Source organism: Apteryx rowi, unplaced genomic scaffold, assembly GCF_003343035.1.
Source record: "Apteryx rowi isolate R43461 unplaced genomic scaffold, aptRow1 scaffold_164, whole genome shotgun sequence".
NCBI lineage: Eukaryota > Metazoa > Chordata > Aves > Apterygiformes > Apterygidae > Apteryx > Apteryx rowi.
The window spans coordinates 74,395-146,483 of NW_020447908.1; the positions used below are offsets into that span (position 1 = coordinate 74,395).

Consider the following 72,089-nt stretch of genomic DNA (forward strand, 5'->3'; position numbering starts at 1 on the left):
ATAATCTCAACTTTATAGTAAAGCACATGGACTATATACTTTCCAGTTTGCTTTTCTTTTTTGGCTCTGATTGCTAACATACTGAATTATTTTATTTTAAATGTTCACACACCTTTCTCTGATCAGTCACTGAATATATTATCTAAGGAATCATTTTGCACACCTCCGCACTGAAGTCCAGCGAAAGCAGAAGGTTTCATAAATCATGTGATAAAACCTTTTCTTGTAAGGCTCTAAGACTTAATCACTCTGGATAAGTTTGCATACAGTCCTAAGCACCTAATATTTTGAGATAAGCCTTCAAAAGTTAGAAATCAGCCCCTCTGCATTTCACCTTCTAAGATGAGAATTATTACCCTCAGCTCCACAGTAGCTGGAAACTTTAAAGCTATGTCTAATATCTGTGCTGTATCTAAAGACAATTTGAAATGCTTTTTTTTTCCCTATTACTGTTAATACTGTTATTGCTTTGAAGATCAATAGTAACTTTTCACAAGCAACAGCATACTTTGTAAATCAGCATCCTGTTTTGGGCAACCTTACGCAGACAGCTTCAGTTAGCTATTTTTGTGCTGTGATTAGTTTGCTATAAAGTATTCACCAGCTCACATTTGGGGGGAAGGGTGGTTTGGGAACAGGGATAACAAATGGTAATCAGCTGCTCGCATGGCTTCTTGTAGAGACCAGAGACCCCACTGCTTTGCCCAAAAAGCAACTGCCTGAGATTTCTTCTCTCTTCTAAAGTTTCACACCAAATCGAAGATCTTTACAAGCACTTCCTGTTCCCCTTGTAAAAACCCATCAGCTAAAAGCCGCTAGTAACTTGTGGCCTTCAAAGGTGAGACTTGAATATCAGCTCTCCCCTTGTGCCACTTTTCAATACAAAGGAAACTCTGAGCTTTAATTGTCAGACAAAAGAGAGTGCCTTAACCCACACATTCCCCTAATTAGGGTCTGCATGTGTGTACATCAATGACCTTTAATGGCAGACCATTAGCACCTTTAAACATTGCACTCTCGTTGGTTGAAAGTCTGTGTGCAGACAAGATTTTTGGTATTAAAGGTCTCTTTAATCTAAGGAAAAAGATAATAAGATCCATTGCCTGGAAACAAAAGTCTGCAAAATTTTGTAATTACTCATTTCGCAATGAGGACAAGCGGCAACTGAAACATCTTCCCAAGGCTGGTCTCTCTTGGAAGCTACAACCCTTTAGTGTTGACAAACCAGTAAAGAGTGTAAATACCGGGAAAGGAGCATAAACTGTGGAGGGATATATGTCTGGCCACATGACTGTCTGTGACCAGACATCAGCCAAACCACAATAACTAGCCTTCCCCGGGACTCCACATGCATTATCTGGACTGGCTCCTTTCTCTGGCCCTCGGCTGCTTGTTCCCCACGCCATGACCTCCCTCACCCATCGGTACCATCACCAGTGCTTGTGGGACTGCAGACTGAACCAAGCAAGGAAAATAATTCTGGGGAAAAAAGAACAACAGAAAAACTCCCCTGAACTAGACTTTTTCTCAATTGTATTGAGCTGGATTCATTCATTGATCTGGTTCATGGCATGAACMCATCAACCACAGCATCCACAGAACCTTGGAGAGGACCCTTGCGCTAATGGCAAGGAACAAGTGCTGCCGTGTTGCAGTATTGCTGACAAACAGGTAACCTTGTCCTTAATATGATCTTTTGTAAGGTGATGTACTCTAGTTTAAACCTTGAAATCATCAGCTTAGTTATATGGCAAAACCAGAGTGCAAAAACAAGTATAAGAGTAAAAGGTCAGTCTCAGTTCTCGGACTGATCCTCCTTCTGGCAGGGGATTTCTATCACCCAGAGTTTTCCAGTGAGAAACCTCTATGTCTGGTCACTGAAAAATTCTTAATAAGCACTGCTCCATATTCCTGATGCTCATGACTGTTATAATAAGTGATAAAGACGTTTTTGTGGCTATTGACTTGGGAGTCGTTTTATGATCCATTTAAAGGGAAATGATCTCAAACCAAAAATGGTGTGAACAAATTCTAGAACTCCATAGTAGCAAATTTGCTCCCCGCTGGATCAGGAAAAAATCTGCCACTTTCAAAAGTTGTATTTTATATTATGCTTCTACATGATCCTTTTCTGATTCTCCTAATGATTCCCCTAATAATTTCCCCACTTCTTTACATCCTTTCAGGACAGGCCTATCTGGTTACCTTCTGATCTCTACCACTCTGAGGTCCCAGACACTGGGTGTCACCTCCCACTTTATATTCTGGCACAGAAGCACATTTTCGATTTTCCACACAGACATTCCAGAGATGGAGATTCTGGGATTCCACCTACACCTTTAGCTCTCCGATCACCCTAATTTTCCCATCCATCCCCTCAGGGTGCCACATGAATGTTTTCAAACTCAGTGCTTAGGGGAAAAGCAAAGGCCTAGCAGGCCTGAAAACATGGAGGCTAACAAGTCTATTGCACTCCAGGTAGATGCCAGAAATCCTTGGGCAAGGACTCTGAGGAGTGCAGAGGTGGATAAGAGATTATAATCATCATTCCAGTGCTCAAGGTGCCATAATCACTTTTGAATGGGAAGCTGGTATGGTCTGCAAAGACATTGCCTCAAGTCATATTTTTTTGCAGATTCTGCAGCTAGCTTGGATAAGACTCGGATAAACAGGGGAGTGGGGTGGGGATGGGGAGTGGATCCTCAAGAACCAGGACTCTTCACCAGCTATGAGCCCAGTCATCCTTTTAGCATCTTCATCCTGAACATCAATTAGTTGTTCCTTCCTGACAACACACAAAGAGCTGGTACTACTTATATTATTGGTTCTGGGGGATACCATCATAGCCAGATGTGAGAAAATGTTCCTTTTCCTTCCTTTTACTTCTTATTTTCCTTTCCCTTGGTCTCCACTTCACATAGAGACTGCTGGCCAAACCTGCGTACAAAATTCCCCTCCCTTTCCCAGAGTTATCTGGCTTACGCAGTCACCCAAGTCCCTTCAAACTCCAAAGTTTTCAGCATACGTGCCAGGAACAAGCCATGCTTCATGCATTCCTTCCCCTCCCAACCATCCGTTAGCTTCCCCTGGCTGCTAAACTCCAAGATAGAGAGTTCAGTTACCCAGAATCCAATTGTTTATCATTACAGTGTCCACTAGAGTTATTGGAGGAGCCACAACAGCAAGAATCAGCCTTCTCATTTAGTACTGTAAGCACCACAGAGGGCAAACACAGGCTGGTGCCTGAATGCACTTGTGCTGATGACCATTCCCCTGACAAAGCCCAAATTAACATTTTTAGGCGTGCAAAAACATGACTAGTCACCAGTCACTGCAGATAAGCATTTATAGTCTGACAGTCCTGGGTCACCTTTGTCTGGGAGATAAGCTGGAATCAGAAACACAGGAAGTTCTCTGGCCAAGCTGTAATGTTTCTGAGGATGCCTGGCTTGTCCCAGTTCCTGAATTAGTAGCTTCCTCTCTCCTACTCTGCAAGAGGTCTGGTGGCATCAATCTGACTAACGCAGGGCAAACCTTTGCAAAGATGCCTTTTTGCCACACCGACTAGGGCCATGGCTTTAATAGTAGGAACTCTCTGTGATCTTATATAACCAATCACCAGTAGGATGCTGTATAGACCACCCGCCTCCATCACTCCTGTTCAGGATCCATGGCCTACAGGAAACTCTACCTTCTCCTTTCCCTCCCACTGTGAGGGTGGAAGCACCTTTCACAAAGCAGTGTGCATCCCGCACTAAGAAATGCCTGGGACCCCAGGGAGCCTATCCAGGACACCAGCAGTTATTCCAGAAGAGAGTTATGCCAGGCATCAAGTCTCCCAAGAAGAAATATCTGTGGATATGACATACTGGAAATGGTTGGAAGAAAAAGGAACATTGTTCAAACAGGAACAGTGTCCAGCAAGATCTTGTAGACTCTCCAACACCACAAGCTATATTTTCCAGAAGAATCTAATGGAGTTTCACCAGAGGCAATGGCAAGGCTTAGAGAGCAACCATGGGTCTCTGGACTTGCATCAGCTGAGGCCATTCAGCTGGCATGGTAAAGCATAATAAGGCAGGCAGAGAGGCCCAAGAGGATGCTCTGCACCCAGTTAGAGCACAAAATCCAGTTCAAACTGTAAGTGTTCCATGCTGTGTTGTGAAGAAAGAATTAGCAGTCCTACTTTCAGTAAACAAAGGTGAATGTTCAGCCAGAAACATCCTCACCTTTACTTCAACCTCCTAAGATCATTTCAGCCATGTACTATGGTTTACTACATCACCAGTGGGACCACAGCTTCTCTGTGGCAGGCAAGGACAACAGCTGCTCCCAGCTGTTGCAATTTTAAAGGTGTATTCCTTTTTTGGCATTCAGGGACTTGGAGCTTGCAGCAGGTGAAGAGAGTTTTCCTCTCCATGCCTCCACCAATGAAACACCCCAAAGCCCACCTAGTTGGAACTAGTGCTATTCTGCATTTGATCTAATTTGTTCCCACCTCTCCTTGCTCTTGAACAAGCATTTAAATCCTCCTTTTTGTAATTTTATCACATCCAAGTTTTAAAGCCCTGTCCAAGTACTCAGTGTCTGGTTTTATTCCAGACAGAAAGTACTTTTCTTGTGGTTAAAAAGGTTTATTGTTCATTTCACCCAGCACCTACAGAAATCAATTGATGGATGGGGTTTCCATGCAGTGGCCTAGTCAGTGTGAGGTGGACAAACCAAATGCACCTGGATTGCTGGCAAAGGAGCTTGCATATAGCAGACAAATTTCACAAGGGGGAAGATCAATAATTACAAATTTTGATTAAGGAGAGAGGCAGAATAATAAAAGGTGTCCACAACCCTAGAGATATGTGCCAAGCTCTTGATAATTTATTGGCTAGTTTTCTGACAGGTAGAGATATTACCTTTTCTTATGACTGCCCATATTTTATAATAGGAAGCATTGTGACTTTCAGAAATCTCGTGCTGCTTGGCTGATGTTGCCAGTCAGTCTGTGAGGCTTTGGCCTTAATTCCATACATGATAGAGGTCTTCCTCACCATGATGCTCTCACCACTGTTAGTCACTAAGGAGGTTTCCTCTGCCTACATGCAGACATGTAGTGACTGTCACTCAGGTTGTTCTTATAATAGTAGATATCTGGTCAATATGTTTAATTTTTATGGAAGCCTGGGGTGGCTAGCTCAGCTCAGCTGCAGATGTCTGCTTTGTGAATAATTGAGATTAAGTAACATGCTTGCTTGCAGCACAGTCTCTTCCAGCAAATTCACCTTTATTTTCTGCATTCTGAACAGAACAGAGAGTTTCAGTGCAAGTCATCTCCATTAAGTGTCTGTTCACATTCCCATCTTTGGGTAGATTGCTATCATTCTTCCAAAAAGGGATGCAAATGTCTGGTAAAGAGAGTGTTTCAGAAATCTCCATCTTGGCCTCTTAATGCTTGAAGATTTCTGATTAGCCACCTCCAAACATCCCACAAGCGATGAGGAAAATATCCCATGTTGAAGTGAGAAAGAAAGGGCACAACTTGTAGGAATCTTTCCTTTAACCTGAACAGATTTGAGATCACAACCAATGCTTTCAAATGGAACTGAAGCTGGATAGCTGTCCATTTCAATGACATTTCCTGGTCTGGCACATGCCTGGAAAGGATCTTAGATATTTGATTTAGGGAGTAAGTACTCTTTGACTAATTTGGCTATTTGAACTTGCCAGATGCAAATGTGAATATTTCTTAAAGCACCTGCTATCTCCCGGGATATTTGTGAAAATGAGGTGCTGTCTCTCTTGAGGGTATCTTGGCAAATAAAACTCATAAACCATGGCCCCACATTGCAAAACATCTCTTATTCTTTTTATATGTCTGTTAAAAAAAAAAATCTGTGAGACCCAGTAGATCCTAATTAAGTTAAATCAATTGAAGAGTGCAGAGAGAGAAAGGAGAGAAGAATATTTTGAACAAGCTATTTTTGCTTTTGCCTTCACAAAACTCTTTTCCTTTCTCTCTCTTTGTTTATATGGCTGGGCTCAACTTCAGCTAAACCAGCTGATTCCAATAAAGAAGTACTGGCAGCTTTCAGACCTGCTTTCCCCCTTGAATCTAAGAGGAAAACAGAGAAGAGTTTGCAAACTTTTCCAAGTGGACCTGGAAGGGCTCACTTTCTAGAATTTGAATGTCTGGCAAAAGAACTCATGCTAATTATAACATCTCAATGCTCTCAGTTTCCCAGCCCCTTTCCTGGCCTTTCCCCAGAGCAGAAGAAGGAATGTGCAAGATTCCCATTGCCAACGAATGGTAAACTCAGGAGTCCCTWTTTCTTCCCTTTCTCCAGCTGAACCCACACCTGCCTTGTACAGATCTATCTATAACAGCTGTGAAATACATTTTGTATCCTTGTAGCTTGCAACGGCTAGGATGTGAGACCACAGCAAATTGAAAGCCTGTATCCTGCTAAGACAATTTGTCAGTCTTCATTTGTAGCAAGCTGTGTGGTAATGCCACTGCTAGTTAAAGGGTCAGTATGACTTTCATTTAAGATTACCTGTTCTCTTTGAGGGCCTCTATGCATTTCCACTTGTGGATATAGAATTCCTCATACAATAAGCTACAGATCTGCCCTGAAAAGCCAAGCCTGTAACAGAGGGCTTGAAAATGCATGCAAGGATGATGCGATTACGTGTTCCTTATTAGGTACTACATCTTCTCAGCTGCATCGCTGCAGCAAAGAGCAGTTGGAAATCCCCTGTATATCTTCAGACTAAACCTTTCCTTTGCCTATGCAGACCAATTATGAGAAAATAACTAAACATTTTGGAATCCTCAAATATTTCCCATAACAGCACAGTATAAAGGATATGATCTTTGAACCTGGTCAAACAGCACATGGTGTCCATTCTGAGAGGAGTGTGAGGGCTCCTCCTATACATTTCTCTCTGGAAAGCTGAGTACAGCAGGGATACAAAATGATTCTGGGAACAGATGAGTGTCCCCCCAGGGACTTTGATTTGGGCTAGCACTGAGATGTCCTGAGAGACAATTACACAGTTGGCCTCACTTCCTTTTCCTAATGTATCCTTAGCACATCAGCCAATGCAATCCCTTGGATGTCATGACACACCCCAATGCCAAGAGAATCTGCGACTGCCCAGTTAGGGCTGCTTTTTACAGTCCTTTCTATACAGCACAACAGTGGAAGCCACAACCTGACCCAGAAAGCCTATCTTGTAAAAGAGTCTATTGTTCAAGCAGGAACAATGGTTTCAATAATTCTTGGGGGKTTTTTTACTTTGTTTTCATTTAAATATAGTGCCTTGTATCAAGATCTAGTAGTTTATTTCTGATTTTCTATTTCCCCTCTGAATATTATTTTGTATCTGTTAATTTCCCAGAGGTTTTTTCTTGTTTCTGTATGTGTAATGACTTGCTTATATGTTTAATGAAAATGAGAAAAAAGCCTAAAAATGAATATATAGCAAATCATATCCCAGCTGCCATCTCAGAAGGGAAACAGAGAAATCAAATAAAATGGTATTTTCTTCTGGGTCCTTATAGCTTGTCTGTATCTTTGTATGTCTTTCTCACCCTTTTTGCTGTTCCCACCTTCTGACATTGGTTTGCAATTTGTGTTCTGGACTCTTAATACATTATTCAAACAATGACTGTCTCCTAATTTCCACTATCTCATCTGATAACCTTGAGTCTCTTTTTATCTCAAAAACTAAGCAAATGAGCCTGTTTTATTTTTATATGCTGTTTGCTGAGCCTCAGCTAAGCTTCAGGTTTGAAATACTCAGACTTACTGGAACCATAGATTTGAATACAAGCAGGTTAATCTTTCCAGCACACAAAACTGAATTCCAACAACTTGCTCAAGAAATAAATTCTTCCCAAGAAGCACCCCCAAAATGATGGGCTTTGCATGGGCACTCGAAAGTCARGCTTTCTTAGAGGCCCTCTCTCCTTAGAGAAAATGGGTTAAGTTCTAAAGTCAGAGGCCCCCCAATACACTAATCTTCCAGTGACAGGTTCTTTTTTTATTAGAGCTCAGAAGATAAACTGTGGGTATCTGCACAGATTTCTGCTGCATCAGTATAGCATAAAGAAAAAGGTAGTTTCTCAAGGGAGAAATTAAGCCAGTTAGTATATCATAAATCCAAACGAACACGCTAAACTCCACCCAGAAATCAATAAGCAATCAACATAGATCACAGGGTACCCAAAATATAATCATCTTGACATTCCTCCAGTGAACAGATGGAACCCTTTTCTCTGCACCAACAAAATTATTTTAATAGACTTAATAAGTAGAGTTTACATAGATCATAATATGGATGTTTGCACCTATGAATGAAGATTGCATCCTCTTGGCCACATATAAAAGAAAGATGTTCTGGCTACTTCTAAGACAATCAAGGAATAACTGGGAATCAAATCAGACTATTCATTGGTCAAATAAAAAACAAATGGCTGATAAGCATCTTCAACAGGAAGATACATTCCTCACAATAATCTCTGTTTTGTTTGATTTTTATCTGGCTTGGGTGTTTTGACAGGATGCTGAGCTGTCTACAGTGGAAATCCTCAAAGAAGACCGAAGACAAAACAGCCAGGTTTTATCTGAGGGGGGAAAAGAAAAAGAAAAAAAAAGATTAGAAACATAACTTTTCAAACAGGGAAAATTCAAAGCAACCAGGAACAACTGAACAAGATTGTTAAAAAAGTTTGGTACACAAACTCTCTCCCCATCCACTGCATCCTTGCTTCCAGGCAACTCCATGACTTCGGAGGAACAATAAACTCTTCCCAGCACCCTCTGGGTCCCAGGAGGGCCATCACCATCATCTCTGAGGCTTGGCTGGCTTCTCTCAGCTCCACGCCACAAGTCTCCAGTTCCCCGTTCCTTTTCCAGCTACATCCTGCAGTCCCTCCATACCAAATGTGCTCAGTTGCCTAATGGGGAGGAACAATCTCCTCTTCCCTCCACAGTCCCACCTCATCCAGCCACTGTCTTAAGGGAAGATGTGTATAATTGTGAAGATACAAATAAAGCAAATGTCATCCAAGACCAGCCTCAGTTAGCTTTCATACATCCAAATGGCAATGCCAGCCAGAACCAGGAACAGGCATTCATCTGTGCTATCTGGAGAAGAGAAGAGAAAATACAAAGCTAACCTGTGTCTGTGCACTGAAGGCAAGCTGGCCAGGTGCTCATACCAGACCTTCAACTGCTTGTTTTCAGGCTGAACAAGAAAAAAAGAGCAGGATAAACTCTTGCAAAAAATAGTTCTCAGAGGAGAGAAACCAACTGTCTAACATTAGTCAGTAGGACTTTTTCTGGGTAAAGAATAAGAACAGCCTCGCCTACAGCACTAAGTTTTATAGGTATATTAACAGTATCTCATGGATAGTGAAATGGATATGCATAACTGATCTGACTTCATCCATCTGTAGAAGAAAAAGCATTGACTAGCTAAACAAAGTCAGTCTTCACACTGTGCCCAAACTGAAAAGAAAACTTTAATGTATATGTATATATCATATGTAGGTGAGAGTGTTTGCACACATAAAACCTGTAATTGTAATCTCACTGTGACCTGTCAATAAAGTTCACCACAAACGAAGGAGCTAACAAAAGGCAAAGTTGGCCAGCCTGTCAGTGTCAAATGATGGTTTCATGAACACAACCCATATCACAGCTGTTTTAAGAAAAGCTGCTAGCCTGGCCTCTTGAAGAAACTGTCCCACTTACACAGGACCTTGTACCTTCTGCTAGGATTTAATAGCTATGAAACTCATGCTTTCAGCACCCATGTCATGGCTGAAATGTCACCAAATCTCGTCACTACTACGCCATGCATGACTGGGACAAAAATGAAGAGGAAAAAATGTAACATTTTCTGCCCTGAAGATATTGCGCTAGCTGCACAGAGACAATGCTGATATGATTTTCTCACAAGGCTCATGTCAGTCATGGAGTGAAGCCACGTAGGATCTTCCTCATAGCTATCCGTAGCCTAAAGCAACTGGAGGATTTGGTAAATMTTATGAGCAAGAAATCTCTTCTTTGCTTCCAATTTAGTGGGTTAATTAGAGTTTTTAGACACCTTTTTGCTGCAGTCAGCTGGCTTTTGCTTGAGAACCATCCAGTGAGGACTCTCTCTGGTTTCTGGACCTCTTGGACTACTCTGGATGATGACAACCAATGGGATCTACAAGGACAGCCATGGAGGGGCTGACTCAGAGTCAACTCAGAGTCTAAATCCAACAATAGTGTCCATGGGAGGAGCAACTGTCTTTCTCAGAATTTAAACTGCAGTTTCAGCTGTCTTTTAGAACAGGTCATCAAACCAGGACTCTTATCCTGACAGTAGTCATGACCAAACTTCTGATTATCAGCCCAAAGGGAAAAATACACAAGAGTGCAAAACTGATGTTAGCTCAAAAGATTCAAAGAATCTTCATACTGCAGATAACAGCTCATTCACACCATCAGCTACCGGAGAGCCCTGAACCATAGCAAAGCAATGAAACAGAAAGCTCTCCAACTCATATCCCTCTTCTTAAGTGGCTCGCCTTCTGCAGAGACTGAGTCCCTAGCCACCTATCAAGTCATGCCTTACCTCCTGTACTCTTCATAACTTTTTTTTTCCCTACATGTCACTTGTGGCAGCAGAGCTGGCCATCCAACAGTGCAGTGAGTCATCCTCCCAAAAACTACTGCAGAATATTCCCACTTCTTCCATCAATTTTAAAGAGCCCTCCAATGGGTTTTACAGTTGGTGGCATTTTTTTTAAATAATCATGATTTTTTTGACAGTTGCTAATCTACAAAGAAGGTTAAAAACTCTGTGAAAACTTACACTGCTGAAAGTGCTATTGCTGATGTATGTTTAAGTTATCAAAGACATGCAAAAGGAGAAAGTGTCTCAACTTATAATTGTGAAGCAAGAATCTTCAGATCAGTAGAGCAGATGAAGGAATTTGGCTCTGTATATATTCTGGAAACAAAAATGATTTTCATATTCTTTCAAGGGTGAATTAAAAAAAGACATATTAAAAGGAAGAAAAAAAACCCTTTTACAATAACTTTAGAGGTTATACCTAATCCTGATGTTTCAGTAATCAAATGCTTTATCAAGCTCCCAAAATTTTAATTTGCTATTTTAAAAGCTCCCCAGCTGGAAATAGCCTAATCTCTAAAGGAGTGCCAGATGCATAGGACAAGAACAGTAAAAGCTCTAACCCAGCAGTCTTCTTCTTATCTTCACTGGTAAGAGGAAATGAATGAGTCAGCAGAACAGAGAGGCAGAAATGGAGTGCATCGCTCCAGTAATTCTGAAACATATGAACCCAAGAAAGTGTCTCAGTTATCAGGAAAACTTTTAACATTAATAAAGAATTTCATTGGAAGTCAATGGAAGGATTTCAAGTTTGACAGCATAATAAGCCAGAGGTTCTTTGTATCAGTCATTATTTTGGATCTTAGTTTAGTAATAATACCTAGTTCTAACAGCATTTTTCATCATTTGATCAGAAGCTGCTTCACCAAGGAGTTCAGTATTTTTACTGCTACTGTATGGAAGAGGAAAAAAAGGCTAGAACAAGAAGTGAACCTTGTTTGATAAAACATTTCAAGAGTTACAAGAGACTGCCATGCAATCTAGATTAAAAGAAAAAACACAGACTAGAGTTTCCATGTTTGCCTTTGATTGATTAGATTGCATTGTTCTTGCAATGATAAGCATGTTAACTAAGGCTGCAATGTGTTTCTTAAATGGCAGCAAACTGTCAAAGACTGTAAGATTAATTTAGTATCGAAAAATTGCTAGAAAAAGAAAAACATTAATTGGAGAAACAGAATCAAGCCCTATTTAAAGTGAAATTCCAAATGAAAAGTTCAGATAATATCCTGCATATAAAATGTTTAATTAAAATTCTTCTTCAATTCTTTAGTCTGATTATTGAGCTGCAAATCTCACAGATTATGATTCTCTCGCAAGTTTTCTGATATTCATTGCTTTTGCACAAGCTGGGATGTCCTCAAAATACAAGTCTCTTTCAAAGTGCTTTGGTATTTTCACTTGTGGCCATATATATATATACACATACATACATACATACATACATACAGTTTGTTCCAATTGAAATAAAGATATTGCCTAAACAATCTCAAGACGGCTAGGAGAGTATAATTGTTGAAAGCTCATTCTGTTTATTTAACTTTGCATTGGTAGAACCTATATGATATATATCTGATGGCCTGTATGTTATAGATACTTAGAAAGAACCCAAAGAAGGGCTCTTACCATTTTCCCATTTCCCCATGGTAAACAACTTGAGACAATCTTACTAGTTGACCAACTACAATAATTTAAACATCATAGGAGGCTCTACTCACTCCTAGTTGCTTATTTTAACTGGCATCCTCTACAGGGAAAAATAACAGAATATAAAAAATGAATAGCCCAAATTTAAAAGGTGGCTTCATGAGGTATGTGATAGTTTTAGATTTCTTTGGTATCTTGTGAGAAGCTAAAGTTAGACACCTATAGTTTTCAATTCACTCTGGATTGATTTTGAGAAGTGTGGCCCTCATGTTCAGAACATATGAATTATTATTTCTAAGGAGCTCTGCCATACTGCACACTTAGAGGAGACATTCTAGACTGTCATTAGACAATTAGGCCACCGAGATAAAGTGTGAAACTCTCCCAGTTTCCAAAGTAAGCCCATAACAGGAAAAAAACAACAGCTTTTCCAGAACAGGTTTTTCAAGTGCATTCAGGGGAAACTGTTACCTATAAAAGTAGTAGGATTTAGATTTCAGTTTGTTTCAACATTTTGTCCGAGATCTGGTAGTGACCACAGTAGTTTGCATTGTAATTGTCCACGGATGTAGTCTGAGCATGGGTTCCTGTCTAGTTTCACTGGTATCACACTGAGCAATTACATTCCCTTTCCATAATGAAAATATATAGGCCCACTGCTTCCATGGTGCACACACAGGAGGAGTCCAGGCAGTAAGGGCAGCTGTCACAAAGAGACGATGCTGCCTCCCCTCCTGCTCCTTTCCTTGCTGCTTCTGCTTGACTTTCACTCTCATCTGTAAAGTCAAACATGAAAAGTGTGGGCCCGTTAACAGATTATTCCCAAATTCTTACACTGAGAGTCTTCAATAAACATGTCTGGAGAACCATTTTGTAATAGCAGCTCCTGAACATGCAAGCACTAGTATCTAATTCTCATTCAAATGAAACAATATGAATGAGACTCTCAGCTGCTTTGTTAGGAGTAGAACCGCTCAGGCATGGCATTCAGCTTGGTCCAAAATGAGCTTTCTCTAACCAAATGGCTTGCTTTAGCAGGGTAAACAGTGACCACCTGCTATTCTTTCAGCTGCAACCAAAGGAGAAGGAGCACTTTATTATTTTAACTAGCGTGCAGCCTGAGTTGCATATCCCAGTGGATATTAATCAGCAAATTCAGAGCTCTAGTGCTTTCAAAAATGTATCATTTTAAATTTATTTTCATAAAATATAGGGTCAAAGTGAATGTTAATCTTTAACGGGATGAAAATATGTCATTTTTTTGTGGGAATTAAAAAGTAGACATAATCTATAACTGACTTTTAAAGTAGACAATAAGGCAGTCAGCTTTACCTGGGAATAAAATATTTGGCATTTTAGAAGTGTATTTTCTATGAATTATTTGAAACACAGATAGAACTATGTCTCAGTTTTGAAATTATTTCCTGGCATTTGTCAAAGCTCTTTTCCACTAAATAACTAAGTATCTTCTATCAGTGATTTGTGCGTTTATTAAATAGGCCATAATACATTGCAAGCCATATTGCCAAGCTATCATTTTATTTTAAAGAAATAATTTTTAGAAACCAAGTCCAGAATTAGGTTACATGCTTCTCACTTTTCAGGGCACCGTTTGGGTATTGACGGAAATGATTTACCTCACTATTCTTATCTTACTCTTCTGCAACCTGTAGTGGGATTTCCACTGTGGAATTCAATATCTTCTCTCTCGGAAGATCTCTTCACTCATATCTTCTTTACAAAACATGACATTTAGGTTTCTTAGACAGTTATTTGATTGGTTAGTGCTTTTCTGTTGTTTGATCTTCTTAAAGTGAAACAGGTGGGAAAGTTTAAGAGTATCTATATTTCCTGTAAAGAAACAGAACATTAGTCCTGACTTGTACTGGGGAAACTATTTTTAACTTTAATTGTATTATGCAAATATAAAACTGGAGTGGTAGCCCTGGTTACATTCCCTCATTTTAATTACGATTTAGATGGACTGATTGATTTCAGGATATGCTTAAAAAGATGTCTATGAGTTATTTATGTATTAACATAATACAGTAAAAATCCAAGGTTCTGCACAAAAATACATACCTCTGCACAGGAATCACTATGCCTGTTTGACAAATGGCCATTTTTAGGGTAAAAATGAAACAACTCTTTAAGAAGGCGCAATGGTACTACACAGCAGAATAAGGGAACCGGGGGGGGGGGGGTGCAGTTCTCTCTCATATAAACAAATACCTGCGCCAAGGCCCCTTTTGCAGTGACGACAAGACGCCTGTTTGCCTTAGTCTTCATAACTCACCGCTGCCTGGAGACGAGTGGAGGAATCGGAGACGGTGGTTTTTCTCGGGGTGGCAATATTAAGCGCATGTGTGCCGTCTGCCCTTGGCTTCGCGCACGCGGCTGGGAGCGCAAACCTGGCGTGGGGGCGTCGCGGGGGTTGCTGGTGGGGCCGGGTCTGGCCGCAGGGCCCGTGCCCCCGCCCTGGGGGAGCAGGGCCGCCGCAGGGCCGTGGGGCCGGGCCAAGGCCAGGCCAGGCGATCGCCCGTGGGGCCGTGGCTGGGCAGGGGCAGGGCCGCSGCAGGGCTGGTGCCGGCACCACTGCAGCCTCGCAGGGCAGCGACTGGCGGCCCCTGGCCGGGCTGAGATGGCGGCCTGGGCCTGGCGTGGGGAGGCCCGGGGGCAGCGACAGCCGGGGCCATCAGTGCCCTCGGGGCCTTGATAATAGGAAAGACTATTTGTTACAGAAAACAAGCAGATCTACGGATACATATGTCTTGTCAGCTGCCTCTAGAACAAGCATTTCCAGGCAGGAGCCTCAGCAGAAAGGAGATGCGGGGGTAAAGCCCGGAACACCCCAGGCCTAGCGCTTTGCCTAGTGCGGCCCAGGCAAGGTGGGGGGTCTTCAGACACCCGCTCCACATCTGGGAGTTGCAGACCGGGCAGACTCTCAGGTCCTGACAGCCTTCAAACAGAATTTGGTTTAAATTTTAGGCTTAAATTTAGGCTTAAAAGAGATACATGCCTTCAAGTTGGGGAATGACAGAAATTTTTCAAAAGGAAGGGCATAAGTATCTCAGTACAATGCTTGCATTTTCGTAATAATACGGTATTATTCACTAATGATCAGCTCTTGTTCAACTACAACTGGTTTCTGTAAATAACCAGGAGACTTTTCCAACTTTTGGCTAGGTGACCTGAAGAAAGACATGTGTTCTTGATAGCTTTTCTCCTTTTTAAAAAATTACATAAATTGGTCAGCTAAAAGAGGTGATCTTTTTTCTACACATTTTGTTTTTTTATTCTATTTACCTTTTTTCACTATTATTAAGTATTAGTCTGATGCTTTCAGAGAGCTATCTACAATGATTCCATCTGGTAAACATATGTTTATAACCCATCACTGTGTACCTGGAACTAAGATTATTTTTTTCTTATATATGCTTCTTTGCTTTCACTGACATTGAATTTTATATTGAGATGTTTTCTGGTTATTCATGACTGTGAGATCTTTTTGCAGCTTTTCAGAGTCAACTTCAGAACAGACTATGCCAAAAAAGTCTGTGCTGTATAAAAACTTGTCAGTGACTGACAACACATTCACCCCCATTTTCAGATCCAGACTATGCTGAACTATGTTCCAGTATTGATATTAAGAAGATTTTGCTAATTTATGGAGTACCTAACCTTTCTCCATTTCTCCATTGTAGAAACATGTCATTTGTTTCTAACATTCTTTGATCAGCCATTAATCTATGAGAAGGATTCCTCTGTTATCCCCTGAGTGCTTAGTTTTGTTAAAAGAGGTTTTGTCAAATGCTTTTTGAAAATCCATACATATTATATTCTTTGGATCAGCCCTGTCCACATGTTCATTTATTCTTTCAGTGCACTGTAATAAAACTATGACTTTCATCAAAAGCCTATTTCCCAATATCTCATATTCCTCACAGTATTACTAAATTCATTCATTATCAAGTTTATTCTTTTTTACTAATTTGTGGAAATCAGGTTTATCGATTCATATTTCCTAGGATCATGACTGGAACTTTTTTCAAAGTTTGATACCATGTTTCCCATCTGCTTTCCTGTGACATTGGGACACATGTAAACAATAATTACAAGTGTCAATTGGCAGTTTAACAATTTAACAATGCTTTTTAGAATTCTGGAGAGAATGCCACCATGTTCTAGTGATTTATTATTCTTAAGTGTATTGATTTATTTTCAAACTCTTTCATTGATACGTCAATCTGACACATTTCCTCAAACTCATTCCCTGTAAAGAATGGCTGTGACATGGGAAGGATTCAGTCAGCCTTTCTGCAATGGTTATGCATCACAGAAATATTCCTTGTATTTCTTAACCATATCCTGGACCTGGACAAGCTTCCTTATTCTGGTAGGTTTGAAAAAGAAACAGCTTCTGTACCACTAAAGATTAGTTTCTCCAGATCTCTTTGGCATGCCTTTTTGTGATTTTAGTTTTAACTTGTCGAGGACCATGGTCCTTTCTAGTCTTCTTTACTGGACATTATTTCCACTTTTTGATTTTAAGCCAGAATATACCTACATAGCTGCACCTTCTATTTCCTTTACACTAGCTTCCTCTTCTTTATGGATTTCTTTTTTCTTTTTTTTTAACTTGCACATTACTTAGACTTTTTTGAAGGTGGAGGAGAGGTCTTTCTCTCTCCTAGGTGGAATTGAAAGCATATAATTTAAACAATGACCATTATAAACTCACCTTTTATACTTGCATACATTAGCTGTCTTCAAAAATGTAAAAGCTGACAGGAGAAGAGAACAAAACACTCTCTCTGTTCTCTGCAATAGTACCAAGAGGATGGGCTTAAGTTGCAAATTTTGTTTAGGTAATTTGAAACATATTTCATATCTATAAAGATGTTTAAGTAATGGAATAGATTGTCAAGGGAGGTTGTAGAAAAAAAGCAGGTTACACAACAATGTGTAATGGTTCGGTATCATAATAGAAGGGAATGGATGCTAGATGATCTCCAGTACCAGTTCATTTCCAAGTTTATTTTCTATACCTGTGTGATCCCCCATCCAGCTTCATACTTATGTTTCCATATAGTTGTTGAAGACTCTACACTGTATGGGATTTGACAGCCATACAAAAATGGTGTAAAGCAGTAGCAAACCTGAATCTATCCCAAAGTAGTTAAAGGACTTGTAGGTATTATTTAAGCAAGTACCTTCCAAGAGAAGGGAGATCCCTCATAGTTTTTATCTGAGCAGAGAACACACCAGCAACAGGTTTATTCTTTATGTCTTCAGGTGTAAATGGAGTTCCTTTAAACAAAGTTTTAATGAGGGAAATATTTATGAAAATGAATTAACAGTAGGTGGCCTTAAAATCTCACTAAGAAAACTGAAATCTCTGAGCTGGAACTTGAGGGCCAAGTCACTTCTAATGTCACATGGTTGTTAGCTTTAAGAGAGTGGTACCTTGCTCATTCCTAATTTTCCCATTCACCCATGCCTACTTAAATAATCAAGTTTTTATAGCTTTCTGTATAATTTATAGCCTGATAGTTCATATGTGATAAAACTGTAGAATTAATATAACTAACAGATATAATGAATTCTCTGATTAATAGATCCCTATATCTCTGGCAATATTTAGCAGGCAGCAAATAATATACTGCTTTTTAATTAGTGCCTACTGAGAGAGAATTTTTCCATTTTAGATGATTATGGTTATTACTCATAACATTTTTAGAGATGAAAACTTTAAAAGGTTGAGCAATTTTGTTTTACAGGAACATAAGATTATCTGAAAGTATCCCTCACTCGTCACCAAGCATTTCTGGTTCCTCTTTATCTTCAACCTCTTCTCTTACATCATGTACTGCTCTTTCCAGGGAAGTCATCCTCTTTCCACTAAGATTGTCTGCTTCGCCCTTGAGGACTAATTATGTCCTTCTGTCATAATGACCTTGTTTTTGACCTTGAAACCAGATGTCTCTGCTAGTGCAATTCTAAATTCAATAAGCATTTTGACTGACTCATCTAGGTTCTTCTGGTTCCCTCCTACCCTCTTCTGAGCCTCCCATTTTACCCTTAACTTCAAACTCCTTCAAACAAATCCCTTTGAGCATCCCGCTTTTGTTCTACCAAACTATCTGTAGGGCGCTAACAGATGTTGCAAAGTCTGCATAATACTTTGAAGCTGTATATTTTTTGCTCTAGATCACTTAGTGCATATGACGTTGGACATCAGCAGACAGCCTAAAGATGACTCCCTTTTTGCCTGAGGCCCTTCAACAGAGGGGCTGAATATCAAGGGAAGTGTCTGAGGCAGAGAGTAAGTCAATTGTGGGAAATGGAGTCAGAAAATGATTCTTACTAGGGCAATTATAGAAGCTGGAGGTTAAAATTTCTAGTTCAATTTATGCCTGTGTTTTTTTCCAAGCCAATTTGTCCATCCCTAATTAATACTAAGAAATAGTTATGAGCAACATTAGAGTGCCACCATTTAAGATAATGCTAGCATCCCTTTAAAACACATCTGTAAAAATTCACTATAGACCAGAGGTGCTTAGCCTTTTGTGCCACAAAATACAACATTTTCAACTCTGACAGCCTGAGGGTTGGGCTTAATTTGCATAAACACTTAAATACATTTACATGTACTTGCCCTGCAAATAAACAGTAAGATCCAATACTTGCTATTAAGGCTTTACTGTGAAAATAATAGATGAAGGTTGCATTTTAAGGATGAGACAGGGAGAAGGTTATGTTGCCTATAAACTTTGTGTGATGTTCTTTTGCTGAATATTTTATTTACAAATTAATTCTGGCCAATCTGAGGATGATTCCATAAGGAACATACATTATTCCATTCCAGATAAAAACCATTTATGGCTTAAAATTGACTAAAATTTGCCTGGTATGTTACTAGAGGTTGATGGATTTTCAATACTATTCACCAGTTCTATTCAAAGTTCTCCTTTAAGCAACCTTTCCTTCCAGGAAAATACAATGAAATGCAAAGGCACAAAAAAATGAAATAAAATGTACTAATCTTGCAGTTGTTTTTCTTTTTATTACAGTATCTTTCCCTCTCTTACCTTCTTTCTCCTGTCTTCATTCTCTTTCCTTTTTTTGAAACAACTCTTCCACAGTAGTTACAATTTCAGCATGAGAATATTTTGACATTGCAGGGTAACCACCAGACTAGAGAGAAGAGAAAACAGCATCTCAAAAAAACAAAGCTCATAGCAGTCGTTAGTGAGAGCTGGCAGGACCATGCCCCTGAGAGCTGCATGTGAATGGCTGTTCTGAACACAGCTTTCCTCCTCCCACAGGGGAACACCACTTTCCAGAAAGATGCTGGAGTAACAGAGTTATACTGAGGTTAGCCTGCAAACAACAGGTCCAAAGGAAGGTATACTCATGGTTTGTGAGTTTTGTGGCAGAAATGGAATATAGATGGAAGCTATGTTGTATCCCCATAACCCGCTGCCTTGCACAGCTCAAACCAGAATAGAGATACTGAAGTCCTAAGCAAATCTTGGCATTGCTTTGAAGAAGGTTGGTTAGGCTTGATGGTTGTTGCTTGCCGTGACACAGATATCCCTGTCACATAACTCTGTTTTCACAAGATTTGGAGGTGGGTCACTCAGCTTCTTCCACACAAGTAGGGATGTGGCCTGCTTTCCCAGTGGAATGTTTTTTCTTATTCCTTTCCACAGATTTTCTGATAGGAAAAGGCAATTGAAAAGACACTGTGTCTGCTAGCTCCATGTTCTTAATATCCCATTTGTTTTGCTTTATGTCCATTTTTTAAGATATGCGTGAGTATTTACTTCCATGTAGGTAAATATATCTGTAGAGCGTCAGCACAATATATCTGAACAGTGCTGCCAAGTTGCTCATAATAACAGTACTGTTTTATCTGTCTCAGATAGCCTGTGAATTTAGTCATGGCTTTTATTGTCTTCAGTTGATAAATGGCCTCTTCCATAAATATTGCTTTCATTACATCAAGAACCCAAGGTTTAACCCATAACATTGACATTGTCATCCAGAGGAGAGCTATTTCACTCTTAGCCAGCAACAAAGTTAGTAATTTTGTTGGTGGGACTAATTATATTTTTGTTGCAACTAAGGTACTGTGATCTGGAGATAATTGCTGGAGCCAGTCAGTTTTATCTAATGTTGTTTAAAGACAGACAAGGGCATTCAGAGCTTGAAACTGGCATTTATTTTGTTTTCTGTAGGTAGAAATCTAGAGTAAGGTAAATTCTGCTCTTCTATCAGTGTAAATCTAGAGTAATTCCACTGAAGCTAGTAAAGTGACCCAGATCTGTACAAGCATCGTAAAGACAAATTCAGACCTCATCATTTTTTAATTGTCATTCCTAATTTCTCATTCCCAGTCCCTTGCTATAAATTTGAAAAAATAGGTGAGCCTCTGTTTTCTCTAATGTTAGCTGACAGCATCTTTAACAAGTACATGCATCTCCATGAACAATTTAATACTGCATATAAGAAGATGATCATATGAGCATTGGAACTTGAAATTGCCACAATATTCTAAGTTATCTTTCTAAAACATTTCACCATTTGAATAGTCACAAAGGTTTTGTGGGGAAAGGTTATAATTCTTCAAGAATTTTATGTCAATTCTTTTTGAGTATTTAAACTTCATTTTGGCAGATACAGGAACTGTTCAGACCCACATTTATCCTTTCTTTCCAGCTGGAAATTTTGTGCAAGTGGAATTTAAGGATGGAGCACACAATTGGACTGGAAACAAGATTTCCTGATGTCCAGCAATCAAATCAGAGCAGCAGCAGCACAGTCTGGAAATTGTAGCTATATCCTTAGCACATGTGGAAGTCAAGAGAGTAGCACATGAACAGTAGGAACGGCCCATCCAGAAAGCACCACACCTCTTGCAGACATGCAGGCTAGTGGTGGGAGCATGTGGGCATAAATCACATAAGTCAATTGCTGACAGGACTTACTGGGCCTGTGCACTTCATTCTGTCTGAGAAATCCTGGAAAGGCATACAACAGCCAGTCCTTATCTGYAGTCCCCTTGCCAAGGAGACAGAGCACTGGACTCTCACAGGGAAATGATCACCGCTTTCTCTCCAATCTAAAGCTTAGGCAGTTCCCACCAGGGCTACAACTGCTTGAGTCTGAGCCCTCAGAGATTGAAGCACAGGATGTGGGAGACCCAGTTCTGAGATGATTCAAACTCCTTTTTCTTACCTCCCAGGAGTGTGTCCAACCATAAGGCTAGAAATTAGAACCTCTGGGCTCCCTAATGCAACAGCCATGATGTAGCCCACATCTGTGTCCATGAACAGCAGGCACTACAGTCAGGCTGAGTTCAGCGCAGTTTGACAAGGTGCCTAGATTTTAAGGTGTAAATTTACAAATGTGTTCTCAGGATTTTGCCTCTTCCTGGGGACTGAGCCAGTTCCATAGACCCCTGGATATCACTAGATGAACTGGGGTTCCAGTTCCCTGAACCAACTGATGTGGCTACTTGTGTGCATGTGTCAGTCTTGTGTGGCTGCACAACTTGCCCTGTTTTAGAGAGTGAGATGGGGTCTGGTATTGAATATGCATCAGGGATATGTGGATCAGAGCCCATGACAACCTTCACAGGAGTCCTGTGGAGCAGACAGAGCGGCTGTCAGACTGATACAGCCTACTGCCTTGCATATTATAATCTGTTTCTGCTAGTCTCCAGCCGCCTCTGTTACTGAAGGTGCTGGCCACCAGGGTTTAGATTTGTGCCCAACTCCCCCCATCCTATCCCACCCCCAGTCTTAGTGTTCACATCTGTATTTATGCAGTCAGTTTAGTAAAACTGTATTAGACAGTACAACTGCACCTCACACTTTCACCATTCCTTTATGTCTGTAATAGTTTAACCAGGGTCAATAATATTTTTTAAATGACTTGCAGCAAATGTGGTAAGTACTTAAACAATAGACTCCTTCAGTTCCAGAGAAGCTGTTTTATTCTACTAAGTCAATTATCAGTGGTTTCAAAAGTCCCTAAATAAGTAGTTGTCTGACAGATCATAATGGCTCCTTCTGAAACTCTATGCCAACTCATACACTACTGCAGAATAATTTGTCTTACTCTTCTTTTGTTTAGGAACTGAAAAACAAACATGTTGAAAGGAAACAGAAGAAAAAATATGTTTATAAAAATAATGGAATAAGAAAACAAAAGCAATTCTGGGAAAAACAAACTTCCTACTCTAAATATTGCTGGGATCTTTTAGCAGTGTATATTGCTGTATGAACTGATTTACCAAATCTAACAGTTCTCTGGCAATCATGTTAGCATGCTGCAGTTGCACTGGCTGTCATTTGCCCTCTTGTCCCCACCAGACTGAAGTTCACTGCCAGCCCTTCCTCAGCTGATGCGGAGCCTTGGGGAAACCACCAGGTTGCCTGTGTCATAAGGAAAAAACCTCCCTTGGATCTCTTTTGTGCCAAAAGTGTCAAGATTGGATGCAGTGCTGCCAAGAAAACATAGAATAATTGCAGTTGTGTTAATGGGCTCCCTTCAGGTATGCTGTGTCCTCCCACTTTCCATAATTGCTTCAGGGACTGAGCTTTGCTGAGTGTTCACAGGGGGCAGATTTCAGGCCAGATGGGTAAGTATCTGTGGTGGCTGATTGTTCAACGTTAGCATGTAGGTTGTCCAGTCAAGGAAAGAAAGCAGTCCTGCACGGCTGGTCATGACTGTCCAAACCAGACAGCATACACATTAAGAAAAAACTCTGTATGATCACTTGCCAGACATGCCTTGGATAATGCCTGCAAAGCTACATGGTCCCCACTGATGTGGTGGATTATGGACAGACAGAAACTCTCTGAGATAGCAGCGACCTGAGTTGTCAGCAGCTTCAGGGAGCAGGGCCTAGGGAGGGAAACACTGAACAGTTCTGAGACTGGAAGCAATGTGCTCTTTTTAGCCTACAACAGCAATGAAGGAGTTAGCCACATTCTGAATAAACTGAAGTCTCTGAAGTATTTTCACATGCGGTCCCAGATACAGCAAGTTTCACTGATAATGGCTGGAGATGTTGATTGTGTGGATAGCTAGGGCCAGATTTTCAGCTGAGAAGTGGACTTGCGTTCTCACCTGTCAGCAAGAAAGAGATAGAAGAGGGCTTTTTTTCCCTCCATTGACAGTCCAAAGCATCTGGGACTAATGTGGAATGGAAGAGAAACTTGATCTTTAAATGAGCTGAGGTAGATACTCTGTTCTGGCTACTGATGTGGATGATTCCCCCTTTCAGCTAGCATCATTTCAGTTCTGTCTGTGTCCCATTTTAGCCAGTACATCTACTGTCAGTATCTGCAGGCAGTGTGAAATCCTTGTGGTAGGACTAGTGAAAAGTGAGACACCATTTGGGTGAGGATCAGCACTCTTGCATATACTTATTATACATATTAGAAATCCATATGGATTTCTAGTATCTGCCTTTTAGTGCTCAAGCACCAGCAACTTCTATAAACTTAGAAATGGTATAGTAACTATTCTAAAGGAAATTATGAAGTAAACTGAGATGTACAAGTGGAGRTCCCTTTCCAAGCAGAAATCCATTTTTAAGACCTTCTAGTAGAATAATAAATGAAAAATCATGTAAAACATGCCAAGGAATCCTCAAGGAACAATTTTTGGTGCATTACCTATGCTCTTACTGAGTAGAGAAAAGCAGCCAAGAATCAGGCCTAGTGTTTCTGTTTAACTTATACTTCATATATTGTTCACCATTTGCCTTCATACCATAAAAATATTTTCAGAAGAGCTTTTCCATTTCAGTGCATGATTTCTATTCCTACTACCCCATACTTGGCTGAATTGTCTACACAAATCCAAACATTTCTAGCAACTTCTGGGTCAATTTGTGGACAAGTTCTGGAAACTCCGTGCACTTAGGGATTGCTTTTTTGTCCTCAGAAATTTTACCTCTTTCTGTGTGTATTGTGATAGGGGAAAAATGGAGGAAATAATGTCTCCTTCATTAGAATTCAAAAACAAAGTTTCTTTGATGCTTTGCTCATTATTTTTATAAACAGCCATAAAATAGTACGTTCTTTGTCCATAATTTAAAAGACCACTATGTTTATTTCCACATAAGTTTTTTTTTTTCTGCTAACTGCAGATAAGGAGTCACTCATATGTGGCATAAAGCTCTTTTTAAAAAAATTAGTCATGTTGAGTAATACTTGGAATCTTTCAAACTTCTGGCTATTCAGCTACTAGATGATTGAGATGCAGAATCAAAAATTCATAAGAAATATGAAAAACCTTTTGTCAGACTGAGAAAACCAAAGGAGTGTGAAGTTGTATTATCTCAGGCACAGTGAGATGAGAAATAGTGGCATTCCCCAAAAGAGAGGTTTTAAAAGGTTTAGCCAACAGTAGTCAATTAGCATTACTTTTTTCTTAAGGCAAAATTATCTGCAATAGTTTGGGAACACTGCCTAGGGTTATATTCCAGCGCAAAAAAGAGAGACATTATGCATTATTACTGTTGGTGTTTTAAATACATTTGACCACAGGCCATTGAAGCAGATGATAAGGTTTTTTTTAGCATGTGCATGTTTTCCATGCATAACAGCTAATGACCAAAAATGCATGAAAAACGAGTAGTACAGCAATAGGAGACTATTTGTGTGTTTTCTTACTGTAACTGGAAATGAACTTTTATTACTCTGCATTTGTATTACAGAGGATGATTTTTATCCACTTGGCTGTTGCAGTGCAAGTAGCCTTTATGCGAGAGGGTATGCTAATGATCTCCACATAGTTATGGAAAGATTGCCCTCCGGAAGGGTAAGCTGAGTTTACCTCAGAGGTATTTGAGATACCTCTCTCTTCTAATCTTTTTCTGAGTGGACTTGCCAGCCACTCTGAGTTGYATCTAATACACTGATGTGAACTGTTGTCCGCTGGTAACTGAACAGGGCAACACGGCAGTTGCCCTCTTTTCTCTGAAAACTTTGACAAGACTCATAGCCTGGTTTTTGTTGGTTTTTTTTTAATGATCAAAAATACTTCCTAGGAGAACACTTGAACCACTAGCAGGAGACCAAGAGACTTACTGAGTTTTCTGAAAGCTTTTTCTTTCAAACATTGGGATATCTTTCATGGAAAGGTGTTGAAACCCTCAAAAAGTTATGTCTCACAAGACTAATCTCTTGTCAGAGGAAATAACTAATAAAAGCATCAGGAAAAAAATGCAAATCTACTGCAGAAATCTGCAGATCTTCAGTGCCTCACAGGAAGCCTCCAAGATATGATCCTTGCCGGTGCTGCCTGGATTCCCCTCCCTGGCGCCCCTTGTACCTTGCTTAGCAGCTTCTCTCTGCGTTCTGCACAGCCTTTCAAAATCCATTTTTCCTTTAATCTTTTGCTCACTGCCTCTCTGTAATACTGGCTCACTGGCTTCTCAGTAATATCACTATTTCTACATCTGCTTTCAGGATTTCATCTCTCCCTCACCTTCTTTACCCCCTCTTCTCCCTTTTTTTTCAAAGCACTTATATGGCTCTCTCTTCTTTTCCAGGACTCTCTCCCATCCAAGCTCTCATATTATTTGCATGGCCCTTTCTTCTTTAGGCCTACAGCCATCCTCCAGCTCCTCATTCTGGTCCAGTGCTTTAAGACCATGTACCCTCTTCTCCTCTCTACATCACCGTTCACCTCTCATGCTTGTCTCTCCTTCGTTGTGCTGTTCTGCATACATTCACTGACAGCTGCAAAAAAGATTAAATGTCCATTTACTTACTTGCCTAGGGGCAGAATTATTAGATGCTGAACCTCAGAAGGGTTGATTCTCTCAAGATAGTTCAAGACTCATGGCCAGATTCTCAAGAAATGAGCTTTATGGGCCAGACTACACAAGGGCAGTGTTCAGGCAGGCAGTGTGGGAGGAACACAGAAGAAGCGTCTTTCACTTCCTGCAGCTGGGTGCTTGCAGTGTGAAGCACAGGGATTGCACACTCTCACTTCCTAGTCCTGCTAGTCCTGTAGCAGAGGAGGTACAGGTTTTTGTATGCAAACCAACTTTTTAGAGTTCCTGTGGCTAAGACTGTAACATCAGAGTCTGTTATCTGAAGTCTGTTATCGGTTTGTGCACATCACTAGCTTGCAAATAACACCAGGCAGGACAGAGAAAAATATGACCCTAAACTAGTGTTCAAATTTAGATTAATAATTCCCCAAGTACTATTTCCATTAGTCCTAATACAGGAATGCACAGATCGTAAATTGTCTTTTCAGGCTTTGACAATTCTAAATTTAGTGCCAGTGTTAATTAAGCAAGAGAAAATTAGGCAATGCAACAGATTTGGGGAGTAGGCAGGGAAAGGGGACAGCTGGGTCATCAGTCTGGGGACTTTAGGTAGTGGTAACTTAGTGCACAAACAATCGCAAGAATGGACCTGAATATTTCAGTGCTTTTCATAGTGTAGCATTTAAGGACAGCAGATTATTTCAGAATCATTTGGATTCTGCAACAGTAAAGAATAATCTTGATTCAACCTCATCCCGGCCTTTTTTGTGTTGACAGAAAGAATTCATTTGTTACTCTGACATACGTGCTAATTACTATGCCCATATGTACGTACTGCACATTTTATTGACTACTGTATGAGAGAGATTTGACAAGGTTAATAAATGTCAAAAATCTTTTGTAAACATTTTCTTCTCTTTTCTTTCATATAATAGAGGAGTCTGTTTAATAAACCCAAAATCAGTATAAGGTCACAATGTGTTTGGCTTTAAAACTGAAGTTAAAGTAAGTAATTACAAAGGGTCCACTGTATTCCTTATTTAGTTGTATATAATGTAGAACTGAATGGATGATTAATAATAATGCTCTACACTGAAAGAATGTAATTTATAATAGTTTATGTAAATACAGCAGCAGTATTAGTTGTTCATTTACCATTGCCATGTTAGCACATATGGGAATTCTAGCATTTTTAGAAAGTAACAAAGCCAAGATCCTCACAGGAGTTGTGTGCTTAAATACCTTTGAGAATGTGGGTCCAATGTACCAAAATAGCTTACGATTATTGAATGTTTAGTTAAAATTGGACAGAATACTGGCATGTGTAACAATGTTTGCTAGAAGTCTCAGTTATATTGAGCTATGTTGGCAGTGGAGGAAGATGGGAGAGAATTAAAAGCTTTTACAAGTTCACTAAACTAAAAAAAAAGCAAAATTAATAAAAATTAATCATCAGCATAGCATAAATTGAATTTTAAAAATGGGAAACAACTCAGAATCTCATAGAGGATATTCTTTAAATTAATTAATTAATGTCAAAATTGCAATATAAATTATGATTATAAGGTTTTTCTAATCAGAGTGGTCTGTGAGAAGCCTAGGAAAAAAGAGTTCTCTCTAGCTTTGCCCATAGCTCATGGTGCAATCTCATGACAATAGTGGGTTGGTACTTACCTGCAGCCTTTGATCTGCAATGAAATCATAAGAAGTGTTCCTATCTCATGTTTTTATTAATAAGCAGGTTATGAATTTGGAGCACACCAGATAATCCTCTCTCATCCTAGGTATGGATGGTCATATTACACCCAGGTCCACTGAGGTTAGAAAGATTTTGGCTCCTAAATATCTTAATGAATCCAGCAGTTAGTGAGCACTATGTGCAAGGTAGCTATTGCCTTTTCAGAGTTTCATATTTGCTTCATGATGTGTGTCCTCATGAAGACTTGGTGAAAAGTAGAAAGTCTTCTATATTTTTCACTCTGGAATACAGCATGGTAAATCCTTCATGAAGATGATCAGGTCCTGGGTTGTAAGACACTTTTAATTCAGGATACTTTTTACTGCTATATATAGAGGTTTCTGTTCAGGAAAAATGGCAAGTTTAAATCTATTTGTGTTTGAGACCATACTTAAACTTTTAAACATGGTACACTAAAAAATGGTGCACTAAATAGTGCTTTCTTGAGTGAAAAGCCCTTGGCAACTAATTGAACAGGTAATTAATAGAAAGTGTTCATAAAGTGTTCATATTCCATACTGTAGAGGCTGGATCATGCATCACCAAGGCCAGGGGGAGTTCTGCCACTGACTTCAGTGGGAGTGCAAAAGGAGGCTGTTTTGTTCCTCATTCGGTTTGGTTAACAAGATTTGTGCTGCAGGCCCTTTTCACCAAAATGCTGGCAGGCTTCTTATAGTATCACTGGAAACTAGAGCCTACACAAATTACTAAGGCCTTTTGTATTTTAATGTCTTTTTTGTAATGATATTTAGTCCTTCGGGTCAGCTGCCTAAGAGAGACATTTGTCAACTTCACTTTGTTTTAGGACAAACTGGCCAGAGCCAAAACCATAGACCTGAATAACTTGAAACTTCAGAGGAGTTTGGATCCAGATTTGAGTCCTGCAACTTGAGGCCCTTGCTAATTAGTGGGCCCAAATTTCAGCCTCTCCTGGGGTGCTATGCATTAACCACAAACTGCTTATTTGTGCCCTTCTGCACAAGGGGCTCAGCAGTTGCTGCCTGCATCCTCCATACAGTAACTCAGCAGTAAGAATATAAAACCAGCTGGACTGAGTTAAAAAAAAGGCTCCCTTGCAGAGTTTCCTGTCTCTGACACTGTCCAATAGCCATCGCCTACAGAAGAGTACAAAACAGGGCAAGCACATAGTGATACTCGCCCAGCACAGCCTCTCTGTCTTCAGYGCCACACTGGAGTGGAGTCCGTGCATTGGCAGAGGGAACAGTCTTTGTTTGCACCAGCCACTCCTTTCTGAACTGTCTATCACTGTTCCTGCTCTTCTTGCTCCTGAGGCAAAAAGCTGGAAGGAAGAGCCCATGAAATCCCAGGGCTGATATCTGTGCATGTGAGAGAACCGAGAAGGGTAGATCTGAAATATGGGTCGTGAGGAAGAATGTACAGGAGCAGAGGAATAGCTTCAAACAGTTTGTGTTTGGAAGGACTTGAATCTTGGACTCTCAAATACCCATGATAGCCTTTTGCAGCAGTGTAGCTATATCCAGTTAGAAATTGGCTGAAGTTAAATCAGTATGACATTCTTGCTTAGATAAAGCCATAACCTATAAATGCAATTCTGTATTTTTAGCAAAAATTACAGTGCACACAAACAAAAAAGTAATGATAGTAAGGGCAAAGTGTTTGAAATGTTGCTTGTGAAATGCATGTGCAGAACTAATTAACGTATAGATGGCATTTGTCTGTATCCCCCATGTGATTCACTGAGATTCTCTCTGGTATTGTAGAATGCAAATGCTTTGAAAAGAAATTGCCCAAGGGACTGAATGTCTTTCCTTTACATTGTTTTTAAAAGGAAGAGTTTCTCGCGCTGTGTTTATTTGCTGCTAAGATACTGTTACACTAACACCATCACAGCCTGTGTCTCACTCCAGTATCCCATAAATTAGATTGTTGCAGGGAGTATTAAGAATGCACATACACTGCCTGACTAGAGCAATTTTATCTGAATAATGCTTTGTGACCTTTTTTGCAACAAGGTCCTGACTAGAAAGGCATAGATTTACCAGGCATCCTGGCTGTACTGAAAGATTGTAATTACCGTTCTATTTTATCAGTATTAGTATAGAGAGTTCCTGCCCTGACATCTCCTCTCCTAACACAAATGAAAAGTTGGGAAGCTGTATGACTCAAGTGATGAAGTACATTAAATCCACGTACCTGTTTCAAATCCAACAATTGTGGAAATGATGGAAGAGCCATCCCCGTCAGATGACTTTCCAACAGGCTCAATGAGATGGTTTTGTGGCCTCAGTCCAATTCTTAATGGACAAGAGTCCACATTACAAAAAGCAACACACAACTGGCAGTAATTGATACTCTTTTGGCACTCAACAGAGAAGCGAAGTATTGAATGAGCATGAAGAATGGACTAACCTTTCACCTCCCCCTTATTCCAGGTCAGGGATGAGACATCTGATAGAGCCGCATAGGAAGCTTGGGCGGCTGCTGTCTGTGCCGCCCTGTTCCATATGTGAACAAAAGGCTTCTTTCTTAACAAGCATCAGGCTGACACTTTTCATGAACTCTAAATTTATGTGAAAAATTTGGAGGCTTTGGAAGTTAGTGTTTAACCTCAGGATTCTGCCTAAAAAGTAAAAGCTACTGCTATACATAAAGCCGTGTCTTTCTGATTGCCAGCTGCATTAAGAACTATTACACTAATTCCCTGTTATACATATGCATACATAATGCATATGTACATGCGTAACAGGAGTAAACGTATTAGTTATTCATGTATGTGTGTATATAATAGGAGAAGTAATGCCTTTAGCTAAGATTGGCTAATGCTCCTTTATAAGAACTTACGTTCAATTGCTTATACAGTTTGCCAAAATTTAGCTGTTACAGCGTAAATTGGTGTCTGTCTCTAGCTGAATTGTTTTTGGAAAGTTTTTACTAAAATGGCTCAGATAATTCCAAGTACACAGTTATTAAAAAAATATATCCTTTTAGTCATGTTAAAAACTCTTATAACCATTATGTTGAGAGGGTCTAGCATGTCTGAGCTTTGGAGCTGAAGTTCGAAACTCTGTAAGGAAATTGCTTTGATGTCGAGACTTATCTTCTGTCACTCCTGTGGAAATCTGATTCAGCTGTAATCTTCTGAAAAACTAAATTCTCACATGCTCATGTTCTGTTAAAATGTAAATTCTCCAAATGTAGTAAGCATGCTGCCTTGTCATACAACTACGACATATTGGACAGAGTGCATATTTACCTTCGCTATGGAGGATGCATACTCATGTGTGCACACACACATATATACACATATATATACACACACGTATGTACAGCTGGTCCAAGGCCCCTCACAATGTCGTGCATACACATGGCATAAAGCAGGCACGATAGCCCTATAGACCCTTCTATCAGGAATATTTAGAACTCAGCCCTTCTCAAGGACAATGTAAATAATTTAATTACAGTCAGCAATGAGTACAGAAAGCACTCACATTGTGGATCAATGCGCTTAAGTCTATTCTCAAGACTTCTCTTCATCTCACAGTGAACCCATAAGAACTCAAATGCCTGATGCCTTAAACAGGACAAGGCTGAAGACATCTGGAGGTTGCACTGAGTGGTCCATATGACTACAGCAGCTGACTGCTGCTATCTGAACTTTGCTGAACCCTCAGGGTGGATTGCATGTTGCTTACAGGGTGCTTTAAAGGCAAGCTTAAGTAACTGCATAGTAAAAAGGATGAGCAGTAAACATATATTAGGGTCATTAACTTCTGATGGATTCAAAAGTGAAAAAGTGCTTGAATTAACATTGTCCTTTCAAGAATATCAGTGTGAGAGGGAGGTGGAAATCTTCACTTTTATAAGCTCTGAAAATGGTAACTGGAAGCCAAAGTATCTCAATGGGCTCTCACCCTCTGATCATGATATAAACACACAGAAGGAAATGTAATGATTTTGTTAGTGAAAGAGGATTGAGTAGTGTGTATTAAAGAAAGGCTTGGGGACATCACAAAAGGAATGGACTCAAGTTAAAAAACCCAACATCTAATTCCTATTCTGTGAGCACTCTGAATCCACAACACTAAATAATATGATGGTCCAGTGGAAAAGAGAAGATAAGCACATGTAATCAAAGCTGTATTTTAATGCATACTCATGGGAAGGACAAGTTAAGGTTATGCAGACTACCTGAAATCCAGTATTTCCTCACTTTTAAATCCTTGTCTTTGTAACCCTAACATTCTCTTAATATAGTTTTTTCATATGACTGAGGTATGTATTCAATCTTTTGTGCCCCAAAGAACAGTCATCTAGAGAGACTATATCCAAAAATCCTAATGCTTTCTTCCTTTTCTATGCCATATTTTGAATTTCTCTTGTTATGCAAGCTAACCCTCAGGTCATAAGCATTTTCACACTTTGCCAGCCAAATGAATATGATGAAAGGACACCTGTAGGCAGATACAGAAGCCAAGAACATGCAGTACATCCATTGTTTATTTAGCTTTCTTCTTTAGATTTTGTTTATCAAGAAAAAAACAAGTAGAAACAGAAAAAAATTAATCTGGTATACAGTTGCATGAAGAAAAAGTATAGGAAAGAACAGACTTTGTCATCTTGGCACATAAAATAAGAATGTTCTCCTCTCTGCACTCTGTGCACAATAAGTCCTGCAGGAATTAAGCAAGCACATTCTCATTATGATAGTTATAATTTATATTGCATTACAAAAGTAAAAACAATCATTCAGATAGGCTCGGGTGCAGTGGTTTGGAGAGAAACTGCCATTCTGCCAAATAGAAAAAGAGAGTGAAGGGGTGGGGGCAAGGGAAGGAATAAATCCTGCCAAAATGAACTCATGCTAAGGTGAAGCCAAAATGCCCGGAGGTACAGATTTAATGCTCTTATGAACGTCCCAAAATGTGTGTAAGCAAACTGCCCAAATAAGGTTTCAGACTGAAAGTTCAAGGCTTCTTCTGGAAACATCCAGAAATACAGAAAGAAAGAGATTAGATATTGTTTGAAGAAAAGGATTCTGGTTTGGTATTCTTGACTGAGCATTTGAAAGTCACACATCTTTCAAAGAAAGCACATTTTAATATAATAGAAAATCTTCAGGCTTCTTCAGTAGCTGAGAATCAGTCCTTAGTAATTCCACAACACAAGAGTTAGAGTACCATAAAATTTGCTTTCATTTAGTTCTGGTTGTTCTYCATTTGTGTTTTTTTGGTTTGATGTCTGAAACAGCCATTTTAAGAAATGAAATCATTCAGATAATTTTTTATTGGCCCCTGACTTTAATGAAAAATTCACAGGAGAAAAAAGTTCTTATCTTAAACATAGCTGCTGACTTCCGATATCTCATTTTTCTCTCACAATAATCCCAGTGTTCAAAGTAGGTATTGTATTTATCATCCTTGTATGGAGCTGAATTTCACTTCACTTTTCTTTATGGTCTTATCACATCATTTACAAACACTTTATCTCTGTAACTGAAAATAAATGAAATCCTAGGCTTTCGATGAAATGCCATGATGAAATGGATGGTCCAAAAATCTATATTTAGATGACTGACTCCTGTTTGTAGAAGACAAGATAAATGTTTCATGCATATAAACTGAAGGATGATGGATTTAATGATCATACCCTAACGGGGGGGAGGATGTTATTTTGGAATAATTAAGTGTTCTGTCATTTGCAAGTCTAAATAGTCCATTGTTAGAGTGTGCTTTTGTGTGTCAACAAACCATTCCATTTTGTGAGGGATATTTATCATTAAAACAATTGATGTAATGGAAAAACACCACCAGTATGCATTGCTAACAACATATTTTGTGAAACCTTGATTTGGATACATATGTCAGGGATATATAATTGATGCACATTTCTGTCTTACAAAAGAAATATGACAAGAACCATTGAAGGACTGGAGGTAGCTTTCTCATTTGAAGCATGACATCAGAACTGTAGGGTTTTTTCCCTCCTAGATGTCTTCTCAAAGACTAAAATATCTTGATTTTAGGGCTCAAACATACAAGCAGTTTACCCTGGGGTAGAAAGTGCTGCCTGGTTTCCAGCTGCTGCTGCTCCAGAATGGTGTAGGTATCTGAAGATCCTGACTCCTATCTGCTGGCTCCTTAGGCTTTTCTTGGGCATCTCAGATGATATCTCAAATGGAAGTAAACACCTATGTTTAGACAGTTGAATTTTGCCATGAGGAGTGTCTAAATAGGAAGCACAGTGCCTATATTATTTTTTTAATGTAATATCCACATCAGCAGCTAAGACCCCAGCAATTACAGTGGTCTGATTTCTCCCATGGTGCACACACAATTTTTATTGACTCTAGGTACAGAGCAGGATACATGAGTTCCATTTTTATCAACATGTAACAGCAAAGCAAATAATAAGGAATATAAGTTTTTGGAAAGTATTATGAAAAAGGGAATCATTTTGATCAAAAAATTATAGAGTCTAAATGCTGTCTCATGTGAGAATGTCTTATATTTAATATTTTAACAGCAATCATAGCATGGGAAGGTACAAGCAAAAAGTGAATTTGTATGTTCATCACAAACACAGTTTCTTGGGTTGTTTGATATTTATAAATATCAGACCGCTTCATATATCTTATTGTTTCCTGATTCTAATAGCCAGGTACTTTTTACCACTAGATCTAAACCCAGTTTTAAAAGCATTTGGTATCTTTTCCCCATGTTTCAGATTAAGGACTGAAACATGTTGAAGTGAGGTGATTTGCCCAGGATTATTGATAAAACTTAACAAAGGGCTTCAGTCTCCTGACTCCCCACTCTGTGCTCTGTTCACTGGTGGCTTGGTGGAATATCTTGTCACACCGGTTTCTGTACTTTGCCAGATATGGAACCTTTTTATCACAACTGTCAGAAGAAATAGCGATTTCTCCTTTTTGCTGGCCAGTTAATTACCTTTGCCATGAGACTCTCCTTTCTACACTCATACATTCATGAGACTTGTGAGACCAATAGTCAAGTAGTAATCTCAGCATGTGCAAGTGTGGAAGAACAGATATACCTGATCATCAGTGATTTGCCCTGGGCTGCAGCAGGAGAGAAACACTGAAAGCATTCCTGTAGGTACAGGGTTAGGATAAAGGGTTCAGACCTTGGCAAAACTGGCTGATACATTGTGGCACATTTAAGTATCAAAACTCTTCAGGGATTCTTCTAGTGCCTTTCCCCATGAGACAGTCTTCCGTTTTGGTGATTTCCAGGTCATTTTATTAATCCTGGGTGTAGACAGTAAAGAATGTCTTCAGCAGACTCTTGAGAAAAGGAAACAGGGAGGTGAGGGGGAAGCATGTCTACTCCAAGAAAATACAGAATAGAAGAGTATTGGGGTGGTTTTCTTTTTCTTTTTCTTTTTAAGAGATTGATCATTCTCATTGCAACGAGCCTTTTTTGAAGTATTTATATTTAATGACTGACTTTTTCATAATCCAAAATATTTTAAGCTCTCATATTAATCTTGAAGTCTTGATTTAATACATGGATGGAATTTATCAGGTTTATGTTACAGTTTGTTTCTTAAAGAGCACTTTGTTGTGAAATTGTTTTGATTTTTCCACAAATGCATGTAATATTAGGAATAACTTAATTGCATTGTACTGATGAGACAAACACACTGGAACTTCAACACTACTGTCAGTCTATAATTTCTTTAYCATATAATACTCCATTTATCTTTTTTGCCATAATTTATATTCCCTGTAAATAAATGCTTTATTTATGGGAATAATCCATTCACTTCTATGCTCCATAGCATAATTACCTAACAAAGATAAATTTTATTCCTTTTGGAGCAGACCTCCCTGGGAGCCAGGATTTCAATTACATAAAGCCAAGATAGTTCCATAGAAATTGTAAATGCTCTGGGAGGCATCACCCTGAATTCAGAGCCATTACCCTGAAATTAAGACCAATATGAAAGGCTGCTCTATTTGCCAACAGGCACAGCTCCTTAATGGCAATAGTGTAGGATTATGAACCACCTAGGCAATCCCTGATCTGCCCCCTCAGCCCACCCAAATTCTGCTGAGGAGCTTTTCTGGACACACAGTACCTGAACAGAAGCTGACTGCTGCAGGAGACTTCCTCGACTCCCCTGAGTGTCACTGAGTATACGAGTCTGTGCTGATCTAGCAGCCAAGAGCTATATTCCCTTGGAATAAAAAAGAAAAATCATTTCCACTCTCTCAGGCACAAAGTAGTGATGTATTTTTACTCATTGCTGATACTCCAGGACCAACTACAGCTTGGTTAAACTAGACTAGAAGGCCCAGAGCAGCCCTGATGATTTCAGTCTGTACAAGTGTGATCCTGCAAACATCTAAGTACACAAATAATCTTTCAGTTCCATTAGTCACAGAAATTAAGGGACTGAAATGCTAAAGTGCTTACAGAGTCATATTTTTGCTGGTGGTTTCCTCTATCCAGTGCATGAAATGTAGATCTGGAGAAATGATTCAGTATTATGTATATTTTTTTCATTTTTAAAATAATGACTGGGTTACCAACAAACCCATTGAAAATATTTTCATGGCATATAGTGAATACTTTGAATTTATCAAGTCAAGGTTTTGGTTAAATATGTTCATATGGTGTCAATTTTAGTAATTTATTAGAGAATCTTTAGCTAATTTGATGTAACTGATGCTAAAGAAGATGTTTTTTCTTGTTTTTTTTTTTTTTTTTTTACCTGTGCTGTTTGTGTATTCCTTTTAAATGAAGATAAAAAGAAATGGATTTGTAGAGGATGTTTTTTAATTGATTCCAAAACGAATACCTACCACAGAATCTGATGACTAGTTCTATGGGGCTCTAGACTCCAATCATTCAGCATCTATATTTTTAATGACAAGATGCTAGAGTGCTTAAAAATCTGAATTTCAGTAAGCACAGATAATTAATGTCTACTCTCTCCTAATGTCTTATCAATAACCACAAAACCTTCAGTTAGGGCAAGGACCTCTGTGGAGACCCAAACTGCATATAAAGCCAATGGGAATAGAGCTTCTAACTGTCAAGCTCTTTGAAAGTCTCAGTCAGACATTACATGTTAAATTCTTGATTTTCAATTACGAGGTAGAGATATCAGCACAATATATACAACATGCTGTTTTACTTGCCAGCCTTAGTTATTCTGGCATTTAGTTGTCCTCAGTTTTCAGATGGATCATTCTTGGTTCAAAATTAAATAGGGGTAATCCTTTGGCCTGCCTCATGGTAGTCATCCTCTTTGTGTGAAGAATCCCACTAACTCCAGGATAACTAGTTGTATATTTGAAGGTTGTTCAGAATTAATAATGATCAGGCCTTGTGCTTGTAGTGTGATTTAAGGCTAGCTTCAGGCAATGGGAAGCAAGACTCTTGGGATGCTGCTGCTATTGATTCACTCTGTAACAACTGGGCAACATATTTAACAACATAATTTTAAACCAAATACAACAATGGTGACATACATCACACAGCTGTGGCATGATTTAGTGAACACTCCAGATTATGTTCTGTAGATTCATTTGCACAACCCGTATGTATTTTATTGGAGCATGGATATATAAGCAGGAATGTAGCCTATAGGATACTAAAAGTGTTCCTTCAGTTCTCTTCAGCAATGACAGAGACTTAGAATAAGTATTTCTTCTAGTTCTGGCTACTACACTCCAAAGAGAGCTGTGGACTAATTGTAGAAAGCCCTGAGAAGAGCAACGAGAACAATTGGGGTGCAGAAAGTACGATCTATCAGGAAAGATTGACGGAGGAGGCAAAGTATGGCCTAAAACAGAGAAAACCAAGGTGCAAACACTAACATGCTTCAGGGGAAAGTGAAAAGGAGACTAAGGTTACAGGCGAGGGAACCAACTTTCTAGTGATAAAAAGAATAGAGAAATGGAACAGATTTCTTGGGGGTAATGTGTCAATATCACTGGTTTTCTTTAGGAAGAAGATACCTGCCAGGAATGACAAGTATAGTCAGTGTGGTGTATGGGCAGGAATGGACAAGATGACACTTTGCATGCCCTTCCAGGGCTAGGATTCAACAAATCTATGACTGAAAGATGTTACATAGATGTAAAGTGCTTTTGTTTTATTACATTTTCATTGTTCCTCATCAGGTAGATAGAACTACTCCAGACATAGGCATCATATGCACATGGGATTTGTAAAAAAGTCTGTATACATAGGTCAGTTGCCCTGCCAGAACTCCATCTATCACAGCAAAGATGTGACTAGGGAGTCACCCCAGAAACATGACAACTCTGTGTCTGTAAGCTAAGTAGGTAGGGCAAAATATTCTGCTACTTCCACCTCAGAAAGGACAGATGGAAATGTTCTCTGCACATGCCATCACGAGCAGAATAGAAGTGACCTGAAGCAGTAGACCTGGTCAAGCTGTCTGGCTGTGAGGTCCTGGTGAACTAATATTTCACTTTCTATTTAACTTATTATCTCCAAAATATTTCCAAGGTCTCAAATATCAGTCAGGTAAAGATCAGACAGGGTATGCCTTTAAAGGATGAGCAGCTGGGCACATCTGTTTAATTGTCAGGAAAATGTGTGTGTTTCTTGAGCTGGCAAATATTTCTTGGTGCAGTGGAAGAATTGTACAAAATACTTTAGATAGCAACTGAAAAGCATCCCCTAGAAATAGCTCAATAATTGAAATCATATGATGGTACAAAGCCCACAATAAAATGACTTAGATGATAGTTCTAGCTCAGTTAAAGGAATGCTGTTCAGCTTGATAACCCTGAAATTAGCTTTGCTACCTGTGCTAAATGATTCTGTCTTGCAGTATTACTCATGAGAGCTGTTCCTCTATTTTTTTTTTCCTTTTCAGTGGAACAAGTTGTGTGAGAACATACTATCTCTATGACACAAGCTAAACAGAACCAGCATTTGCAGACATGTATTCTGCCCATCAGGGAGTTTTCTGTTTGTTCCTTCTCTCTATTTCTGATGCTTTTTTTTTAGCAGGTAATTGGGCACCTTTCCTGTCAAAGTGTTACTGCAGAACTCAGTTCTTACTGACTCAGGCCTAGTAAGGTGCTTCCAGTCATAGCTTTCAGAATCCTATGATAAAGTTAGTTGCAATCTAAGCCTTCAACAGAAAAAAAAGAAAACCTGTTTCTAGCCATCCAATTTCCAAAAGAGGACTTTTTGTCCTAACACTTGCAATGAGGTCTGCTGATAGCCTCAATATCAGTAGCATCAGAAACTAGCACCAGCCATTGGAACCAAAGAAGAAGATATCTAGCTCTATATCCATCAGGAGGGACAATCTTTGTCCTCTTTCTTTAAGAGATCCTTGAGCTAGGACTGGCCAATCTGGTACATCACAGCTCTGATTTCTGTTGGAAATATTGGCTGTAGTCCTAAAAGCTGTATAATTACATTAGCGTTGTTCCATGCCTGAGGTAATAAGCTCTGCCTCGTTGCTGTGTTATCAGCTCAAGCTCAGCACTGCTCCAACTGTGGCATCCAAAGCAGTACCTGGCACTCGCTTAGCAGCCTCCGCACCACGCTCCTGTGCACGGTGGTACCACACTGAGGTCCCCTCGCTCCATCAAGCCCCTCTCCACCGTGGGGATGGAAAGAAAGGATGCAGCATTACCATCATGTGTGTATTGCTGAGGCAGTGGCCAGGAAGGTTCCTCAAATAAAGGGAGGTCCTGGCTTCTTGAATTTAACCCTGGGAATCATGAGTGCTGGCAGATGTGAAATACAGAGGAACTGGGGAATTTGTCATGCTCATAGGCCTCATCACTTATAAACATCAGGAAGCTGCTTTTTATTCTGAGTTTTCCTGGGTTTTTTAGTTTTTGTGTTCAGATGGGCAAAACCTTGCATTTTTATAAATCTTGGTAAGTAAGACAATGGCATAGAAATATGTACACTGTTGCAAAAATAGAATTGCAGAAATCCTAGACCTTGCAACAGGCAAACAAACATCTCTTGTAAAGTGTTCTCATTTTCAGAAGCCAGTTGCACTCCTCATAAAAGCCTCACCTAAAAGAGTTTTTACAGTTTTCAGTTGGTGCCACGTTTTGACCCACAAAGGAAACAGATTGGGTGTTTGGAAGTCCTGAGTACCCAACTCTCTATATAAAGTCAGCAGGAACTTTAATATCTCTGAAAATCAGATCCCCTGCCCATATCATGAGGACATCTGGAATGTTAGTCATGCAAGAGTCTTACTTGCAACACTGTCTCCGGATATTTTTACAAAAGCTAGATTCTCAGCAATAAAATATGTGTTGCTATGGGGCATCTGTTTATGTTTGTATGTGAACTGATAATTACACTGGAGTTCCTTCTGTCTGTAAAAATGGTAGACATTTTCAGTGAGCCTACAAACAATTTTTAGCCAAATATAAGGATACCCTCAATTTTATATTAGAAAACATATATATATGAGATAAATCTGTACAAGCATTTGTCCAGGCAATTGCAAGTATGAATCATATGTTTGGCRTGTGGGATAAAATACAGTTTTGTCCCTTTATTAATCTTGTAAGTTCAGGTCTCCTCTGAGCTCAGGAGCTGTATTACTCCATGCACCTGTTGCTTCTCAGACCTAACAGCAAACTTTCCTAGACTGGGTAGGTCTCAGTCACCACTTCTCTGATCAAAGAATCCCAGGCGAGGTGTTAGAAATGGGACATCATTCTAGGTAGACGGGCTGATTTTATACGTTTGAGGTAATTCTATCATGACATTCCAAAACCTCAAAAGCTGCAGAAATGCAATATTTACTATGAAGAAAAGAGCAAAAGGAATGTAAAATAAAACAAACTGTACTTGTAATATACTTAACTCACACATTGCAAACATTAATCCTGTGACACAAAATGCATGTGAATAAGGTCTCTTTTACAGTCCTCCAGAGGGCCCAACTTGTTAATTCCTCTCTGATGTTGCTGTCCCAAAGGCCCCTGACACTAACATAGCCTCAGGTATCAGATGCTGTTTGTTAACTATCCCCTCCCATATATTCCCTTAGTGTGCCCAGCCACACTTCTTCGCATGAAATTTGTCTGCCTCCATTAGCCCTCCCTCAAAGACGCTTACATAGCAGCTCTCTGAAAATGCTACCAATTGACTCAATAGTATATAAACAATATGTAGTCCAGGTTTCTTGGCCCTGTGTCATGGAGACAGTCTCTCTGAAGTTGAAGCAGGACAATGCCTTTTTTCCATAGCCCACCTTAACATTTTATTTTCATCTGCCCCTGACTTCTGCTTTAAAAAAGCAAGGATTTACAACCTACTTGTTCTGGTTAGAGGAACCAATTTGCGTCCAGCTCATTTTGCCTTTAAAAAAGATAGGGTTCATGTTTTCTTACAGCTTCCAGCTTTGTTCTGTTCTGTGTCCGATGTAATTGCTGACAGATTAATGTCCATCTGTCACAGTTCCACACTGTTCTTTTTTACTGAAAATACTCTGTACTTACTCTTCTGGGTGTTACAACCTAAAAAGAACCAAAATGCATTATAATAACATTACTGTAATTAGATAGCTATCAATAACAAGCACTCAAGAAAGTATTACATATGCATATACATACATGCTTTGAAACACCATGGTTGGATAGAGTGAACTTCCACAGAGACTCGAAGGTAAGGACATATGTAACAGGGAGCAACTACAAGGCTGTAGCAGAGGCCCCCAAGAATATTGGAGAGCAGAGAGCTTGGACCCACAGGGAGAGGGGGATGCCAGAGACCCAGTAGATGGACATATGGCCAATTATTGATAGCAAGTTGTAAAATAGCCTAATGAAGCTGACCTTAACTAATAGCATAGGTATATCTATACTATAGATAAAGATATGGATAAAGGTACACTTTAAGGTGTATCTATAAGACTTCAACTGAAACAACTCATTATGCTCATGCCTTGCTTCAGAACTGGTTGCAGAGAACAGATCACTCTGAGCTCCTGCCCCAAACTCCTGTCTTGGTACTGTGGTAGTACTATGGTAGTACTTAGCACTCAGGAAGAACTATCTTTGCTCCCATAAAGGGAACAGTGTTTTGGTATCTGATTGTGCTTGACTGGTCTGACTACCTGCTTTTGACGACTGGCTGTTAAATCTGGATGCAGCAATTCATGGAGGATGTAAGTGATCKAGGAAATTGAATATCTATGAAAATCTGCCTTGAGGAGGGAAACACTCTCTATCTTTCTGTCATGAACTAGCTGCAGTACAGGATCAACAGCCTAAGTGATTAACTGAAACATTTGTTGTTTCACCTTCACCATTTGGTGGTAGAACAGTTTTAAATATCCAAACAGCCTATGTAATTGGGAATCAGTTACCCAAGAGGTAGTGACCAGGCCTGTAAAAGAAAGATTCTGCCAAAGAAAGATCCTGAGCAGCACCAATGCTGAGATTTCTAGGAGGGTAATATAGAAAAAAGGGACACTAAGAGGAAGCAAGAGCTAAACCAAATATTAAGTGAAACCCAGGCTGCTGTTCAAGTTGAGCTGGAAGATAGAAAGAGGAATCAGAGGAGAATGGTGATCACATGCTGTGCAATCAGGAAATATGATAATTTTAAAACATTTTTTAAAACACCAGCTTTAAGAAATATGTTACCAGCAAAAACACATATTACAACAGCTGTACAAGTGGGGGATTACCTAAATAACTTGAATGGAGAAATATGGTATGACCCAGATTTTGCAGAACTTAATGAGGGTCCAAAAGAGTAGAATATACTCTCTTCTTATGCTTCATTATGAAAGGAATGCCAATTAATAACATTAAAACAAATGCAAGAAACTGTAAAACTAGTCATCACCAAATGAATTGCTGAAACAGAAGGAGCAAAAGTGAAATGAACAAATCATGGTTGAAACAGAATTGTACACCAATCAGGTCAGAACAATCAAAAAGGACTTAAGATCCTTAAACAGAAAAAACATACAAATTGCATAGTAGTACTGGAGGAATACTAAAACTTGTACCCTTCTATTTCTCTGAAAGAATGCTTTCATAACATCATTGACCATCAGTGACAGACGCAAATTTGTCAGAAATGGATCTGAGATCTATACTAGTTAATGTCCCACTCACTACCTCTACACTTCTCAATGAAGTACTTAGATCTCTATCTTTCTGTTATACTCACATATTTTTAAATCCATTTTCTGAATAGGTTTAGCTCAGGATATGTTCTAATTGACAACTCAAAAAATTTGTGTTAAAAGGAATATTTAAGTTGTTTTGTACCATACGCTTTATTCCAAATTTGAAAAACCTTTCAACTTTCCCTTGTGGCTTCAAATACTTGGGTTTCTCTCTGTGGGTTTAACGTCCCTTCAAGAATAACAATTGTTCATTTAATTCCCCACTCTATTTCTTTCCTGTTTCTGTTGCCACCTCATGTTTTTGTTTGGGGTATCCCTTAGGACCAGACCAACTTTTTTTGCCCTGGTTACAGAATATGCCATTGTTTCTATTACAGCCTTGTACACAATCCTGGTTACCGATGAATTTGATGAATTTTGTTTGATCTTCTAGTTCTTGGTTAGAGAAAGCTACCACTTGAATAGGTTTTATTTTATCTTATTAAACTGTCAAGTTTTTAAATCTCACATCCTTCTTGTAAAATTTCTCCTTCTCTTCAAATAACATCTACAAAAATCCTCCTATTTGGTGGCTACTGGATTTACTGGGCCTGTAGTCATCTTTGCAGCCTGACTAAACCCTTCAGATACTTTGAAACACTCTTCTTTAGAAATCAAATCCCCAGTGTTCTCAGCCACTAACCTGGCAGCTGTCCCCAATAATTTCTTTTGTTGTGTATATCCCTTGGGCATCTTAATTTGCTCTTTGTTCTGCAGTGTGAAACAATCTTGACACTATACCAGCACCTTAAAAGAAATATGACTTCTCAAGTTCACCTCCTTAATGTGCTTTTACCTTTTGGATTACTTTGCATTTTTGAATTAAATAAAGCCCAGATAAATAGTTAATCAATTCAAGTCTGATCTTCATTGTTTCTCTGTGCACCCAATTAGATGGATTCAAGTGCATAATCAAACCTACTATTCTCCTATCAGAATAACTGAAAATAATGCACAGGCTCTATGCTGGTTTAAACTTTTAGTTTAACAGGATGTATAGACAAAAGAAATTATGGGAAAAAATTCATACCCACAAGTCTAAATCAATAACAGAATTCCAACAAAATAAAAAGAAGATTGAACAAATCCAGCAAAGTATCAAAACATGGGCATCACACCCTGAAATGATATACAATAATTTTTGATGGGATTAGGTATTCCACAGTTCCACAGCATCTGATCTGTTGCATGCATTATTTCATCTACTTATTGTATGGTTAAGAGAACAAGTTGGGATATTGCTATGTATCATTATAGTATTTTGGTGTTTATGGAAATGCATTTACATATTACAGCAAAGTTATTTTAACTAACCATTGAAAAGTCATTATCTTAGAAGGTAAATTCAGAGCATTCAAAATACACTGCCCTATCAGCAGGCTCATGGTAGTAAACAGCCCATGTAGGTCAGGGAGTGTATGGTTTGACCAATGGGACTCATAATACCACAGTTACATGAATAGGCCACCATTAAGGACGGGATTGTTATAACCTGAAGGGAACCAAATTCAAACCATATAACAATGCCATAATGAGATAATACATATAAATAAATGGGAACAATATGTTGCCTGTGCTTTCAAACACCTTGGTGGGACAGAGTGAACTACCAGAGACTCTGGCATAAGGACAGATATAACAGGGAGCAACCACAAGGCTGTAGCAGAGGCCCCCAAGAACATCAGGGAGCAGAGACCTTGGATGTACACGGAGAGGAGGATGCCAGAGACTCAGTAGATGAACGCAGGGCCAACTATTGATAGCAAGTTGTGTAACAGCCTAATGAAGCTGCCTGTAACAGGTAATTGCATAGGTGGAGTTGACTTTAAGGTATATCTATAAGACTGTAACAAAAACAACAGGTTGCCCTTGCACCATAGTTCAGAACTGGATGTGCAGAAAAGATCACTCTGAGATCTTGTCCTGAACAGCTGTGTAAGTAAGTACTGTCTGTGTAGTACCTTTAAAGGCAACTGCATTTTCCTATTTGGTCTAATGTTTTGTTAATTGTATTTAACTGGTCTGGCTACCTGCTTTTGAGGACTGGCTGCTACATCTGGATGTGTGGAAGGTGACTGTCTGAGGAGACAGATTAAAACTCTCTGTTTTTTTGTCTTTTGTCTTTGAAGTTTGCAGCTTTTGAGACCGTGGGTCAAGAAATTCAAAGTTTTAAGTATGAATGTTCACCTCAGAAGACTGGTCACCTCAAGACAAGAACAGATTCGAAGGGTTCAGAGGGCAAAACAAATGAAAACATAGTGTTTTAGTTGTGTTTGGGTCTAAGGCCATTGCTTTAGACACTATTCATTTAAGAGCAATTTGTCATCTGTGTTAAGAACACTGTGTTGCTGCAACATTTAGCATGATTGCAAGGATATTTAAAAAAAACTCCCAATATGAAATGGAATCAAAGAAGCTTGTGGAGTTCTTCAGCAGAAAGAAATCCCTCCTGAGTTGGATAGAAGTGCATTATAAATGATTATGGAGTTGTCTGAGCTGTGACCAAATGCCCATTGCTAGCCAACTTTATTTTGTGGTGCATTGATCTTTTCTTCTTCCAAAGCTCAGCATTCATAAATTGTTCTGGAAAACATCAAAGTTATTTGAAAAGGTCTATAGCAGTATAAATTTCTCTGTGCAAAATGGCTGTTTAACAAGATTGCCTCCTTGAACTTTTCACATGATTGTGACAGCCACTTTCATTTACTAATGGAAGTTTTATAGCAGATTTTCCCCCTACTCCCACATCTCTGTTTATTATTATTTTATGGAGAATACTTTACAAATTAGGGCTCTGAAAAAAAAGGAAGAGGTATTTGGTGACATTCTCAGACTGCTGTGGCATGTTAGTCAGACTGTCCATAAGATAGCGCAGAGCATGCAGAAGAACCTCACCTCACATGAATTTCAGTGACAGATTGCACATAACGGGTCCATCTACCTGGGGGCTAATTTAACGGTCATTATGATCATTGCTGAGAAACTTCTTTTGTGCTAGTCCTGCTCAGATTCAAATTAGGAAGAACAATGCATTCATGAGGAATTGTTCCTCATTATTCGCAATGCTGACACCAAAAGGATGGTGTGGGCATAGTTAGGTTTTACAGTAAGAGTGATCATTTAAGTGAAAAAGGAAAAGAGAGGGATGAGAAGGTGTTGCGGGGGGGSCACAAGGTTATTATTATTATTTTAATCTCTAGGTTTATTGCAAGCAGATTTATTGAAGTAGAGGCATATAGGCAGCGGGTTCCCCTCGGTTGATCCCAGGTTGTTTATACAAACTGTGATTAAGGAGGTATTAATAAGGYGGCCAAAGAGATGTATTTGTTTTAGGATTGCATTAGATTCGAACCCCTCATTTTGTGGGGGTGCTCCCATGCCATCAGTAACAAGTATGAGGGTTATCTTTCCTCCCACTATCCTTATCATTTGGAATGAATTCATTTTACACGGGATTCCCTCAGGATGAATTCGACCTTTTTGGGGGGTAGTACTTCCTTAGTTAGGGGTTAGTAATCTGGGAAAATAATAAGCAGTACTACCAGTTTCAGTCCTGCCAGCAGGATTCATAGTTTCAGGCCTCACTCACTGATTCTGTGGAAATAAGAATAGAATGTCTTGACGGGGTGAGTCCAGATGAGTTAGCCCTTAATGACTGGGATATATCACCTTCAGTAAGCCAGAAACGACTTCTACTCCAGTTAGGATATATTTCCACCCAGTAGCTGTAYGAGGTAGGGGCCCCACATAATCAATTTGCCAGGTGGACTACAGAGACTTCCCTGTTTTCAAGTGCAGCACTGGTTGGAGAGCTGCACTTCCTGCTTTCAATCTTAATCTACATTGTGGGCACTTGGTGCCTCCAGTTGCCACCTAGCTTCTTAACTGGCCACACTGGGGAGTTATACAGGGAATGGGTTTGAAGATGATCCCTCTCTGTAATAGATCCTGTATCACATTGTGGACCCCTCTCCTGGCTGCAGCAGATGGAGGGTATTGGGACACGTGAGTGATTTTAGAATCTGGCAGAGGAGGAGCAATCCTCAGCAGCCTGATTTGGGCGGACTTGCTGTCCTCCCCCTGGCCTATCTGCTGGGGTYTCCCAAATGGCCAGGTACTACCATTTGGGAGTAACCACTGTTTGCCATTCAATACATCAAATCCCAAGACATTGTCCCCATTCTCAGCTGGCACAGGGTTGCTCGCTTCTCATCAGGGAAGCGCAGATAAGCTCTTGCTACCGGGCATACCTCGCTTCCACCGGTGTATCCGAGTAGTCGGACTTTGTGCCTCCCCATGGCGACCACTGCCCTCTTTGCTGCCACCTTTGAGAGGGTGGACATCTGAGCCCCTGTGTCAATAAGGAATTTGGTTGGGCTTTGATGAGTCCCTAACGGAAGGTAACTGTGGGGTCCTTCCATGGGGTCCCACTGGAAGGCCTCTATTCTCCGGACAGGGAGGCCCAGCACCYGTCCGGGGCCCACTAGTTTTTTGCTTCTACAGTCTTTAGCTCCTCCCGGAGATGGGAGAAGGGGTTACTGGTGTGCGGAGGTGCRGTGGGAGTAGTGCTCTCCTGTTTCCTTTCCCCTTTATCTAATCTTGTTTCCTGCCCTGCAGGGGACACATGCCGAAAGGTGTCTGTTAGATCAGCAACTGTCCCTGTCGCCTGCCCGTGTAGAGCAGCTCTAGGTTTACCTAACTGCAGCGCTGTGTGCCACAGCTGATTTCTTCTTTCCCTTTCTGCCTGCGGGGTGGACTTTCGCACGGGCTCATCCCATCCCATTTCCCGTCCATGGGTGACCACTGGTGTAGGAGATCAGCCCACGTGGGTATGGGGAGGGGCTGTTGCTGCTGCTGCAGGTCCTGGATTGCCCTCTTATGCTGTCAGATGCGCTCTGTCTTCTCCCGCTGTCGAATTAAGYACGCCTTCAAGGTATGTGGTGACCCTCTTATCAATGGCTTTAGGTACGCCAGGTCCACCGGGTATGATATAGGTGAGTGGCCTAGCTGTCCCCGTTCCCCAATCGCTTGTAGACAGGTGGCCTCATTTACTGCCTCAGTCAATCCCTTTAAGGTGTGGACAGGGATCACTAACGTCTCCCCCCACTCACGGGGATCGATTCCTCCTGCCCAAAAGGCAGCTTGGGAAGTCAGAGAATGAAGGTGACCCCCCCGGCAGAGCGGGGTTGTCAGGAGGGCCTTCTGTGAGGAAAACTCCTGGTCCCCAGAATCCTTCTGTCTCCATCCTGTCTAACATTATCCTATCTCCTCCCAGTTTGTTTATTCTTATTACCCACTCTGTCTCCGTTTCTCCAGGTTTCTGACAGACTTTTTCCTGGAGACTCACTAGCTGCAGGGGGTCAAACGGGGTGGTACGAGTAGCCTCCCGCCAGTTGCCTCCTTGGGGTCCCGTAGTGATTTCATGTTTCACTATAGGGGCTATCCTTTTTATCAACAAATCATCTTCCCTATCTCCTTCCCCATTCTCCACAGGGGGAGGGAGAGGTGTTTGATCATCATCTGGATCAAACCAGATGTCCCCATCCCAAGTTTCTGGGTCGGTGAGCACTCAGCGTATTTTGACAGGGTCAAAAGTTTTAGACTGCCTTGCCAGCATCACCTCAAACTTCTCTTCTACTGCCCTCCTTTTATCTTGTCAATTGTTCGTTGGTGCCATCGTTTTCTACCTGCAATAGCAGACATCGCTGTTTTGGGGCCTGAATTTCATTTTGGAGGGTAGCTAGTTCTTTATCTCGCTGTTCCCTGCAAGTGTAAGCTGCCTCCAAACAAGCCCCCAGCATTTTTAGAATTACGCCTTCATTTCAGCTATCCTTACTCTTACCCCTCGCTAAGTCTAGTTGCCTTTCCACAGCCCCCCAATCATACCAATGATTGCAAACCCATTCGGGTGAGAACTTAGCAGATTCCTCCACTCCGTGCTTCCGTAAGTAGGTTGCTATGAGGTCACTAACTATCATCCTGCTGACTACGCCAAATTGTCGCAGGGGTCGGGGGGAGGTTATTATTATTATTATTATTATTAATAATATTATTATTATTATTATCATCATCATCATCATCTCTGGGTTTATTGCAAACAGATTTATTGAAGATGGCTATACAGTGTAGTCATAGCAAGCAAATCTTACTGCACATTTGTTATTGCCCAAGTCTTGGTTTCTTACCACTCCAATGGTTTCTTGTCAGAGGTTCTCTTAACTCCAGGAGAGTAACCTTGAGAGGCRTCCCAGCTCAAGGGAGATTCACCGCCGTGCAGCCCACTGCTGTGCAGAAGAGCTCAAAGGGCTCTGGGCTGCAGCGCTATTTATGGGCACAGAGTTTGACTCATGGTCATACAATATYTGGTGTGGAGATGTACCTTTTTTTTGCTGATCTCATGCCCATTTCTGGCCTCACCAATTGCAACCGGTATCGCCTAGTTCCTCCCGGCCAGCCCTGGGCGTTGTCAGTTATTTGTGGTCAGCTGGGGCCTGAGATAAGGGGCGGGGGGTGGAGGGGGTAGTTGTGCTCCACCGCACTTTGGGCCCGAGATGGGGCAGTGGAGGGGGATACTTGCGCTCAGCCACAGAAGGATAAGTGGTTAGAAAGACATCTTAGACTACACATACCCAACATCCATGATATTGTAGCTGAATGACTTTTGGAGCTGATCAGGAACAGAGTATTTCTTCAGTTCATCACGCATGGAAAGCATTCACTTGATATTTTAGGAATTGTCTCATATATTCCATCTGGAGAATCCCTGGGTAATTTTATGCTAAATGGTTGAATTCCCTCAGGGCAAGAAGTAAGATGTTTTCAATTGCTTGATGAGGAAGAACGGAGTAGAAAGAAGGAAAAAATTTCCGGAGAAAAGAAGAGATGGCAAAGCACAGAGCAGTGTTTAAAGAAGCAGAAAAGAAGTGTGAGTAATAGAAGTGGAGGAATGATTTTTTTTTCCAAGTTATATGTCTTTGTGAAGTCTCTGTTGCAAAAGACAAACCCAGAGTTTGCCAGATTTGCCATTTTTCATTTTGTGAATGTTCACAAATTTTTTCAGAGCTAGATGTTATTACTCCTCCTAGCAACTGAAGATTTTTTGCTTAAAATAAAGTTATAAGTGTGAATTAAAATATAATTGTGACAAGCTCAGATTTTGCACTTTAGTGAAAATTCTCATTGTTACAAGCAAGCATCCTCTTTCTGAGCAGTAAAAATGATATTTAGAAATATGTTTTTGGTTTTTTAGCAGAAAAAGTAGCCTTTAATCTCAGTGAAGTTCCAAAACTTTACATAACCTTTAAATTTTTTATCAGTCCAAAAGAATATTTTGCACATTCCTAAATGTGACATGGTGAACATTTCCCAACTTCTGAGGCTAGATCATCCTTGTAAACCAGGGTCATCCAAGGTCAATGCACTATCCTCAACACTGACAGTGTGAAGCCTAAGATGAATCGTTTCTACATATGGGATAAAGGCATTGGACTTCATTTTTCTTCCAGATGTACACAAAAATAGGTTGGGAAAAGTCAGTCTTGAGACGCAGAGAATTTTGTTGCTCTAACTGAGATGACTTGTGCATACCCCAAGACTGAATTTGATAAAGTGATTGTGCATTGTTGACTGGCTTGATTCACATAGCATGGTTTCATAGCAGCAATGATAACTTTCATGCATGCTGCCATCATTATAATTAAATTCAATTCATAAAAGAAAGTTAATTTTAATAATTTTTCATTTCTTTTTGCCTCTATATAAATGCTAACATTTAAATTTTTTAAGCACATTGTATATGTATGCACAGCAGGAGCCAAGAAACTAAACATCCAGTCCTACCTCCAGACCACTTAAATTGCCTGCAGTTGAGGCACATCGTCTACATCAAAAGGACAGAATTCTGGCAGAGTATGTCCTCATTCATTAATATGACAAGCTAGGAGATGCACAATTAGATTACAATTACACTATGTAAATGCAAAAGATCAGAATAGGACCTCAAAGACATATATCCTAGGTTTCTCAAGTAAAAGAGTTTCTAAATGTTATGCAAAATAATATGTGGCGTTTAATTGTCTAAGAGATGTAAAGAAAATGTCTTATACTTTATACATTTTAAGGGAAAAGCCTTTTGTTCATCACATTGGACAGAACTTTTATCCTTAAACTGTCAAGACAATAAAAGCATCAGCATACATTTAAATTCCTTACCGTGAAAGATGGTAAATGATGTATGCAGAAGAAAACCACAGTGCATGGGAAATTTCTTTACACAAGATTTGTACCATGGAAGAAAGTGAATGTGAAAAAATAGATGTGTTTTTTTAAGCCAGTGTTAATGCATGATGAGGTCAAGTGGCAAGCAAATCCAGCCAACTGCAGGGTTTTTTCTTTTTTTAATAAGAAAAAGTCTATTTTTTGAGATATGAGATTCTTTTTGCTTTTGCTTATATTGATGGACTGTGAAGGTCAAGAGGAGATTGATCCACAAAGGCCAGTAAAAGTTAGAAGTAATTTAATTAGAGTTGTCCAAATCTGAAATATCTCCTAATCCGATTATATACTTATTTCTTGAGGGCGAATGTGTGGGTATCTATATTTGCTAGAGAAAGATAGCTTTTTGTAATCTAAAAAGATTCAGCTATCTTTTTTTTTAACAAGCAGAATGAGTCAAGAAAAAAAATCCTAGAATATTTTTCCACAGTTAAAAAATATAATAGTTTTGTATCAGTTTATACTTCAAATTAACTGTAGGGGTGGGGGGAGTGTATGTATTTGTAGGGATACCTTATATCTACATTATATAGAATAGTGTTGTTGAATCCAAGCAAGAGGAGACACTGTAGCTTGGATATATCATGTCAGGATCCATTTTAGAGCTCTTCTACCTGTCTTATGTAGCTAGTGTGATTCATCATCATGAAGGACACACTCTGGGACATTTAAGGAGATGTAATTTTGTCTAACTGCACTAATATTTAAAAGGCAAAAATGTTATCTATGAAGTGGAAGACTGTCATCTGTCAAAGATTTTTAATCCTGGCTTTGTCATGGTCAAGGCTTTAAGGGGTTTAAGGGTACAGAGTGTACATTAACTATAAGTACAAAAGCTGAGGTGACTCTAAACAACTGTGAAAGCAAATGAGGCATCATGAAGGTGAGTACTCTGCAAATGAGCAGAGAGGATAGGAAGGAAATTGTAGTACCCACTGAAGGACAGTACGGTCTGCCTTACAGAGCCCCAAACTGGAGAGCAAGGTCTTCTTCCCATGGCCTCTGGAAACAGCAATGCCACAGAAAAGTTTCTAAGGAGGGATCCTATCCTCCAATACCCACACACTGAACAAATATTGCAGCCCTTTGGTGCTATTTCCTAGCACACTAGAACAAGATTTGCCTGAAAAGTGTTCAATTTTCTCACGCAGAAGTCTTGAGGTAAAGTAGGATCGGGTGTACAGAAAGCACAGGAGTGCAGGTGAATCCCTTTCTTTCCCTGTATCTATTCGTAGCATCAAAACAGTAACAGATGTTTTTTTAAGACATTCAGTCAGCTTTTAAAAACTGTCCCTTTCATTTCTTGAATCCAGAGCCAGAAATAGCAGTGTTGAAATTCTGTGAGAAAGACCATTCTTGCACTTCTGGGAAAATACCATCGTTATCTCAAGAAAGTCTGTTATTGTGAGATTTAGAGCTGTTTTGCTGATCGAAGCAATCTAGATATTCTTCAGATAAGGAATTGAAAGTTTGTCTCATTTTCAGATGTAAATCTCCACTCTAAGATCCACCGTTTAATAAGTTAGACGTTGAATATAGCTATCATACAAATCTGGTAGAGTGTCCTTGACATGAATGTTTGCAACACTACCTTCAAGAGATTTATAAATATGGATGGACTAGTGTTGTTAGCCAATATGATTAAGATACTACCTAAATCGGAGCTACCATTGTGTTGCCCATATATAGCACAGGAATGATTTTATTTTGATAAATAAAATATCAGAGATAAAAAGCCCTATGCAGCGAGTGGTGTGCCTCCTGAGCTTTTACTTTGATATTACCGACTTTAGATGAGCATCTGATACAACCAGCAATTAAGCAAGTGCTTGCTTTAAGCAAGAACTTAAGTTCTGTGTGCTTGAGTTCTTTGCTGAACAGGAACAAGATTACTCACCTGCTTAAGGATTTATCTTGGTCTTACCCAGGGAATTGAAAATCTATCAAAATTTGAAATCTACATCTGTGCAAATCCCAGCCTCATATAAGAATTTCCCAAATCAAGAAATGTACTGTGCTTTTCAGAGCTTGCTGAATCCTGGAAAAAGGAGAATATATTCTTCTGTCTCATTGGATATTTCATTGGGCAATTGAATTTCTTGAAGAGTATCGGGCAGACCATGCATTCATAATAATAAATATGCCAATATGATKAGAACTGTTTTTAGCTTGAATATTTCCCTGGACAGTGATTTGTTTTCCAAGCTGCTAATAATATGTCTCATTCTCACAGAGGGGTAGAAAGCACTTTCTTAGGAGCTGTGTAAGTCCATGCTGAATGAGGGTTATAAGAACAAACTCAGTGAGAAGTCACACGAAAGCTTTTTTTGAAAAAAAAAAAAAGCTTGCCTAAAAGAGTTTACACAGCTGTGAGTGATAAAATATAGCAGCCATGGCAACCCACTCCAGTATTCTGATAATGCATCAGAAATGAGGCTATTAGAATTATTAATTCACATTAGTGGCTATTAAAATTACTACCTGCAGATTCACAGCCTGAAAATCCTTTTTTATTTCTAAGAGAAGGTTCAATCGCAGAAGGAACCTTTTTGCTAAATAGGTGCACTGTATTGTATGCTAGACATTATGGGAAGTCCAACAGATAATAAAGCTCACATTGAGCTTTATGTAGCTGCTTTGTAATGCAAGGGTAGCAGATGTAATACTTTATTCCTTTAATGATGGCAAAGAACCAATACAGCTCCAATAGCAGTAACAATAACTGGACTCTTACTGGTTCCCTGGAAGCTAATACTAGAAATCCAACTTACTGTAGGCTATTTCATTAAATAGCAAGTGACATACAAAATATTCTACTTTGGTAGGTAATAAACAAAGCCAACAGAAATCAGCAGAAAAACCGAGCCAGACCCATAGAAAGGTTTTGTAGAGATTCTGCAGTGAGACTCAGGGAGTCCTATAGAGATTTGGCTACATCCTTTCCATCCCCCATTAACTTAACTCAAAATGCAATTGCACGCTGTTTTAAGTAAAAGAAGAAACGCTATTATACCAAGGCCACAGCGGGAAATAATCAGGGGGAACAGCAACATGGCAGAGAAAGAACATTTTATTTATGGAAATGAGCAGAAAAAGTAACACACAAGCTAGACACAGCCAAATAGGTACCAGTAAAAATAACAAACAAGCAGAGAACATGAGGTTGGATCACAACCAGTTTTTAGGAATTCACATCAGAGTCTATCTCCTTTAAGACTCCATGTACCAAAAATGGATATGGCATCCAATGTTTTTTTTTTAATTATTGTTCTCAGAAAGAGAAGAGGAAAATGAGGGTGACTGCAAAATGAAATTTAGCATGTCCCCACAGGCTAGACACACTAAATGATGTAGGCATATATAATGGGGCAAGGATAGCCTCTTCACTAATTGCTRTTCTGAATTCTCTCCCCTCCGTTGCCATCTAACTCAAGAACAGCCTGAATTCCTTAGGGACTTTATTCTTTTATAAAGTTCCCTCTGTTCCTACAAATATTTCTTTGTACATAACCACTTTTGATGTCCTGTAAAACTCCACCAGTAATGTCAACAGACACTCTGGAAGTAGACATTCTCCACCTAAGCTTCCTTGGGAGCATGACCAGCAGAATCAGGCTCTCAACAAATACAGTAATGACAGTCTTTTCAAACATGGCAATTACTTTCCTACCAAACAGAAAGGTGAAAAAATTCAGTGTCATGAATTAGAAGGCCTGGGTTTGTTTTCTGCTTGGGGATGTTCAGACTCACAAACTGAATGTTTGGGTGGTACAGTCTCCCCAGCACTCTTGAGGCTATGCCTAGGAAATATCGTACAAAATATGAGTGCATTTTTATCATGGAAGTTAACATAACAATTTGTTTTAATCCAGTTTGGTCAGCAAAATAAAAGAAATTTTAGCTCCTTGGGCATGCTAGAAAATGTTACCAGTGATCCTCACAAGAGATGATCAAGTGACAAGAAAATCCATTGGTGACCATATTTGTAAAATTTCCAAGGACTGTGATTCTGCAGTATCAGTGCCCTGCCCTTTTCCCATTTTTCCTCAGGCATTCAGACAAACATTGGAGAGTATGGTATTATTCATACAGATAACAGTGTCCCTGCACAACCAAAGGGCTTCATGCATGAACAGAAGTACTTGTTTCTTTTTCACTGCTCCCTCTTCATCAGCTCAAGTTCATGTCAGCCAGATGACTCAGGCTTCTGTTTAGCACGTGCCTAATGCTCAGCTGAGTGAAACAGAGTCCACTGTGGCCTGCAGAACGATGCCTGCTGAAGAAGAGGGCAGCTTCTACACTAGTGACTAGCTAAGCTGCCACGGAGGAAGTCAAACATTGCTTCACGCCACGGAAAGCYGGCCCAAATACTTTACGAGAGCTGACCCGTCTTCTGCAGGGCCTCAAGACATAGTATAGGCAAATGTCCCCAGGTAGCGCATTGACACATCTCCCCAAATTTCATGCTATCACCTATCACACATTTCATTCATCACCTGACCCAAGCAGACACAGCAGCACTTACTTAGAGCAGGTCACAGAAGTGCCAGGGAAACATTTTTGCCTAAGAACTTGCTGCCTCACAAACACTGAAAAGGTTGGCAGAAGTGGTTTGATTTTGACAAAGTAGGGACAGAGCCCTGACCAGGTCTCATAGTCCTACCTGACTGCCAAGTTTGTGTTGGTGATCTGCTTGGTTTCCTGACACTGCACCTGCCCAGCTTCCCACTTGCCTGCCAGGGAGAGCGGCTGTGTGCACAGGGCCTACAGGTGCAGGGTGGATTGCCAAATGTCCTTTCCTTCCTTCAGTGAAAAAGAATATGAGGGTTTTTTTCTTTATTGCTTTTTCCAAATTAGAATTAGAACAAATTTTAAAATACAAAAATCTACAAGATGAAATCACCTTTCTCTGTACAGTTTGTGTGTAACAGAGTAACGAGCAGACATTCTTCTCTGCTTCAGAAAGGAAATTTTACAGGAAAGATTTGAATTAGAGACCCAGGAACCTTGGCAGATATTGGCTGGGGAGATTATTGTAATCAGAGCAGGCAGTACAAAAAGACAGAATCAACTGCAGGTGAAAAACACAAGTGGAGACCCCTAAAAGCAGACTGAATGGGGCAGAGGAAACAGTACAGGTGATAAAGCATTTGCATTCTGTTCACACATCATGAGGGAAACTGCAGAGATCATTAGTGTGCAAAAGCACTTGGACATGGTCAGCCCCCTAAAAAATGCACCAGAGTACATATCTCAGAAAGCACCCCTGTACTGAAAGAAGAGGAACAGTCAAAGTATCCAAACACCTAATTATTCCTTAAAAGGGGGTCCAGAGTTTAAAGAAAGGGTCCAGTTTTATAGGAAAATATAGGTGGACAAATGCTGAGGAATACMTTATGAAATTCTTCAGTGGATAGAGGGAGAGAGGCTAAATGAATTCATGGGTCATCCCAACAGTCACTCCTGGAAGATGCTGCCATGACCTTGGACATCACTACTACAGAGCAGTTCTGGTTTGGGAATAGGATCTTCCACAGCAAAACAGGTTTTCCTTGGGAAGCCATTCTTCAGACAATATCTTCTGAGGAAAAACAGTTTAAAACCATTTGCTTCCTTCTATTTTAACATGTTCTGTGTTCTTTCAGATCATGCCCTAAGTCACCACAAAGGTGCTGCTCTAATATATTGCCCACTGACTAAATGATTGCTGCTCCTTTTCGTCATTTTGATTTTAACTTAATCTGATATTAAAATCTAAATGAAGGATAATTTCAATTTCTTCTTGGAGGCTGGAAGGAACAGCAATGTGGGACTGTACCAGCTGCAGCTTTAGAGCTTTATTTGGAAGGCTACAAGGACACACTTTATTTCCTTATGGATCTCAAAGGCCTGGACTAATTAGTACTTATTAGAAAACAAATTAGAAATGCATTTTATTTCTCCATATGGTGAAAGCGGGAGCTACAGTAAAGGGATAAGATATCAGAAGAATTGGGCTAGTGATTTACGATGCATAATTTATTTGCCTAATTTTGCCTTTTCTTTTAGGCTTATGAAATGTCTGTGAACAGGTAACAACATCCTTGAATGTATTAGCTGTTCAAAACAGTTTGTCGAATAATTTTTGCTATGTAGCTCATCTGTGAACAATTCATTGCATGTATTTAATCACTAAAATTCAAAATTGCAGCACCAAAGAATAGATGTGCAGGTCATCCAATTTTATTTTATTTGTTTTTTATTTATTATTTATCTATTTATTTCTTTGTTTGTTTCTTTGTTTGTTTATTTTATTTATTTATTTTTATCTGACAGGATAGATACCTCTATGATCTTCTTTATGTGAGTGTGCTTGATTTGATTTTTAAAATTTGCTGCCAGCATAAATTCTCTAAAATTAACTTAAAATTGGTTGATTGTCGGCAAAATTGCTACTGAAGAGAAAATAGGCACTACCATGATTTAGTAGGATTCATTGGGGCTTAGACTTTATCCTGACTGTATTATGAACATTTCTGCCATGATGCACCTTATCTACATAGAAGGTGACCCTAACAGGTAAGCAAATACAGTTAAAGCCAATTAATTTTTAAAAGTTAATGAATACCCACAGAAATACCTTTTTTTTCTGGCTATTGCTAAACTGTTTTACAAAACAAAAAAAGAAGAAAAAGTGATCCTGGTAGCTACTGTCGGAGACACCTTATGGTAGTTCTGTCATAACTGGTATGCTGTTTCTATGTTTGTAAAAAGAGCAGATTTAAGTATTTTTGAGGCTGGGATAAAGAACGCTCTGTTCATTACTCCTTGGGTACATTAGAAATGGGAAGACTGATCACTGTTATTGATGTCCCTCTGATACTGTCTAGTGCCAGTATCACTCCAGCACAAACACCTGCAGAACACCACCAGACAGACGATTACACCCCAGTGACATCTGCCTTTACGAGTCTCCAGCTAAGGCTTAGATCACAAACTCTCCAGTTCCACCTCCTTCTCAGGCCAGAGGGTTTCAAATCCATGGCTCCTAACTCCCACTCCCAAGTAGGGCACAGTGGCCACCAAGCTAAAACCCTGTTTCTCAGCCAAGATCTTGCCCTCTAACATGGGACTGGTAAAGTTATTAGAGGATGTTCTTTTCCACTGGCCCAAAGTTCAGGTTGTATTTTTCTAAGTAGGGGACTATTCAAAGAGTAGTTCAATAGTTCAATAGTTAGTATAAAAATCCAACTATTTCTAGCAACCTCCCAGCCACCCTTGTAGTGAAAGTCATGTTGTGTGGAAGTCAATACTGCCAATGTGGTATGTGTGCTTTCAGTGTGCCTACCAAAATAAGGTGCCCTGGGGAGCCAAGGGCAGAAATGCCAAATTTGTTCATCCCAAATAATTTCTCCCCTTGCTCAGCTCTGGGCAATTTAATACAGTTTAAAACATAAAACAATTTATGCACAGATAGAAGTGGAGAATAGAAGCAATTATGTATACGTGCATGCTGACTGTGCACTTGGATGAACAATTGATTCCAGCTATTCCTTTCATAGATCTACACCTGGCTAACTCTAAACTTGATTTTGAAAATGTAGACCCCTGCACATGCAGCATTAGTGAGATGTCTAAACTCTTTTGCAAATATCCATGTACCCTTCATACTACTGATGCTCCCAGATAAGATGTTCTGTATGCCTAATGGTAGAAAGAAATGCAAAAAGAATTTAATAAGCATGACAACCAGCGGGCGGGGCGTAGAAATAGATTTTATCCCTGGATTAAATGCTTTTTGTTCTCTATTTGCAGATTACAGTCAGACAGAATTCATTTTATTCCAGTGACAGGAAAAGGATAGGAAATCTGTTATCTTCCTTAAAATGGTTTTTGGCCAGAAAATGCTTCTAATTTATATGATGCATTACTCCATCGATGTTATAAAACTACATGCTTAATTATACAAATTGCAAGTATGCATGGATCATACATAGTTTTTCAAATTATGAAAGACTTCTTGACTTGTTTTTCTCTGTTGATTTCCTTTACTGACAGGAAAGATCTCACCTTTCAACCAGCTCTTTTAACAGCACTTTGTTAATCTATAGCTAGTATATAAACTCTTTTCTCTCTTTGAAAATGTTTTCTCCAATATGTTCCACATTCAGAGCTGTATTTCAAAGTGCCACTTTAATCCTTTTTATCTTTCTGATAACTTAGAATATTGGTCATTACTTGGTTATTCTGGTCACATTTCACTGTTCTTCACAGAAACCTCAATAGAGAAAGAATGCTTTAGGCAAAAYGAACTCTGAACTTTTGTGTCATCAAAATCCTAAAGTGAGGATATTGAATACAGCCGGCACAGCTTAACCCAAAATCATAAGAAACACATTCATATTAAAAAGTTTGCACAGGTTCAAAATGAAAATTTTTGTAACCAAAAAAAAATCATCTCTCAGTGTTATTTCTTATGACTCTAAGTACTTACCAAATCTAATTATAAAAAACATTTGAAAATACTTATATCAAATCCAAGAAAGGCAATGTAGTGAAGATAACAATGAAAACTTCCCACTCCCTCCTATACAAACTATAATGCTTTTTACTATCCATAAACTATTAAAAGATTTGGCTTTCTACAATTAGAAAGCTATGACATTGTCTTCATGTGCCATATTTGAATACTTACAGGTCATGATGACACCATAAAAGTTAATGTGCATACTCTTTTTTAAATACCATTACTACTCCAAGGAAGTAGTGCCTATCATAAATTTGTGTTTAAATTAAAAAGAGATATTAACATGAGTTAAAGTGTCCTTTTCTCTTTCTTTCTTTTAATACTTCATCCCTCAAGGATCATCAGAAAACTACCTATTTTTTAAAACAGCCATTTCTGACAAAAGTATTTTGGTTCATACTGTTCACATATATCCCCATGTCATTATTACAAAAAATCACATTTTCTGTATAGAGGATTTTGTCTTTTCTGCTTCACCTTCTGCATTAGTTATCAAAGCAGCTGCTCCCCTCTGGTACAGACCAATTTCTCACAGCTTAATACTCAAATTATTACCTTAAAATTCCTAAAATGCAGCTTCACCATGGATTAGACACTTTCGCCACTTTTAAAAGCACTACTTATTAATGTTAATCATGCTAGACTGCTAGGTTTTCTTAACCAGTATAAGAGCTTAAGTTTTTAATCTGAGTCTTTTTTTCTCTCACAAATTTCCAGAAAATTGCTAGGATTAAAATACCATAAAGATTTCTTTTCGACTCATGCAAGCCTGTAGCCCAGGTTGCTTAGATGAGAATCTTTTATCCCATTCAAAGGATATATGTGCAGACTGACATAAAGCATGATCCGTAATACATGTGTGACCACTCCCTGAGGACATTTGCACATTTGCATGCTGTGGTTGATAAAAAAGTAAAAAACTGAGAGAATAGGGTTATAAGCAACTAGATTTTCTCTTCCTCTTCACCCTAGATCTATGTCTTCACCTATATTTTATATATCTTTTGAGCGTGATCCCAGATGAAATATATATGGGTTTAAGCTATGCAGACCCCACAAGGTAGTGAAAGCTGGATCCCCATCCAGAATAATAGAAGACACCCTACAGTGGAAGCCAGGCAAACCTATTTCCTTGCAGTGAATTACCTGGGGGAAAGGAGATTGGACAAATGAACTCTCCACCTTCAGTGCTCACCAAGACAAGCCATGTCCTGACCTGCAGCCACACAGCTGTGTCTGGAAGAGATAAATATGACCTTTTCTCTGGTAACATGTCAGCCAGTTTAAATAGCAGCAGTTTTGAAGTTTGAAGAAAGACTTCAATTTGCAACCTGGATTTTGAAACTAAGTTAAGCACAAATGCATTAGATGAAATATTTCTGATTCCTCATGAGAATTAAAGATAGCATTTTCCCAAAACTATACAGTGTTTGGTCTCCTTAAAAAATGCATGTTTCAATACTTGCAATTTTGCGCATATCACTTTGTTCCAAAATCTCCTTTCTAAGGATCTTCAGCAAGGAAGATGAGGCTAGATAAATCACTCTGGAACCTTCTTCTGTCCTTCATCCCTTTCTCAGATTAATCTGAGTACTGAGAATAGCACAGAGTATTCTAGGCTCACTGCTTGTTGATTTCTTCCCAGAAATGGTCAAAAGATGTCTGTTTTAATTTCTTAGATCAGCCAGCAGCTTTTGATACCCATGGTCCAGAGTTGTGATAAACAGCATAGCTTTTATGCTATCTCTCACTTGAGTGATTTTGTTCTTTCCTCTCCAAATGTTAACTCTAGTTCCCACTGAACTCAACTGCAAAACTGCTTTAGGCTTCAACTAAAACAGGTTTGGGCCCCAGGAGATCAAAGAAAGCGATTTTGATCAATTGCTCGTGTGCCCAAAGAACACTTTCACACAGGTTCTGCCAGGCTATATTTTAGTGCCCCTCCTCTATGTGGTGCTGAGAGAGATAATAACACAATTTGTGCTGTTGTGCTATCAAGATGCAGATGACACACAGCTCTATGCCTCATTTTCATCAAACCCAGATGGTGCAGCATCTTTGCTTTGCCTGTGCCTGGCAGAGATTAATACTTAGATAAGGGCAAGCCAACAGAAGCTTAATTTGGACAAGATGGAGGAAGCATTATTGTGGTAAGGGAAAACAGGGGTGATCTTACTTTTTTTCCATTTTCCATTTTTTTGGCAGGGGGGAGGAGGGAGGGTTGACCTGGAGTTAGTTTGGATTCCTATTGCTATTTGAAATCGCAGGTGGCTTTGAGGGCCCAAAACACCATTTCATATCTGCTTCAGTTAGACATTTATCACACTTCTTCTTGGCTTCGGACAGTGCCACCTCCAGTCCATGCCTTTGTAGATTCTAGACTTAATTATTGTGATGTGCTCTATATGGGGCTACAGATGAGGACCAACTGGAAACAATAGTGCATGTTGAAACCAGCTGCTTGCCTGCTTGGCAATGTGAACCACTGAGCATGTATTAGATAGCTTCTCTGGCAAAAATTCTATCTCCCTCCCCATTGAAGGGATGGTTCCTTCTCTATTGAATTTGGCTTCTACGGTGAATTAAAGTGTTAAATGACCTGGGCCCTATCTTCTTGAGAAAGCATCTCCTGCCAAACGAACTCTCAAAGCAATTTCTGACGATATAATGTTAGAGCTCTAGAATTAAACAAATAGGAGGCAGTAGCAATGCTTTTAAAACAAACAGCTCTCAGCTTCAAAACTGCCATCCCCAGCTACTCCAACAGAGCCCAAACGTGCTAATCTTGGCACAGTAAATGACCCTTCACTTTTCCCTAGCCTTGGATTATCACCACGGTTATCACAAAGGACTGGTTTGGGAATCTCACAGTAATTGCCTCTGCATTCATGAGCTTTTTAACATCATCGTTAATGTTTCACTAGAGTTATGGGCTCTCCATGAAATTTCACTGAGCTGACACCAAAACTAGTTCTAAACAACCTTGAACTTCGGATTCTTATTGTAAAGATTCCACCTGTGACCCACTGCTCCTCAGAATGTGTGGTTCAAATAAGCACTCACAGGATTCAATATTTTTCTGACCTGTCTCTTGGGTCACCAAAATTGGTTTGGAAAACTCAAGAGAGCAGCCTTATTTATGACATTTCAGCACTTCCTTTTCTAGGTCTAGCTAAAACCAGGAACTGCAGGGAGGAATTCTTAGGACATTAACAAAACTCTCTTCAAATTCCAAAAGGACTTTATGTGGTCCTAAGATGGGAAAAGCCTGTCACTTCTTATTGCAACCAAATCATCCAATACAGGGGAAAACCTAAGTACAATACCACAGTCAGAAGTTGTACCACTACATATTTAATACAGAATACTGTAATACCTTTTCTATGAGACAAATTTTGTTACTGTATCCAAATTTTTATCTGTATCCACATCAGATAATGATATTCTCTGTTAATAGTGAAACTGCCAAAATGGTGTAAGATACTGAGAACTAAGCTACATCTTCATGAAAGTAACAGTGGCAGAATTTGTTTTTATGGTAATAAACCAAGAATTGAATTCCTTCCTTGATTGCTCCAGCTGACCAATTCAGACCTTGTTATCTGAATACGATGTTTCCATCTCAAATATTCTGAGTAAATGGGGCTTAGACGCAACTTAAAATTCTTGGAAGCGAAAATATCTTGTTATTTCCTACATAGACTACAGATACTAATAATTTAAATTCATAAAAATATGCAGGTGCTTGTATGAAAAAGGAGACATTTTGATTCCTTGGTCTCTACTTTGCTTAATTGGATTTTCCTGAGCATTTTAAATCGGCTGAGACTTTTGATCTACTGAACATCCATCGTCACTTCCAAGAGCTTTCACAACAGTACAGATCTGAATATTTCTCTGACAGACATATTTTGAATCTAGTAACAGTTCCTTACTAAGATATTTTCATCAAAAATGTAAAACCTTATAAAAAAATTCAAATGTTTTGGTTCAGTTGAGGCCCTCAGCTACAATAATGTCATCTCATGTCCATACTGTGTGGTGGTGTTTTCAGTTGGGGGCTTTTAATGCTACAGTGATAGTGATTTCAAAGATTCCAGCTCCTTTTTAGTAGATAACTACACTAGTCTCGATTTTGATCTGTCACCACCTTGCCACATTATGATATTCCAGGTTTCTTGTTTTGAGTAAATGTAATTTTTTTTATCATTGTAACTTGATAAAACAGAAATACATTTTGAACAATAAAGCATAAGTAATGTATTTCTATTTTTATATGTTTTCTTGGATATGATTGCAATTTATGAGAAAAAACACTATAATTATGAATGCAAATGATTTCACAGTTACTGCAACAGATTTTGTTTATATATGTTAAACTATGCTGAGAAAGAGCCGGCTTTGATCTGGTAAACTCATTAATGTCTTTGCAAAATAGCAGTCAGAACATGGTCTGTAGCAACAATAGTGACCATGGTTGATCAGGATGCAACTCAGACAATGCCACCTTTGAAATTCAGACACCTTCTTGCATCAGCACAGAGAGGTGGATCACAGGGAAGCTATTAAGACTTTTTAAATTAAATTGTTTTAAAAGTGTGTTTCTAATAACACTGTAAATTACTAAAGCAACAGAACAATGGATCCTAGCAAGGAAAGACAGAAGTTGCAGTGAAGATTGATTGAGTATATACATACATATATATATATATATATATATACACTCTGCTAAATTAAAGAGGGTGCAGATGCAAGCTTGAGCATTTGGCCCTTGCAGTCCACACTGCATTCTCCTTTGCAGTGTTTTGGACTCTTCCCATTACATCTCTTCAAGACGAAATGTGGGTTCATTCTGGGGCTAGTTCCCACCAAGGACTGCTCCCAGTAGGCCATATAGATGAAGCCATACCCTGTTTAGCTATCTCCCTCTGTCACCATCCTCCATCATTATCCCCCAAAGACTGCATACCCTCACATGCATCCCCAAATATTCACAGCACATTCCAGGGCCTGTGTACACCTTCCACATCACACTTATTAAAATCCCACTCCTGAGGCTGCAAAGCAGTTTTCTTCCTAGCGGTCTAGCCTATGGGCCCAGCCCTGATGACAAGTGTTGTTAATGCCAGCTCAGCAAATGCCTGAGGAGCACTGTGGAGCTGGCCTGACCCTCTCGGAGACAGCAGCCCTTTCAATGTGCAAGAAAAAAAGCCTACAATGGGTGGGCCAGCCTGATGCCTCCAAAGAAGCGCCAGGATAGTGCACCATCCGAAGGCCATACTGGGCACACAAATACAAAAAGCAAATGACATGCTAAAAATATAAAAATGTTCATGTAAGGACTCAGAATTGAAATAGGAGAGCCAATGATTGATGTAAACGTCAGCTCTTTGCTGAGCTCTTTGCTGAGCTGCATCAGCAATTTAGATACTCACTCAGACACCACCAGGCCTTTCAGCGTGTACGGCCTGAGGCTGGGGATGCAGTAGACCTACCTAGATCCCCTTTCTTGCATGTCATTGTGCTGGAGCAGGGCCCAGGAGGGGGCCCAGAGGAAGGTCTATCTTCTAGTATGCCCTGGCTTCACTGCATGATTTACAAGCCTATCCCCCGCTCTCTCAGAGCTTGATCACCACTGGTGACCTGTCGCTTGGTACCACTGAAAGGAAGGTGGGAGACATGAACTCTGGTAGCACATACTTTGTGACACCAGACAGGCTTTATGGAAAAAGAGAAAGTACCAGCAGAAGGAGAGTTAGTCACCTCTCCAACGGACAGTCACCCTTGGCAACTTCAGGGAACAAAGCAGCAGTCAGGGAGAGCATCTGTATGGCAGCCAACTATGTTGCAGAGCAGGTCACTGCCCCAGAGACCTAAGGAGCAAACTGCAGCAAATACAGCACGGTGTGCACATGCCCCAGCTAATAGTTACACCCATACGCATCACCCTCCTGACGTTTTCCTCCCTTGCAGGGCAGAGAACATGGTGCCTCTCCAAAAATGGCCCCACACCTCAGCCACACAAATGCCCTGTTCCCTCCACCTGAAGACAGTGAGCTCAGCTAGCAGAGTTGGAGGTTGACTTACATTTTTCCATCAAGATGAAATAGCTGCAGTAAGTCTCCCCCACACACTCTTGCAGTGGGCACAGGCCAAATCCACAGCCTTGAAAGTACTCCAAAAATATCCCAACAGTATCCCAAATGCAATGTCTAAAGGCAACTCCTTCTCTTTACCTTGCCCAGATTTCTGATGTCTATCCACTCTCCGGTGTTTACCCCATTCACAACTGGCCCAGGCTGGGCTGGAAGCACTTAGGTTTGCCTCGCACAAGGGGTTGGGAAGATTTGTGGGTGATCCAGCATACTGGGGCAAGATGGGCACTGCACCAGACAGGCTCAGGACGCAGAACAGGAAGGTAGGGCCTGTGGCAGAAGTGCCTTCTCCCACTGCCTTCAGGATTTCCCCAGGACTTCACACTTCTCCTGGATCACAGCACTCACTGTCATCCAGACGGGCATCAACTGTGCAGTAGAAATGTATATATGCCCCTCTTACAGGAGATGCTAGACCCACTCCTGGATGTGGAGGGGCAGCAGACTGGCACAGCAATATGGGATGTTGCTGCTCTGTCCCTCTCTAAGGTATCCTCTTCGCTCCAGTAAGGCATTTGAAACCATAACAGATATTTGACCCAATGCCCATCAGGGTGTTGTCATGCTGTGATGCTCTCCCAATGTATACAACCTGCCTCCTGCCACTGTCTCGCCCTGTCATGCTTCTTCCTCACCCCTCCTTCCTGCAGCCTCATCAGACACACTGCCCAAGTAGGCATGACCCCAAGTGCACTGCCATCCCCAGCATTTGGCTTTTCTCCAGGCAGACCTCCCAGGACACACATTGTCAACAAAAGAAGGAGCAAAAACCCAGATGACCACCTAACGCTGCTGCAAACATTGATTTTGAGACCAAGCAGCTGTAAGAAGAATGGGCAAAAGTTTAAGGTTAAGGTGTGTAATTTGTAGGTTTGTAATAAGCTTTGTAATACCTTATTATACCTAGACACTGTACCGCACGTCTCCAGATATTGCAGAGGAGTACTATGTCCCTTGCCAAAGAGCAGGTTGCACTGCTGTGTGCTGAAACACCCTCCTCGAAGACCTGCTGGTGTCTCTGCTGTGCCTGGTCCCCCAGCATCGACATGGGGACTGCGCCGCACTAGGGAGCTGGGCCACAGCTTGTCGCACACAGTGTCATCCTTCAGTTTGATTGTCTCCTCCCCACACAAATATTGTGTTCCCCAGCCAAGTGACCCTTCGTTTGGTTAACTCTTATTCTGGTTGTTTTCTATTAGCTGGGCAGCACCAGTTTTTGCGAAGCTGTAGTAACTGACCATGCAACTATTAAAACTGTGTCTATACTGTTTGATGAAATAGGTCAGGGTTTGTGCTCTGGCCTGATGCCAGCTAAGGCAGTATCATTTGCATCCCTACAGCTATGCTCTCTCATTCATGAACAGCTGAACAGGACAGCTCTATCTCCACTTCCCTCTGGGAATGGTCCCTGGCCCACACTGAGCCTCACCCAGCCTGCAAGAGCATTGGCTGGTACTGGCCAAAGACATCCAGAAATCATGCTGGAAATTATCTGTAGCTGTTCTCAGGTCTGTGCCACACCCGGATTAATTTATCACTATAAACATGGCCTATTTAGTCCACTGAAACAGGAAGTTATTTTAAACTGATTCAAGTAGGCATTGAAATGATTGTAAGCTGTAAGTCTGATTGTAAGTCTTTCCTTGTTTCATTCTACAGAAAAAGAAACTTTTCTTTGGACTCAAAAATAATTTGCCAGCTGAATGAAATTATCCCAATCTGTTTTAATACACATTCAGCTGAATTTTATGAATACTGAATTTTCTGTAGGGCATAGGCAAGGAGCAGAGTGCCCCAAGAAAACTGGCTTATTTTAATGAGTATTTCTCAGGTAAATCCTACGATTAGTTGCTAAGGAATTGTTTCTTTCCAGCGTTTATAACACCGTACTCAAAGGGAGTTGATGATGGCTGGCAGCGTTCTCTCTCTGGGGCAGTAGGTCAATAGGTTAATATCTTGGCTGAGGGACCTGAGCGTGCTTCACTTGGCAACAGAGCAGCGTGCGGCTGGAACGCAGGAGCAGACCATAACAGCGAGCTTAACCTCCCCCGTAGCTCTCCTCTTAGTCGAGGGAAGCATTATTCTTGAATATCCCCAGCCTCCTTTAAATACCAGCCACAGAGCCTGGGCTGGCTTTTTAGCATATACATGCAATCTTGTCACCGTGACTAGAGACGCTAAAACTTTAAGCTAAATGTTTATCTTTGGAAGCAGTAGTGTATAAAACGTTCGCATTTCACATGCAAAGGTGTCGTCCTTTGGAAGGATGAGCATCAGCACTGTCTGGTTTTCTTTAGCCATAAAAAAAATAACGTTTAAAAGCAAAAACAGTTTGTCAACACTGTTTCATCATGAACTTTATATTCTTTTTCTCCAAGTACCATGTTTACATAATTAAGGACCAGTCATGCACTTTTTTTTAATTTCTGTTCACCTTAAACTCCCCCAAAGCAAGATGTCTGTGCTTTACTTGAATAGAGACTTAGAGAGATTCTAAATGTATTAATGAATGCAAATTGTATTATATTTATATTGATTGCATCATATATGTATTCCGTGAAGTTATCTTGTGAGACAAAATTCAAGGCAGTAAATATGAAAGCAGCATTTTCAATAACCCCAGCAAGTTCCCATCATTCTCAAAAATGCTGTTTTAATAACATTCAGTGAGTGATACTGAGCATGTCAAAAAATCAGTTTCATTAATTTTCTAACATTTCATCCAGGTACTGTATCACAAAGGTCTGGCAGCCCTTTTCTAATTATGGTTAATTGGGTGAAAGAACATTTGAATTTATATTAACACATGAACTTTCTGCATGAAGGATACAGAGCTTTCCAGCAAGATGATCAGTGTTTTACCAAAGATCTGAGAAAACACCAGTTTCATTCAGGGTTGTATGGCAGCTGAAGTTACTTAGTGTTTTATAAGATTGCTCAGTATCTTGCAGGATTAATTTGAAGTGAGGTTCTTGGCCATTGGTCACAGCATGGTATTTTCTGCCTAGCTGAAATCATCTTCATTCCAGTCAATAAAAACCAAGCACCTTTTGGATTCACTACATGCAGTTGCCAAGCCATTAAAGTGGGCTTTGACCTTTTTCCAGTCTATATGTGCTACCTGTTTTTTTTGTCTGTTTATTACTCATTAAGGTCTTTGTGATGGAAGAATTTGCCCCAAAGGAGGAGAAAATAATTGAAAGTTTTATGTTATGCTATGGCATGATGAACAAGCCATGAAGGAAAACTCAAAAACAATGTAACATATAAATGTCAGGGAGTTTCCATGCAAACACAAATCTCACCGGAATAAATCAATGACTGTTTCTAATAAGAATCTGAAATAATCTTAAAGAGCAATGGTGTACATAAGGTTATAACCACAGGGATGAAAAAGGAGACATTATCATGTTTATGAATCCTGCAATGATGACAAAGAAGCTTTAACACAGAAAAGCCAATGGAGCAGTGGAGAAGGAAAAAGCATTGTCTCTGGGTACATTTAGAAAAACATTGAATTTAATTTTTTTTTTTTTCACAGCAAACAAGATGTTCTCTGGCAAATGATATGAATCCTTTGTCAAGGCTGTCCAGATGGCCTTTGCAAATAAAATACCACACACAGCAGTGACATACTTGTTGGACAGATAACTTACAGATTTGGAAACAGCCTGTTGGAGAGTTTTTTCATTAAACTAATAATGTTTCTGGTTATCTGGTTACAAGAAGCCAAGGGGCTGGTGACAATTTCATGAAAGGGAAAGTTTTAGCTGCTATGACAACCTGGGCAACTGTGATTCTCCTCATGAAAACCTTTCTGAATTACATAAAAACATGAACCCACAGTGAAAACTAGATTCCAGAAAAGTGTCTAAGCAATGTAAAAACATACCTGGGAGATTACAAAAAAGATAACACAATGATTCTGTTATTCTTTTCAAGAAATAAGATTGAAAAGATTGTGAGAAGTATTAAAAACTACTTTGGTTATTGCTTGGAAGCTTGTTTGAGCCAACCTTCATCAAAACAGGAGTTCTTCACTTGATTTTATTGGCAACTGGATGGTCCCAATACTAGTTAAACTGAAGCAGAAAAGACAGGAAGGAGAAAACAGACAAACACAACAAATTTCCAAGATAAGTGAGGCCTTTTAAAACGTAATTTCCTATTCAGTCAATGCTTGCTCAGGCTCATTTTTACTTTCTTTTTCTCTTTCAAGCTATATACTGGGAAGCTTGTCAGTCCAATTGTCTGTCACCCCCATTGTGTTTCTTTGACCTCCATCCTTTGTACCCCACAAATTCAATTTAAAAAAATTGCTCACCCATACTCCATAGCTAAAATGTCCCTCTGTTTTAACTGGATTTTTTTGATAGAACAACAAAACAAAATATGACTGTTTCTTTTTTCAAAGCAGTTTTATGASAGACAACATTTCAGAGCAATTTTTCTACAGGCGTAGCAATAAGGGGAAAATAGTGACAGAAACCAGCATTCTGAAAATGAAGGCATTAGATCAGACCACTTATATTTCTTGGTCTCCACTTTCAAGGCCCTATATGAAACACAATTTACCAATGTAGAGCCTGAGTGCTCCTTCCAGACCTTAGCCCACATCCTTAAGGTACAAGACCAACAACAAGAAGTATATAAACTTATTATATTTAATTGTACTATATTTATATTTATATTTAATTATATTTATTTTATTTGAACAATATTCCTGCCAACATATGTAATCTCCTGAATAAAGACCCGTGTGTTAGGGACTGCTTCCATCTTCTCCAGTGGAATCAACCAGCTGGAGGCAATCCATAGCCTAAGAGTTAATCCCTTTGAATACTATTCCCTGAATTTCTAGTTAATCCACTATAGTCTACAAGTGGGTCCTCCATTTGGTTTATAACATCAAAGTATGCCAATGTAAATGTTCTCTAGTTAATAAATAACCCAAACAAGCATTTAGCTGAAAAGCCATTTAACATCAGCTGTAATAAGTGACAAATTACAATACAGAATATCTGTTGAAGAAGATGAGAGAGGACTGAGAAAGGGAAGCTGATCTGTAATGGATGCAGTGCAACTGCTTGTTTACAGTGATTGCTGCACCGTGGCTAACTGGGGTGCCTGACAACCATGCAGCACCGACGTGACAGCTTCCATTTCCCTAATGACATCGCACCCTTCCTAGTATTATTCTATCAAATGTAACATGTATGAAGTAGTGCATATAATTTTCAATAATATTATAAAATTATATGGGCCTCTACGGATGAATAGATTAGATGAGCAGGACACTAGTTTTCCAGCCAAAAAYGGAACAAGGCAAGAAATAGAAGGGTATATCTAACACTATTTTCACCTACTTCTTAATGATTAGAGACTTTCAGCCTAGCAAGGCCCTACTTTGAAAGGAACTGTTATTTTGGCTTTTTGCTGCAGTTATCTCAGTGTAAACACAGGCATTGATATAYCCGTTGTGCAACCAAACGGGGAAAAACTGAAGTTGATAAAACAAGTTCATAATCTACGGGTCCATTATCATCATTTGGAGCCTGCTTTTCTCCTTTTGAAGTCAGCAGGAGTTTGTCATTGCCATCAATGGAAATATAATCAGATTCTTAGTCCATATGGATGGATTTACTATGTATTATTTCCTTCATCACAGAAATAGCTATTTCAGAACCCTTTGTGTTGATCAGGTATTAAGTACACTATCATAAATCCACATTTATCCTGTATATGTTCACCACATCCTGTCTCAGAAAAAAGCAGATACACTGAGAATATGCAAGTACTACTGGAGAAAAGAAAGGGAGAGGGAAGATTTGGAAGAATGTGGTGTTGACCATACTCAGATTTTGGCAGCTATAGCAGTGCCAGCAAATGAATTCGGCCTAGGAGAGACCTGACTAGCTTGTTGTCAAAATGGGAATGGAAGTAGAATGATATGTGTGATGATTTGCCTTCAACACAGATGAAAACATTTTACTTTTGATAATCAGATAATCAACTAATAAAGCCTCGGGCTGTGCTAATTTGTTGGAGTGGAATGTGTTTAGACAGGATGATGAACATATTTTGATAAGGCATTTGCGAGACAGCACAGTTGTGATTCCAAGG

General features: G+C 39.7%; 1 long non-coding RNA gene across 4 annotated transcripts; it reads right to left on the reverse strand.

Moving 5' to 3' along the window:
- Positions 1–33,105: 33,105 nt before the first annotated feature.
- Positions 33,106–49,405, reverse strand: LOC112963210. 4 transcript variants are annotated; one of them, XR_003252536.1, is made up of 4 exons: positions 49,217–49,405; positions 41,167–41,367; positions 34,911–36,056; positions 33,106–34,025 (listed from the first exon to the last, which is right to left on the reverse strand). It is a non-coding gene; the product is annotated as an uncharacterized LOC112963210 (long non-coding RNA). The 4 variants fall into 4 exon arrangements; XR_003252535.1 differs by having other exon boundaries at positions 33,106–34,044; XR_003252534.1 differs by having other exon boundaries at positions 33,106–33,434; positions 33,904–36,056; positions 49,217–49,403.
- Between the last annotated feature and the right edge of the window lie 22,684 nt (positions 49,406–72,089).